Source organism: Nomascus leucogenys, chromosome 5 (assembly GCF_006542625.1).
Source record: "Nomascus leucogenys isolate Asia chromosome 5, Asia_NLE_v1, whole genome shotgun sequence".
In the NCBI taxonomy this organism is placed as follows: domain Eukaryota; kingdom Metazoa; phylum Chordata; class Mammalia; order Primates; family Hylobatidae; genus Nomascus; species Nomascus leucogenys.
Genome location: NC_044385.1, coordinates 49,439,002 through 49,499,949, shown reverse-complemented (window position 1 = coordinate 49,499,949; position 60,948 = coordinate 49,439,002). Strand labels below are relative to the sequence as shown.

At 45.2% G+C, this 60,948-nt stretch overlaps 1 protein-coding gene across 3 annotated transcripts; it reads left to right on the top strand.

The window, feature by feature from the left end:
* Nucleotides 1-1,299: 1,299 nt before the first annotated feature.
* Nucleotides 1,300-53,349, top strand: TRAF5 (TNF receptor associated factor 5). Of its 3 annotated transcripts, none has more exons than XM_003273036.3 (11): nucleotides 1,300-1,433; nucleotides 28,538-28,756; nucleotides 29,707-29,764; nucleotides 31,654-31,755; nucleotides 38,193-38,357; nucleotides 38,984-39,061; nucleotides 39,364-39,438; nucleotides 43,811-43,903; nucleotides 47,870-48,010; nucleotides 49,719-49,887; nucleotides 50,543-53,349. In XM_003273036.3, the coding sequence occupies exons 2-11, from the start codon at nucleotides 28,539-28,541 to the stop codon at nucleotides 51,115-51,117; spliced, it is 1,674 nt and encodes a 557-aa protein (XP_003273084.1). In that variant the 5' UTR covers nucleotides 1,300-1,433; nucleotide 28,538; the 3' UTR covers nucleotides 51,118-53,349. The 3 variants fall into 3 exon arrangements, with proteins under 3 accessions (XP_003273084.1, XP_003273082.2, XP_030668911.1); XM_003273034.4 differs by having other exon boundaries at nucleotides 1,316-1,640; XM_030813051.1 differs by lacking the exon at nucleotides 1,300-1,433 and adding an exon at nucleotides 14,077-14,091.
* Nucleotides 53,350-60,948: the final 7,599 nt, after the last annotated feature.

Genomic DNA, 60,948 nt, shown 5'->3' with positions numbered 1-60,948 from the left:
GTGATCATGCCCCTGCACTCCAGCCTGGGTGACAGAGTGAGAACCTCTCTCAAAAAATACACACACACACAAAAAGAGAGGGAAAGTATAGTGTGTGGCAGAACAGGGAGGAGAACTTGGGTTCACTAAGCACCTACTCTGTGTCAGGCGTACAGGAGTGCCATCTCATTTAATTCTCCTGAGAAGATTATGAGACAGATCTAGAGTCCCAAAGCAACACCCACCAGTGTATCTCCCCCACGGAGCGGTTCATCTAACTCACCAACCAAAAAAGGTTTGGATCTGGATTTCCGGCTCTTTTGAGAAATAAGAGATCAGGTAACAATAGGCTAGCACTGGGTGGTGGCTGCTCCACTAGATCCTCCTCCTGCTCTTCAGTGCACCAGCGCCTCCCTCCTTTCTCCATGACCATAACCTCTGCCTCCCTCCTGTATGTTTCCTGCAGAGCTCCTGTGCACATCTGAGTTTTTGACTCCCAAGGTGTATATTATTCTCCCCTTTTATTGATGAGTACGGTAACTGAAACTCAGAGCAGTTAAGTACTTTTCCCACGGTGGCCTAACTGAAAGTAAAGGATCTAGATAGAATTGGAATTTTGGTCCATTTCATTTATATAGAAGGTATTGCCCTTGGAGAGAATATATTGTACGAAAGAGCCTGTATTTGAGTGCGCAGGCCAAGCGCGGTGGCTCACGCCTGTTGGGAGGGCGAGGTGGGCGGATCACAAGGTCAAGAGATGAGACCAGCCTGGCCAACATGGTGAAACCCCGTCTCTACCAAAAATACAAAAATTAGCCCGGCGTGGTGGCACATGCTTGTAATCCCAGCTACTCGGGAGGCTGAGGCAGGAGAATCGCTTGAACCTGGGAGGCCAAGGTTGCAGTGAGCCGGGATCGCGTCACCGCACTCCAGCCTGGAGTCAGAAAGAGACTCCGTCTCAAAAAATAAAATAAAATAAAATAATACATAAAGAGAGACAGACAGACAGACAGACAGACCTGGATTCAAGTTCCAGCTGCAGAGCTTGCTGAGTGTCTAACCTTGGGTACGTCACTCCACGTTGCTGCTCTGGTCCTCAGACAGCTCATCTGCAAAATGCGGATGACCAGGCCTACTTCACCAGCTTGTTTTGAGGACCACAGGAGATGTTTGGGAAGCCAACCCTTGACATGACGGGGAGCTCTACAACTCTCAGAGATTGCTGGTGTTAGGCCAGCAGCAAGAGGAGGGCTGGCAAATTTGTACTACCCGGAAGGAAAGTCCGGGAAGGATTGATTTGAGCCAGATCTCAAGGCCTTGAGCAAATGCGTCAACACAGGAGAGGACTGGCTGAGCCTTGTTGTGCCTGACGGAAGAGCAAGACGTCCACAATTCAAACGCACGTGAGGGAAATCAGATGACTGGACTTGCAGACACTAACGGTTCTGAAACGGGTAGGTGAGCTTTCCAACCTCCTGGATGACTGTCTCAGCCTCCGCCCGACCCCTTCCTGCGCGTCCGCTCTTCCCCTGCGCCCGCCCGCGCCCCGGCCCCGCCCCAGGCCTCGCCCCCGCTTCGCCGCCGCCGCCGCCGGCGGCCGCAGCCAGGAGCAGCCGCTCGCCTGCAGACCGGCCCCGCGGAGCCCGCGCGCCGAGCCCCACGTGAGTCCGGCGGGGGGGCCCTGGGCACCCTCGCGGCGGAAGGACCGGGGTGGGGACACCGACGAGCGCTTTGCATCTCGTCCCAGTTACTTTGAAACCGAAAGCACCTACTGGCGTCCGGCCGGTCCCCGACGCGGCGGGGAGGGCGCGAGGCGGCGGCTGGGCCGGGGGAAGCAGAGGGGCCCGGGCTCGCAGGTGACCGCCGACGGCCCCGGGACAGCGGGAGCGGTGCGGAGCGGGTTTTCTTAGCCGGGGAGAGGTGTGGTGAGGGCGGAGACTGGGGGTCCCGAGCTGGGGAGCTGGTCCAGAGGGCGGCTGTGGACCGGAGGGGCCGGGTTCCATCCGGGTGCTTTGGCTGGAGGACTTTCAGGCACGTCCCCCTCACCCGCACTGCAAACCAGGCCCTGGCCCCCTTCCGCACCCGAAGGCACCCCCCCTCCACCTTTGCACGGCTTTCCAATCAAAGCAACTCCAGAATGAAACTTCAGGATTGCAAGGAATGGAAGCCTCCACCAGCTGTTCGTTCGCGCGTCTTCCTTTAGAAAGCAGCTACCCCCCTCCCCCAGAAGGCGAGCTCTAAGGAGCCTTGACGCAAACCAAAGCTCCGAGAGGTGGAAGGAGTTGCCCAGAGGCACCCAGAGAATTCGCAGATTCTAAGTTCTCCGTACCAGATTGTCTCCACTTTGTTCCTGTTCTGCAGGGTCTTGGTGGTTCTGAGAATTTTCGGGGCCACGCTTTTGCTGCGGGTCCCACTGGGCCACTCTGGCCGGCCGACTTTCTCTGCTCATTCGGCCTCCTTCTGCTAAGTTTCCATCTTTGGGTATTTCAGATTTACTTTCATGAGAGCTCAGTTATCTCGCTGTGGCAGGCAGAGCTGCCCCAGGCGAGCGTTGAGGTTGGTGAAACCAGGCGAGGCTCCCTGCCAGGGCTGCTCCATACAGCCCCCACCCTCCATAGCCCTGGGCTCTGACCCACCTCCTGTGAGGATAGGCATCTGGTAACCAGTTTAATTCTGTAAATATTTATTGGGCAGGTGCTGTGTGAGAACTGGGCTGGGGCCAATGGAATATAATTATTTCCTCCAGAGATGCTTGCATTTTAAAAGGGCTCTGGAAGATCTAAGATGCAAAGAAATTAGTTGAACCATTTCTGGGAATAGAACAGTTCTGGGTGTGTGCGAGATAATTTTAGGCAGCAAAAGGCTGGGCTAGGACCTCTCAGATCCCAGTGCAGCTGCTCTGCCTTATGTACTCACAAAGCTGAAAACAGGGGTGTTAATGTAATTGATGGTTTGGGTGGAAACACTTCCATCCCTAACTCTAATTTGAACTAGAAAGACAGAAATTGCTGCAGGAACGATGGATGTAAGATGGAAGTGGAAAACGCCTAGCTTCTGTAAAGGTTTTTGATTTTGTTACAGTGACTGTTTTTGTTGTAACTCTATGGAATGGATCAACTCTCAGATCCCTGGCTCCTGGACAGAGGCAGGAGAAACTGTCTGAGCCGGCATCTGAAACAGGGGAAGTGATGGAGAAGGTGACTTCTCCCACGGCCTCTGGGCTGAGGCCTGTTGTGACGGGCAGGGTAGGATGGTGGTATTTCCTTCTGTCAGGAACCATCACTTGAGTACCCGCTGGACTTGGGTAGTAGGGCGATGGAAAGAATGTGGAAAAGAGCTGCTGTCCACTGAGCGTCCTAACGATAGGGACTGGGATGTTTCAGTGGGGATGATTTGCACAGTCGGGGAGCTAGATGCCTCAGAGTCAGTCTTGTTAGCCTAGCAATGGGAAAGGCACCTCATTACTTAGACAAACCTTCTCTGATTAGCTCAGCTATACTGGGGAGGACCTTGAAGGAAAAATAATTATTTGTTTGTAAAGCTCGTTCCGTTGCAAAGCATTTTCTCTTTGTTCTTGTCGTTTTGTTCTCCTTTTGTCCTCCATGACGCCCTCATGAGTTACAGCAGGCTTATTCTCTACATCTCTCAGATTGTGAGGGTGAAGCACTGAGCGGGTAAATAGCTCCCTGAGCTCCACTGCTGGACCAGGCTCAGAGCGTTGAGGTGTCTGGTTCCCCTGATCCAGGCCCGTCACCCTGGCTTCTCAGAGAGCCATATCTGCCCACCTCTTCCTCCATCTGAGGGGTCAGCAAGGGGACCCAGATTCTGATAATGCCTCTATGGTCTGTCCCCAGCAACATGGAGCAAGTTCTGCTGGAGACTCTGGCCTAACCACCACTCTGTTAGCTCTGCCTAGCCAGGCAAACTCGGGGCAAGACCCGTGTCTGTTTTCATGTGTCTTGGAACCTGGCATAGAGTAGGCCTAAACAGATGTTTGCTGAATCGAATTGAACTCATTCAGGGTACGTCTCCCATGGGGTCTGAGCTGCCAGGAACAAGTGCTGGGTAGGCTTGAGCTCCCAGCAGGACTTGCTTAAATCCAGAAATTAGAATAACACTGTACAGCTTACGAGAAACCCATCTCATCTGATTAACTTCTCACTACCTCCTCAGGAGAAGAGGGAGGCACATGCTATTGCTTCCACTTTCCCTGGTTGCAAGCTGAGGCTCAGAAGTGATTTGAAAGACCTCACAGCATGTAGGGATGGGGCAGGACCCAATCCCAAGTCTTCTTTCTCCAATTCCTGTGCTTTTCCCATAGTATCTTAATTAAAGGAAGCCAGGATTCTGGGCAGGAGAAGGATGAGAGAACCAGCGAGACAGTCATCAAAAGCTGCCCGACACCTTTGTCACTGATCAGAGGTCAGTGTCTGACTCAGTCTCTTAAGAGCTTTTTTCTGCCCAGGTTGTGGCTTTTTCTGGGATTCTGGATAGGAGTTCTAGCTCCAGCAGAGGTGTAGCAAGTGAGTATCTGTGTGTGTTGGGGCAGAGGTGAACATGCTGCAGGGCAGAGGCAGTCCTCAGAGCTGGCAGGCCCCTGCTGCTGCTGCTGCTGCTGCTGCTGCTGCCACCGCTGCTGCTGCCGCTGCTGCCACCACCCAGGAGGGGGCCAGCGTGAATTTGTTGCCTTGCCCAGAGGAAAGCTTTATTTGAAGGATCACACAGCAGCCTTGACCCATATGGCCTCCAGCAAGTCCTATCTTGTGAGTAAGTGGCATGGAGGACCAGGCGGGAGATAAAAGTGAAAGTACTCATTAGTCCTGACAGAGGAACTCAGTCTGTTTACAGTGACAGTGGTGAGCACATTTTGCATATTTGTACCTAGAGGCAGGTGGTGGTGCATGCTTGGATCGTGCTGTAGCAATAGCAGTATAAATGCAAATGGTCTGTACACTGTGCAGTATCCATGTGATGAGCAGGTCTTAGAGACCCAGTATTAAGTGACAGAGCCCAGTGAGTGCCCTCCCAGGATATCTGTATGGAGCAAAGGCTGCCATCTCGCTTACTTTCAGCAGAGCCCCATGTCTCATTTCTTGACACCACAGGCACCATCAACTTCCCTCCTTACCAATTCAGAACACTTCTGAATTTTTTTCCATGGCTTTTTTTTTTTCTCTCAAGGAGAAAGTGCTCTCCTCCAGATCAAGGCAAGAGCACCTTTTCCACCTACACTCCCAAGTCAGCTCTCTCCTCATCCCTCTGAGGCAGGTTCCCTCCCTTCCTCCCACAGACTTCTTCCCTCCCCCACAAGCTGAGTTTTCTGTTAATAAGAAGACTCCATGTTTCCCCAGTCCCTCTTCTCTTTCTTTCACTGACAAGCTTCTGGAAAGAGTGGCCAGCTCTTGCACTCGCTCCTCACTCGGCACCATGCACCTGCTGCACCACTCTGATTGTCCTGTGTAGGTTTCCAGGACCTGGTACTCCTCAGTTGCCAGCCCATACCAGCCCACGCTGCAGCTATTACTTATCTCCTTGGAGGTTGCTACACCGTCCCCACCAGCATTCCCTTCCTTGACCTCCAGCTTCTTATCCTCCTCTGTCCTGCAAGTGCAGGTATGGGGCCAAGGCTGGGTCCTCAGGCTGGATTTCAATTCTCTGTGCTTCTCTCCTTGAGCCCTTGGCCATTCCCAAGACTGAAACCAACACTTTTAAGGAAAGGCTGATCAAATTTCCATCCCTCACCCAGTTCTCTTCTTGGCCACTATGATTTGCAATATTCGGAATCTTCATCATGATGTTTCAGGAGCACCTTAGACATTTGTCCCAGGCCGCCTCTTTCTCTGTGTTCTCTCTGTTGTAGAAATTGCTGCTGTTCCTCAGTCACCTTTATCCTGTCCCCCTCAGCCAGTCCTGATCTGTCTATTCCCAGTTCAGGGCCACAGGGACTCTTTCCTGGACAACCTTAATTAAGCATTGACTCATTTTCCTGCCCCAGGTCCATCTGTATTCAATTTTCCTTTTCATGCTGCTGCAGAGGGGCCTCTTTAATACATAGCCTAGTCAAGACCTGCTACTTTCAATGATGGTGTAGTAGAAGCAGTGTGGACTTCAGAATCTGGTGGGCCTGGGTTCAAATCTGGGTTTATGATTTGCTGGTTGTAGTTATATAATCTGAGCAAGTTGCCCAACTTCCATATTGTCTGTATTCCCACTGGTAAATAGAAGTAGTAATGTGTGCCACTTGGGGTTGCTGGAAAGATGAAATGAGTCAATATATACACAGAGCCTGGAGTCTGGCAGATATTCAGTAAAACTGGTTTTCTCCTTCCATGTGGTTAATAGCCACAGAGCATTGCGGGGTTTCTGGGGAGCCGGAAAATGCATGCCTAGCCTAAAGGCATTCAAATTTAAATTAAAAACCAGCAAACCAGCGGAAGAATTGCTGTGTGTCAGAGCAGACCATCTTTTTTTTTTTTTTTTTTTGAGATGGAGTTTCACTCTTGTTGCCCAGGCTGTAGTGCAGTGGCACAGTCTCAGCTCACTGCAACCTCTGCCTCCCGGGTTCAAGCAATTCTCCTGCCTCAGCCTCCCGAGTAGCTGGGCTTACAGGCATCCGCCACCATGGCCGGCTAATTTTTTGTATTTTTAGTAGAGACGGGGTTTCACCATGTTGGGCAGGCTGGTCTCAAACTACTGACCTCAGGTGATCTGCCTGCCTTGGCCTCCCAAAGTGCTGGGATTACAGGTGTGAGCCACCGCACCTGGGCGAGTAGATCATCATTTAAACTAGCCTATTGCTGCCACTTTGCCATCTCTGGACCAGGTAGACCTCAGGGGCCAGGGTAGGGAAGCTAGGCTGGGACAGGGTATGGTGGGATAAGCTGGGATGAGTTCTTGGCAGGCAGAGGGGGCAGGCAGCCTCAGAGGCTGGGGCCCCATGGACCAGGTTTCAAGGGCAGGAGTCTAGTTTTCAGGACTTGTGGGCAGAGCAGGCAGCAGCTTTGGAGGAAGAATAGTGCTTGGCAGAGAGCCAACACAGGAAAAAATAAAACAGATTTGGGAAACAAAAATTCAAGCTCTGGCTTGATCACCAGGAGCAGACCAGTTACTTTAGCTGGATCCAATGTGAAGGCACAGCAGGATAAGGTTGACCTGATGCAAAGCCACCACCCAGAGCCCTTTCTGTTCTCCTCTACTAAGGCGGATGGCTTAGAACAGCCGTGTTCTAAGGCTTCTGTTAGGGAGACCCTTGACCCTGGAGGATGGAGGGAGATGGGTGGGGCTAAGCTAAACAGCAGCCATGAAGGCCCCTCTTCTGTCTTCATGATTTTGGGATTTCTGAGGTAGAGGCTGGGTTGATATCTATGATGCAACCAAGGAAAACTTACCATGCCTCCCTGGGTTAAAGGCAGAATAATTTAATATAAAGCAAGGGCTGACATGCTCAGCAGATGCAGAATGAAAGAAGTGATTAAAACTTCGGGTGGAGTTATTCCAGGAATAACCCACTAGGGAGTGAGAGGGGTAGATAGGAGAAATGGAGGGGGAATATTGGACTTGAGCAAAGATGTTTTAAAAAGATGAAGAACATTTTAGTCACCCTTAATGAATGGGAAGTAGATTATTTGGGAGCAGACTGATTTCCTTATGTTAAGGTGTTTTATTTCAAAAATCAGTACTTTGAGATGTTGCCTCAAATTCTCCGTATCATTCCCACAGACCTCCCTTAGAGATATTTATTGCCATGTATTAGCTGTGGACAGCCAGAGGCTAAGTTCTTTCCCCACCTCCTTGATACTAACAGTTCCCATGGGGCCTGTGTATGACTAAGCGGTTCACTTTCACTTCACTTACACTGGATCTTCGTAGCAAGTGGACCTCCCTAGCCCTCATCTCTTCTACCTCGTAACAGCAGTGCTAGATTTTCTCATCAATTCTGTTCAAGCCTTGTTAAATAGCTCTAGGCCCTTCTTTTTTTGTTGTTGTTTTGTTTTGTTTTGTTTTTGAGACGGAGTCTTGCTCTGTCACCCAGGCTGGAGTGCAGTGGTGCCAACTCGGCTCACTGCAACCTCCGCCTCCCAGGTTCAAGTGAGTCTCCTGCCTCAGCTTCTGGAGTAGCTAGGATTACAGGCGCCTACCACCATGCCTGGCTACATTTTGCATTTTTAGTAGAAATGGGATTTCACCATGCTGGCCAGGCTGGTCTCGAACTCCCAACCTCAGGCGATCCACCCCCCCCCAACCCCCCCACCCCGCCGGCCTCCCAAAGTGCTGGGATTACAGGCATGAGCCACCGTGCCTGGCCTTGTTTTGTTTTTTGAAATAGGGCCTTGCTCTGTCATTCAGGCTGGAGTGCAGTGGTGCAATCTCAGGTCACTGCAACCTCCACCTCCTGGGTTCAAGCGAGTCTGTCACCTCAGCCCCCCGAGTAGCTGAGATTACAGGCACCCACCAGCAGGCCCGGCTAATTTTTGTATTTTTAGTAGAGATGGGGTTTCACCATTTTAGCCAGGCTGGTCTCAACTCCTGCCTTCAAGTGATCTGCCCATCTTGGCCTCCCAAAGTGCTAGGATTACAGGTATAAGCCACCGTACCCGGCCTAAGGAAAGGTATAGGCCTTTCTACACCTGACTTGCCTATGCCTACCTTTTCTTACATCATTTCTCCTGCCTAGAATGCCTCCTGTTCAAAACCATTAATCCATACCCCTGCCACTCTTTTCAAAACAAATTCAAAATTGATCTCTTGTTAGGCTTCTGTGTTGGGGGTCCCCAAGACCATCCCCAGGTTCAGTGATTTGCTAGGAGAACTTACAGGATTCAGCGTCCAGCAGATGGTCATACTCACAGCTATGATTCATTTCAGCAAAAGGATACAAAGCAAAATGAGCAAAGGGAAAAGGCTTATGGGGCAAAGTCCAGGGGAGACCAGGTGCAAGCTTCCAAGAGTCTTGGAAAAGACTCTGCAAAGGACTGCCGAGGGGGAATCACACAGGATGTGCTGAGTTTCTCCAGCAGTGCATTGTGACAGCAGGTGTGAAGCACTGTCTACCAGGGAAGCCCATTAGAGACTCAGTGCCAGGGTTTTTACTGAGGGCCGGTCATGTGGATACCTTCATCTAGCACGTGTCAAAATTCCAGACTCCAGAAGAAAAACAGGTGTTCCACATAAAACACATTGGCCGGGCGCAGTGGCTCATGCCTGTAATCCCAGCACTTTGGGAGACTGAGGCGGGCTGATCACAAGGTCCGGAGATTGAGGCCATCCTGGCTAACACGGTGAAACCCCGTCTTTACTAAAAATACAAAAAATTAGCCAGGCTTGGTGGCACGCACCTGTAGTCCCAGCTACTTGGGAGGCTGAGGCAGGAGAATCACTTGAACCCGGGAGGCGGAGGTTGCAGTGAGCCAAGATTGCACCACTGCACTCCATTCTAGGGGACAGAGTGAGACCCTGTCTCAAAACAAAACAAACAAAACAAAACACATTGTTTACCTAGATGGTTTAAGCACAGTGAGCCACTCTTAGCAGTTCAGGTGGTGGAAGCCTTACTGAAATCCATGTTCCAGACACCAGCCAGGGGCCATCCTTGCGAGCAGAACTTTCTAGAGATAGCAGTATTAGGCTTGCTGTGTTAACTTGTTTCTGCATAGCTTTCCTTCATAATCTCATCTGTCCTGTCCTCTCAGTGCCTAACTATAGTTATGTTGTAGAGAAAATTGCCCTAGACAAAGAACCAGAGGACCTGGGTTTCAGCCCAGCATGGCCTCCTACTGCTGTGTGGCCCTTTGAACCCCTCAAACTCCATTTTCCTCATTGGGAAAAGAGGAATTGTAATTCTTGCTTGTAGGTCTCAATGGTGACTAAAAACCAAAGGAAATGATATATTTGGTCATTCCATCGATCCCTCATGATCGAGCACCTCCTTTATCTAAGGCAGTGAGTGAGCTGTGGAGAGTAAGACGTGCATGTGACATGGTGGCTTTGACAGCAGACAAGCCTGAATCCCTACCCATAGTTACCAGCTGTGGTACCTTGAACACATTTTTTCATCCCCTGAGCTTTGGGTTCCTGATCTGTAAAATATGAAGATGAATAATACAATGAGTGTCTGCAAACGTGGGCTGCTGTGTGGATTAAGTGGGACAACCTACGTACAGCTCCTGTGGTATCTAGAACATTATGGCACCCCAAGTGGCAACTGTTAATTGACTTAGATATTTGAGTGCTTGCTCTGCATCTGCACCTTGAAAAATGTAAGACACAATTCCAGCACTGCTTTCTTCGTGCTGGGGAAGACTATTATTGAACAGATAATTACGTAAACAATTATTTACATTCCCGGCACATGCTGTTAAGGAGAAGTACAGGTGGTTAAAGGGCATGTCATAAGTGGGGAGGACCCTAACTTGATGGAGGAGGCACACAGAGGCATGGCTGCATATGTGAGGCTTCATCTGGGCTTGAATGTGTTTAGCTCAGCAAGAGGTGGGGAGAGAGGAAAAGATGTTTCCGGAAGAGACAACAGCTTGAGGAAAGGGAGACCCAGCCTTAGGGCGAAGGCTGTAAGCGGGGAAGGTTCTCTGTTCATATGAGGAGTGGCAAAAAGACCAGGAATCCAGGAGAGGTGGAGGACAGTTGGGGAGATTGGCCTAATTCAGAGGTCACCTCTGCCGCCAACCTGGCAGGGAAGGGGCAGAGCAGGGGCCCCATGCAGGGAGATTTGCAGGTGTGGTGGCAGGAAGTAGAGGTGGTCTGGTCTGATGATCTCTGTTTTTTTTTTGCTGTGCAGTAGGAAGTAGAGTTTCCTGGTGAGACTGGAGGGAGTGGTCAAGGTTTGTGGAGGACAGAAAGGTTTAAAATCAACATTGAACAGAGTGAGCTGAGAGAGGACAGCTGGCATTGTGCTATGTTATTGTGTTGGCATGATGAAGTCTCTGGAAAAAGACTCTGGCAAATGGGATTTTAGATCTCTAGCACCTTGTACAATGCCTGGCACCTAAATGAGGGCCCCATAAATGTTGGTTGCATTGAATTGTTGGCTGGCTACCTATATACATTTTTCTCAGCATTTCCTCTTTCCCAGGTGCCTGCTACCCTTGGGCTAAAGCTTCCCACTTGGCACATCACCCAGAGGCTAGCTCACATTAGTGTGTCAGAGGGAGCGCTGCCCAGGCTTTACTCTTCCGGTCCTAGGTGGCCACACTGTCCCCTTACCACTTACAGTGACTCCCCAACTCCTACCCCAGGTCAGCCATCATGAGCCAGCCTTGCCCTCTCCAGCTGGGACTGGTAGAATTTCAGGACTTACAAACAGGTGAAATGAAAAGGCTTAGGCAGTGAGAAGCGTGCTTAGCAGGAGAGAGGCTGCCCTGCTTTCTGGAGAATAGCTGTTACAGTTGTTCTGTAAGTATTTACTAAGCACCTATCATGTGCACTGTTTTGTTTGTTTGTTTGTTTGTTTGTTTGTTTGTTTGTTTTTGTTCGGTTCTGAGACGGAGTCTTGCTCTGTCATCCAGGCTGGAGTGCAGTGGTGTGATCTTGGCTCACTGTAACCTCCACCTCCCTGGTTCAAGCGATTCTTATGCCTCAGCCTCCTGAGTAGCTGAGATTACAGGCATATGCCACCATGCCCAGCTAATTTTTGTCTTTTTGGTACAGATGGGTTTCACCATGTCAGCCAGGCTGGTGTCAAACTCCAGACCTCAACTGATCCACTCGCCTCGGCCTTCCAAAGTGCTGGGATTACAGGCGTGAGCCACTGCACATGGCCTTGTGCACTGTTTTATGTGTTGGGACCTCAGTACCCAAAGAAACAATCTTTGCTGTGATGGAGCTTATATTCTACTCTGATAGGGGAAGACAGAGATAAAGCCATGAACAAGTAATGTGTTAGGCAGTAATAAGTGTATTGGAGAAAAATGCAGTAGAAGATGGGTCTGCCAGGGATGTTGCATTTTCCATGTAGGGTGGTCAGCAAAGGCCTCCCTTGTGAGATAACATTTGAGCAGGTTCCTAAGGTGGAGGAACAAGCCCTTCAGATGTCAGGGTGAAGAGTATTCCAGGCAGGGGAAAAGCAAGCAGAAGCCTCTTCTGCTGTTCAAGAAGAAGCAAGGCAGTGTTGCCAGAGTGAGTAGACAAGGGGAAAGGCACTAGGAAGTAAGGACACAGAGAATGGAGAGGCAGAGAAATGGAGGGCCCTGACCTCTAAGGACACTGGCTTCTACCCCGAGTGCAATGGGGCCATTGGAGCAGAGGAGCAGCAGAGACAGCTTCTGTTTTTAAAAGCATCACTCTGGCTGCTGGGTTGTGAATGGTCTGTAAAGGAGCAAGGCAGAGCAGGAGACCAGCTAGGAGACTGATGCAATAACCACTGGGGAGCCATGAGTAAGAGAGGAGCCAAGGAGCACTCCAAAGTTTTTGATCCAAGTGGCGCTGTGATTGGTGGTACCATTTCACTGAGATGGAGGAAGGCTATGGGAGGAGCAGGTTGGGTGGGGATTTGATGTGTTAAGTTTGTGATGCCTGTTAAATGTGGAGGCATAGACTAAACAGTGGAGTGTGTCTGGGGCTCAGGGGAGAGGTCCAGATTACAGATAGAAATCAGGGCATTGTCAGCCATAGCTGGTAAGGCCAGGAGCTGGGACGTGCTCACCCAGAGAATGAGTGCAGATAGAAGAGAGCAGGTCCAGCACCAGCCCGAAGCTCCAAGAGATAAGGTGACCTAGAAGCTGCCACGATGATCTGACTGGTGCTCCTCACACTGTCATGAGCTGTAGAATTTAGCCTGGGAATTTGCTAGAAAATCAGATTCTAGTTGCTACTGAGAGATCATAATACTGAAGTGTATTAATCAGGGAAGGCTAAACTATTATAACAAATAGGTCCCCCTTCCTCTGGGGTAAGATGTCCAAGCCAGCATTTTCATCCTGTTCTAGAACAGATTCTTAGCAGAGCACCTGGGGCCTTGACTGCTCAGAGAGCTGCTGCTATAGTTTTGTGCATATGCATACGCATATCCCTACCTTGACTGAAAACTTCTTGAGGACAGGAGCTGTCTGGTAACCCACTCTCCTCCACTCCCATAATATAATAGGGTGCACCTTTGCATGTGACGGGCACTGAATAAAGCTGGCTAGGAGGGCAGGGTGGACATGCATGGTGATTAAGTGCTTATTTACGTGCCAGGAATTGTGTGATAATAATTTACATGGATTAATTCATTTAATCTTAACTCCAAGCCTTTGTAGCAGGTACTATTCTTGTTTTTTGGTTTTTTTTGTTTTTTTTTTGAGACAGAGCCTCACTCTGTTGCCCAGGTTGGAGTGCAGTGGTGCAATCTTGGCTCACTGCGGTCTCCACCTCCTGGGTTCAAGTGATTCTCCTGCCTCAGCCTCCCAGGTAGCTGGGATTACAGATGTGTGCCACCATGCCCAGGTAATTTTTATATTTTTAGTAGAGACAGGGTTTCACCATGTTGCCCAGGCTGGTCTCGAACCCCTGAGCTCAGACAATCCGCCTGCCTTGGCCTCCCATATTGTCCCATATTCTAGATGAGGAAGGGGTGACACAGGTAAGTGAATGGCAGAAGGGTTTGAACCCCAGCAGTCTGGCCCCAGAGCTGGTCTCTAACCAGTAAGCGGTACTGCCTGCCATCAAGCCCTCCTGTTTGGTGTTGGCTGCAATGTGGTGCATTTTCTCCCAGGTGTGACAGAGTGAAGAGCACTGGCTTTGGAGTCGGAAAGTCTATATTCACGTCCCTGTGCCCATGCACTAGCTGTGTGATTTGGGAAAAGTTGTTTAACAACTTGAAGCCTTGGACTCTTCATTGGGAATATGATGATGATAGCAGTATTGCCACAGGGTTAGTGTGGAACTGTGTATGATATTATATGTAAAAGTGCAGGCTGGAAATTACTAGCACATATCAGGTTTTATTATTATTGTTATCATCATTATCTTGAGAAACCAAACTGTGGATCTCCTAGGACTAACCAGAAGAGCTGCCAGAGGCCTGCGGATCGCAGCAAATCCAACAGGCCCTGCTTCAACCAGAACAGGTGTTCTGTATACTCTTTTATTTACTGATGTTTCTGCATGAAACTCGGTTTGGTAAGTTTCACTGTGAAACAGTGAAACCCCTGGATAGCTGATCCCTTAAGTCCTTCCAGAGCTGACAGGCTCAGTCGTGGGGTGGGGGAATCCACTCCCCCAGTTCTACCTACTTCTCTTGGATCTCCTCTCTGGGCTCCCTACCTGCTCTCCCTCTTCTGTTGCCCTGATCAGGCCCTTGAGTCCCAACAGCCTGAGGGCTGCATTTTTTGAGCCAGACTGTAGGATGCCTGCCTGTATGTGGGCCGGGCACCTGGGGTGTGCCTGGGGTGTGTCTGGGGTAGCCCACCCCAGGAAGCGTCTCTCGTCTGCTTCCTCCATGGACTGGGCCAGAGCTGGCCTTCTGCCAGGCAGGGCGGGATTGCCCTGTGTGCCTCTCACAACATGTACCCCAGCCACAGTCCTCCCAGCTCTGGGCAGTAGGCAGCTGGCAGTTTGTCACACATCTGAGGTCAGCTTTGGAAATATAAACTTACACAAAGTCAGCTGTGGATGAGCATTTGTGGGAAGGTGGGGCACCGCTAGAATGATGTTAACCTTTGGTAGCTAAAAGTCACCAAAAGGTCATGCCACAGTTTCTAAACTCATTGGCATTTCTGTTCTGTAGCCCGTGTAGGGTGGTCTCAGGTTTCTTCCCTTTCTTCAGAGTACCCTTAGGCCACGGAGGGCGGGGCTGGGCAAAGCCTGGGCTCAGTTCTCATTTGAAAATGTTTCTGAATTCCAAGCTAAATCTAAACTGTTGTCTGTTGGCTCGAGGGGCCACTGGAGCCTCATTCACTTTACGAGTGTTTGTGCTCTTCGTACTTGTCTTTGTTTTTGTTTTTTGAGATGGAGTCTTGCTCTGTCGCCCAGGCTAGAGTGCAGTGGCACAATCTCAGCTCACTGCGACTTCCGCCTCCCGGGTTCAAGTGATTCTCCTGCCTCAGCCTCCTGAGTAGCTGGGATTACAGGTATGCGTCACCACACCCAGCTTTTTGTATTTTTAGTAGAGACGGGGTTTCGCCATGTTGGCCAGGCTGCCCTCGAACTCCTGACCTCAGGTGATCCACCCACCTTGGCCTCCCAAAGTGCAGGGATTATAGGCGTGAGGTGTTGGGAAAAAGCTGAGTGTTGAGAGGGAAACTGAGGCAGGGCTTGCATAATATCCTCGTAAATATGTCTAGACTTGCTGGCTCCTTGCTTCTAGCCCTCCTAGGCTCCTATTCCCATTATCTCAAGTAGCAGAACATGTTCCATATAAATGCTAAACCATCACAGCTGTAAATCATGTGCTTAATGCAATGTGTCCTTTTGACCTCCACATTCTCACCACCTGTTTCTCTGTTGGATTACCAATAAATAGCGTGGGCTCCCAGAGCCCGGGGCCTCTGCAGCCTCCACGATCGCGATGGCCCTCTGGTGTCCCACCTTTATCTCTCCAACTGTCTTTTTCTCAATCCTTTGACTCTGCTGGGCTTTGTCACCCCCACAACCTGGTCCTGGGTCTGATCACCCCAACAGTGAGCCACTGCACCTGGCCTCTTTGTACCTTCTTTGTAAGCAAGGAGGATGGTCAGGAAGGGGGAAGGGGGAGAGAAGTGTGAGTCTGAGATGACAGCCCCATAGCTCCATGCAGTGGGCACACCTACCCCCATTTGGGAATGCAGTTGAGGTGGCAGTAGGCAGCCTTTCCAACGAGGAGAAGCCTTTCCAATGAGGAGAAGTTGTTGAGCTGAGTCAAGAACAAAGGGCAGAAGGCTGACCTAGCCTTGGGGAACCCTGCAGGAGTGGCATGCTGACAAGGAGCCACCGAGAGGTGTGGTTCAGAGCTGGGAGGAGAACCAACAAATATAGAACCGCAGGGCCAAGGGATCAGGGAGTTTCAAGAAGGAAGTGCCAAATGTCACACAAAGGGCAGGAGGGCAGTGATTTAGGAGAGACTAGCCAGCAAGTGTGATGATGTGATTACAGTTTAGATCATCAAACTAACATAATATGCTTTCCCAGACTACATATGGCCTCATATACCACATCCCCAGATGATTTGGGCCTGCCGACTTATTCTAGGTAGAGTACGGATGAGCTTGGGAGGGCCAGGGAGGCTTCAGAGAGGCATTGATGGGATCTGATAAAGGACACAGGTCTGTGGGTGCCACCTGGAAGGTGTGTTTCCATCAGGCACTGCTCTGGAGCCAGGAATGGGAAGGAGAGAGGGGTAGGGGGAGAAAGAGGTTGATGGGGCATTGCCGGGTTGAGGATGGAGAATGGGCCGGAGCTCCAGGGGGTGGGGAATTTGGGCCCATGTGCTGCATTTTTGTTTCCTTATCAGTGTCTGCCTATGGTAGGTTCCCAGCAAAGAAATGATTTACAAAAAAATGACTGAATCAATAAATGTTTAGTGCAAGATAGTCCAGCGTAACCATGAATTCAAAATTGGGTGAAATGAGAAGGCAAATAGCATGTCAGGCAGTCAGTTTATCTCAGAATGGGGGACATTGATGGAGGGACTCAGGGGCAAGTGCTTAATAATAGTAGCCCTTATGACACCTCTGTGTACTACCACTATAAGCTCTTCATGCATAGGGGAGTCAGCAAACTTTTTCTGTAAAGAATCAGTTAGTTACTATGTATTTGAGGCCTTTGGGCCATATGGTCTGTGGCGCAACTGCTCAGCTCCTCTGTGGTAGCACATAAACAACCATAGACAATATGTAAATGAATGAACATGGCTGTGTTCTAATAAAACTTTATTTACAAAACATGTGATGGGCCAACCCCTGATGTACATAGTATTGACGTATTTAATCTTCAGAAGTTCTATGTGGTAACTACTGTTATCATTATCACCATTTTATTTTTGATATATTTTTCTTTTTTTTGAATTGTGATAAATCCTACTTTTTTATTTTTATGGGTGTGTATTAGGTGTATATGGGCTACATGAGATATTTTGATATGGGCATACAATGCATAATAATCACATCAGGGTAAATGGGGTATGCATTATCTCAAGCATCTATCATTTCTTTGTGTTACAATCATCCCAATTCTTTTAGTTATTTTTAAATGTACAATAAATTATTGTTGACTATAGTCACCCTGTTATCAAATACTAGATCGTATTCTATACGATTATTCTGACTATATTTTTGTACCAATTAATCATCCCACTTCCTCTCCCCAACACTTCCCCCACCCCACAACTACCCTTCCCAGCCTCTAGTAACCATCCTTCTACTCTCTGTCTCCATAAGTTCAATTGTTTTAATTTTTAGCTCCCACAAACAAGAACATGTGAAACTTGTCTTTCTGTGCCTAGCTTATTTCACTTAACATAATGTCCTCTAGTTCCATCTATGTTGTTGCAAGTGATAGGATCTTGTTCTTTTCTATGGCTGAATATTGTGTATATGTACCACATGTTCTGTATCCATTCATCTGTTGATAGATGCTTAGATTGCTTCCAAATCTTGGTTCTTCAGTGTTGCCGTAAACATGAGAGTGCAGATGTCTCTTCAATATTCTGATTTCCTTTCTTTTGAATATGTACCCAGCAGTGGGATTGCTGGATCATTTGTAGTTCTGTTTTTAGTTTTCTGAGGAACCTCCATACCGTTCTTCATAGTGGCTGTACTAATTTACATTCCCACCAACAGTGTACGAGGGTTCCCTTTACTCCGTGTCTTGTCCGGCGTTTCATTATCATCATTTTACAGATGAGGAAATGGAGAAACAGAGAGACCAAGTAATTTGCCCGAGGTCACGTGGCTATGAAGGGGTACGGGCAGGATTTGAATCCAGGCAAGTCTACTCCAGAGTCCATGGTGGTAATTGCCATGCCATGCTGACTCTCGGAACTTTGGAGGAGCAGGGAGGAACCCCAGCTCCTCATCCCCTAAGGGCCTCCACCACTACCTGGCAGTAGGACCTCACTAGGTCTCCATTTCCTCATTTAAAAAAATGGGGAATAATGATAATATATATATCATATCATATATCACCCTGTCTCCTACGCTGGAGTGCAGTGGCGCCATCATAGCTCACTGTAGCCTTGACCTGGGCTCAAGCAATCCTCCCACCTCAGCCTCCTGAATGGCTGGGATTACAGGCTTGAGCCACCACACCTGGCTGAGGGGTTAATGAGCTAATGCATATCAATTAGCTGTCTCTGTGCTTGGACATAGCCTCAGTACTTGTAATCCTAACCCATATCTGACTCCAGCCTTAGGCTCCATTCACTTCTTTTAATACCCTTCCCTTGCCCTTGGCCTCAATCGGAACTCTCCTAGATTGTTTTCACGGCCCTTTCCCACTGTGGCCTCACACTAACTCTGAGTTTCCACATTGATTATTGAGTCATCTGAGTTATTGGGTACTCTGGCCTGGGGACTAATGAGGATAGCCCCACCCTTGAGGAGCTCGAGAAGCTGTCCCTAGGTAGCCGTGGGGACTGTTACAGAGCTGGAGCCAAGGATGGGGGCCGAGCGCACCGGAGTTGAACAAGGCTTCCTAGTGGAGAAAGCTGCTGTGTGGGAAGATCAGTAGAGCTTTCTTTGTTATTTTTTCCTCTTGGTCTAGTTTCTGAGAGCAAATCTAAAGGTCTCCTGGATACCTAAAAAGTGCTGGAGTCAGGTAGACTCTACATGGTTCCGAGGAGAAGAGTTCCACTAAAGGCATCTCTGTAAGTGTGACTGACTTGAGGCAGCAGCAGCTTTGGCCAGGCCAGCATGGGTGTGCAGCCTGGAGGGTTGGGGAAAGAGGGATTCTTGTCAGCCTTTGTGCTCCGGTCTACTTACTGACAGTGCTTGCTGCACCACCAGGAGAATGGGGAACCAGAGGTTTCCTGACAACTTGGAGAGAAGTCACAGTTCTCTAAAGTAATTAAAATTATACTGACATCATTGTTTGTCCTGTTCCCACGACAACTTTCTTCTGTGAAGACATAAGGAAAAGCAAAGAAAACGTACCCTTATCTCTGCCTCTAAGACATCAAAGCCAGTCATCCTGGGGCAAGAACAGTGCGTCAGTGGACTGTGGTCACATGTTGTCTGGTTGTCGTGGTGTCACCTGGTCTCTGCAGGAGCTCCCAGCCACGTTAGGTGCAATGGAAAATGGCCTTATTGGTTCTCCCTTTCTCCAAGGCCTTCGTCTTTGACCTGCCTGGTTAAAGGGGTTTCTTCTTCAGTTTTTGAGGGAAGACCTCTCTGGGCCATCACAGACAGAAGCTTTGGAAAAACTGAGACCATTTCAGTTCTCCCTTGTGCCAGGAGGATAGCCTAACAGTTAAAGTACTTTCTCCTCCTTCCATTTCCTTTCCTTTTTCCTTTCCTTTTTTTGAGTTAGGGTCTTTCTCTGTCACCCAGGGTGGAGTGCAGTGGCATGAATAATGAACACGGCTCACTGCAGCCTCGACCTCCCAGGCCAAGCGATCCTCCTGCCACAGCTCCCCAAGTAGCTGGGACTACAGGCGTGCACCACCACACCCTGCTAATTTTATTTATTTAGAGACATAATTTTGCTCTTGTTGCCCAGTCTGGAGTGCAATGGTGCAATCTCGGCTCACCGTGGCCTCCTGGGTTCAAGTGATTCTCCTGCCTCAGCCTCCCAGGTAGCTGGAATTACAGACACGTGCCACCACGCCCAGCTAATTTGTATTCTTAGTAGAGACAGGGTTTCTCCATGTTGCTCAGGCTGGTCTCGAACTCCTGACCTCAGGTGATCCACCCACCTCAGCCTCCCAAAGTGCTGGGATTACAAGCATGAGCCACCGCACCTGGCCAACTATTTTTTGTATTTTTTTTTTGTAGAGATGGGGTTTTGTCATGTTGCCCAGGCTGGTCTCATACTGCTGAGCTCAAGCAATCTTCCTGCCTTGGCCTCTCAAAGTGTTAGGATTACAGGCGTGAGCCACTGTGCCAGCCCTGCCCCCCCTCCGCTTTTTTTTTGCTTCCTGGTAGTAACTGTTCTTCCTGGAAGAGCAGAATCACAGGATTCAACGCCAGCCATGACCTTGAGAGAGAACTGCCTATCCCAGCAGAAGAGCATCTGGAACCCACCCAGGGCATGGATTCCAGAGACCCGTTGGGTCACTGCATCTTGGGATTGAACATTTTAACTTGTCTTTATCACCAGCCACAGTCTCTCCTCTTTAAGCCCGGGACCCATTGGTGGGCCTTGGGTAGGTTTGGGAAATAACATATTTGTATCCTTCCCATGCTGCTCAAATGGGTATTAGGCAGTTGACCAACACTGCCAGCGAGACCTGAGCAGAGCTGAGAAATGGGCAGTTTGCCTTCTGGCAGCCCGTCCACAGAGAGAGGGGCTATCTGGTGTCATTAGAGCCATGGAGGAGCACCAGTCACTGTTGAGATGCTGCCCAGCACCCAGGGATCGGGGAGAGATCCCCTGGCTTCCCCCTCTTTCCACCCTTCCCATCCCAGTGCCTCTCATTGGCTGAACCTAACCAGAAGCCAGGGAGCCTGGAAAACAGTTTGTGGCATCAAATTTCACCCTACCTCATGCTGCAGAGCTAAGCAGAGCAAGAGTAGGGAGTGGATCTGGGCAAACAGGCAAATGACTGGCATGTTCCCTCAATTCCACTTCAGCTACAGTTAATTGCTAACCATTCTAGAACTTTCGTGATACCAGGAAATTCTTTAATCTCTTTCATCTAGAAAATGCCTCCTCTTTCTTCAAGACCAGCTGAGATGATTTCTTCTCTGTGAAATCAGCACAGACACCTCAGAAATTTTTAGCTACCCCCCACCTAAGCTGTACCAGTTCTTTGTCGGAATCTCTGTTTGTGGTACTTGCCAGTGGGATATTGTAATTGGTCATTTTTGTGCCTTATTTCTTCTGTCCTTGGAGGGCCTCAAGGGCAGATGCAACATCACAGCCTCTGCATTCTCAGGACCTAACTCAGGATCAATGCAGGGATGTGCAGATGAGTGGGCTGTGGGGTGTCCTGCTCACGGTTTCATGGATGGTGAATGGCAGAGCAGAGACAGAGGTCTCTGGTCCTGTGTCCTTTTCACTATGGGATTTTATCTGTAGTAATCAGTAATTCCCCAAGAATCAGAACTTGAAAACCCTGGAGACAAATTTTGTGGACTTATGTCTTATGCATTATAACATAATATATTAAAAAATTCCCCAATTTTTCAAATCTTCATTAATCCAAACTGGATGTTGGCAAGGGTATGGAGGTGGTATGGATAGACAGACCAGGATCTACCTTTCTTTGTTAAACCTTTCTTAAACTATGCAAAATACATATCTTTTTTGTTATAACTGAAGGCTAAGCTCACGTTGCTTCAGAATGTGAGAATATTTATCATATGTTCTCCAGAAATGAATCCGTAGAGATATGTAAGTAAAGAATTTAAATGGTGGCATCACAGCTTTCCTTTGGAATTCCTAAAAAATTCTCATGGAAAAGATGCATCAATTTATGAAACAAGAAGATGGCAAGAAAGGTAGATCCTGGTCTGTCTATCCATGGCATTTCAAAGAAAACTCAGCAAGAGTTCTTAGGGAATAGATGGGATATGACTTTCTCTTGTCTCTTTTGGCTTGAGTTAACAACTCTTCAGTAAGAGTACCACACTGTACATCCCATTGATGGCAAGAATAAGAATGCCATTGACTGCAGAAAGGTGATATATAAGCTCTATTTTTAGCAGTTTTGATATGTTTTTTTTTTTTCCTGACTTGCAAGAACTGAGCTTCTTTGTTGTTCCTGTTACGTAAGCTGTTCTACACAGAGGGGAAAGATTTTAATAAAATGGAGTGCTTACTCATTTCCACTAAATAGCTGCCTGGGAATGACAGAGTACCAGCTGGAAGTATCTGATTAATTAGATAAATGTATTTGTTAGGTAAAGAAGCAATTAGAACTAGAAAGAACTAGCCTTTCTAGTTCTGCTGTTGGGCTCTCTCATGTCAGTGAACAAAGTGGGTCCAGGATTGAGGAAGCTTCAGAAGGAGATGGATCCTGCCCTGGGAGGCATCGCAGCTCTGTTTATATACCAGAACCTCACCCAGAAAGACACCTCAAGTCCACATCTCATAGCCGAACATAAATGCTTATTTTTCTACAATGTGTAACGAGATTAAAAACCCAACTTCACAAAAACAAATGCTGGACAAGACAATAACCGGTCAGTGAATGACAAGGCCTGTTGAATAGGTCTGGGAAATACACACATGGATGGGAAGAGGAAGGATGGGGCATTCAGTCCTCTGCTGGCTGTTCAGCAGGAGCAAGGAGACTGTGAGAGTCACATGTGCTGTGCCTGCCAGGACAAAGCTGACAAGACATGGGCCCGCACAGCAGTCTAATAGAGCAGTGGTTTCCAAAGTGTGCTTCAGTGGCCCCTGGGGTGCTGGAGCAGCTCTTACTAGGAAATCACTTAACGGACTCTTACTTCAGGTGAGTTCAGGTAAGAGCCAGTTGTGTGCATCTCTTTCGCAGTTCCAGTTCAGTGACCTTTTTCATTGTTACCTTGAAATTAGCCATAGTGGAAGTGTTTAACCACAGAAATTGGCAAATGCTACAAACTGGAGCTTTACCCCAGTTGAGCAGATTATTAAACGTTTACTAGCACAGCACTGCTTGGGGCTCCCTGACACATTTTCAGAGGATCTGTATGGACAAAACTATTTTCATAATAGTGTTGACATCATTGGCCATTTGTACTCTCCTTTTACAAATGCACAGAGATGTTTTCCTGAAGCTAAATGATGTATGATATGCAACAGACTGAATGTAGGAGCAGACATGAGAATCCAGCTATCTTCTATTAAGCAAGACACTAAAGAGATGTGCAAACATGTAAAATGGTGGCACTCTTCTCACTAATTCTTTTGTTTTGGAAAATGGTTATTTTTCATAAAAATTTTATTTGTATTAACATATAATTGGCTTATTATCTTGAAGTAAATACTTTTAAAATTCCTCAATTTGACTCTCAAGTATGGTAAATATGAATAGATATAATTTGCATAAACAAAAACTCTTAGGGGTCCTCCATTAAAAAAAGACAAGATTTTCTTTTAGAGCAGTTTTAGGTTCACAGCAAAATTGAATGGAAGTCTGTTTATCCATTCTTTCTTTCATGGATTGTGCCTTTGGTGTTGTACCTAAAAAGTCATTGTCAAACTCAAGATCATCTAGATTTTATCCTGTGTTATCTAGTAGGAGTTTTATAGTTTTGCATTTTACATTCATGTCTGTGATCCATTTTGAGTTAATTTTTGTGAAGGGTGTTAGGTCTGTGTCTAGCTTCATTTTCTGATGTGGATGTCCAGTTGTCCCGGCACCATTTGTTGAAAAGACTATCTTTGCATCATTGTTTTGCCTTTGCCCTTTTGCCAAGGGTCAGTTGACTGTATTTATGTGGTTCTATTTCTGGGCTCTTTATTCTCTGTATTCTGTATAATCAAGTATAATAAGTTTTGAAGTTGGGTAGTGTCCGTCCTACGGATCTTTAGCTCCTCAAGTTTTAAGAGTGTTATCTTTTACACTGTTGGTGGGACTGTAAACTAGTTCAACCATTGTGGAAGTCAGTGTGGCGATTCCTCAGGGATCTAGAACTAGAAATACCATTTGACCCAGCCATCCCATTACTGGGTATATACCCAAAGGACTATAAATCATGCTGCTATAAAGACACATGCACACGTATGTTTATTGCGGCACTATTCACAATAGCAAAGAGTTGGAACCAACCCAAATGTCCAACAACGATAGACTGGATTAAGAAAATGTGGCACATATACACCATGGAATACTATGCAGCCATAAAAAATGATGAGTTCGTGTCCTTTGTAGGGACATGGATGAAACTGGAAAACATCATTCTCAGTAAACTATCACAAGGACAAAAAACCAAACACCGCATGTTCTCACTCATAGGTGGGAATTGAACAATGAGAACTCATGGACACAGGAAGGGGAACATCACACTCCGGGGACTGTTGTGGGGTGGGGGGAGGGGGGAGGGACTGCATTAGGAGATACACCTAATGCTAAATGACGAGTTAATGGGTGCAGGAAATCAACATGGCACATGGATACATATGTAACAAACCTGCACATTGTGCACATGTACCCTAAAACCCTAAAGTATAATAAAAATTTAAAAAAAAAAAAAAAAAAAAAAAGAGTGTTATCTTAGACCAGGTGCTGTGGCTCATACCTGTAGTAATCCCATTGCTTTGGGAGGCTGAGCTGAAAGGATTGCTTGTGGCCAGGAGTTCAAGACCAGCCTGGGCAACACAGTGAGACTCTGTCTCTAAAAAAAAAAAAAAAAATTAGCCAGGTGTGGTGGCATGCACCTGTAGTCCTAACTACTGGGGAGGTTTAGGTGGAAGGATCAGTTGAGCCCAGGAGTTGGAGGTTACAGTGAGCCGTGGTTATACCACTGCACTCCAGCCTGGGCTACAGAGTGAGACTTTGTCTCTGAAAAAAAAGAAAAAACAAGAGTGTTATCTTAGTCTGTTTGTGTTGCCATCACAAAATACCTCAGACTGGGTAATTTATAAAGAACAAAAATGTATTTCTCACAGTTCTGAAGGCTGAGAAGTCCACAGTCAAGACACCAGCAGATTCCGTGTCTGGTGAGGGCTCACTTTCTGCTTCCGAGATGGCAGCTTATTGCTGCATCCTCCAGAGATCAGCACTGTCCTCACATGGGGAAAGGTGGAAGGGCAAAATAACCTAGCTAGTTCCTTTGAGCCCATTTTAAGGTCACTGGTCCCATCCATGGATACAAAGCCCTCATGACTTAATCACCTCCTAAAGGTCCCACTTCTTAATACTATCACACTGGACGTTAGGTTTCAACATACGAATTTTTTGGGGGGACGCATACATTCAAGTCATAGGGGGTCCGGAGACCAAAAAGTTGGAGAACTACTGTTGTAGCAAAAGATGGACATACACACAGATGAGTGCCATAGATTCTTGTGTTAGGGAGAGTGTAGAGTGTAGTGGAGGGAATCTGAACTGAGTTTTGTACATCCTCCTGCCTCATTCTGGGGACTGAATGAGCCTGTTGCTTTAGGATACATCTCTGAGAGTCCAAATTTAGATGCTGTGTGACAGACTTGGGCCTGGCCTCAGAAGAGAATCTCAGAGGGACATAGAATATGACATCAGGGCACAGGATGTGAAGTGCCAACCTCCCCAGGAACGAGGGAACACAAGGCAGAGCAGGGCAGTTTGAAAGTGGTTCTTCCAGTTCTCTGAGAGAAAGGTGGGGCTTGGTTATTAGGGCTGTGCATGTAAATAAAATGTTTTGCCTCTTCATCTTCAAAATTAAAAGTTTTGTTAAATCCCAAGAGTCAACCATGTTACAGGAGGGAACATTTGTATCTTATACTGCTTACCTACCACCCTTGAAGTTTTGCAGGAAACACTAGGGAAAAGGTGGAGCTTTGGTCTCAAACCCCAGGCTTTTTTTTTGTTGTTGTTGTTGTTGAGACATGGTCTCTCGCCCTGTCACCCAGGCTAGAGTGCAGTGGCATAATCATGACTCACTGCAGCCTCCACCTCCCAGGCTCAAGTGATCCCCCTTGCCTCAGCCTCCCAAGTAGCTTGTGCAAAGGCCCTGGGGCATAGAGTGTGGTGTATTAGAAGAACTAAAAAAAAAAAAAAAAAGCCTGTGTGGCTGGAGTACAGAAAGCCAGGGAAGAGAGGTCCAGGATGCTGCTGGATTGGGGAGGATACAGTCTTGAGCCTGCTTAGCATTGTGGACTTTCTTTCAGAACCCTGGGAAGCCAGTAAAAGATGAAGGGAGATAACCTTACATTGTACTTGGCATTTTGAAAGTCTCATCTTGGCTATAGTATGGAGAGTGGATTGGAGAATAAAGCAATTAATGAACTCATATTTAGTTCAGGTGAGAAATGATGTGGCTTGGTACTTAGCTTGGGCTGCTATAAGAAAGCACCATAGACTAGGTAGCTTATAAACAACAGAGGTTTCTGACAGTTCTGGAAGCTGAAAGCCCAAGATCAGGGTGCCAGCGTGGTTGGGTTCTGATGAGGTCCCTCTTCCGGGCTGCAGACTTAACTGCTGTATCATCACATGGCAGCAAGACGGCCAGGGACCTCTCTGGCCTCTTTAGAGAGGAGGTCTCGCCATGTCGCCTGGGCTAGACTTGAACTCCTAGGTTCAAGCCATCTTCCCACCTCAGCCTCCCAAGTAGCTGGGACTACAGGTGTGCACCATCATTCCCGGCTTTCTCTGGCCCCTTCTTTTTTTTTTTGAGATGGAGTCTTGCTCTGACACTGGAGTGCAGTGGCGCCATCTCAGCTCACTGCAATCTCTGCCTCCTGGGTTCACACCATTGTCCTGCCTCAGCCTCCCAAGTAGTTGGGACTACAGGCACCCGCCACCACGCCTGGCTAATTTTTTGTATTTTTAGTAGAGATGGGGTTTCACCACGTTAGCCAGGATGGTCTCTATCTCCTGACCTCATGATCCACCCGCCTCGGCCTCCTAAAGTGCTGGGATTACAGGCGTGAGCCACTGTGCCCGGCCTTCTCTGGCCTCTTCTTATAAGGGCACTAATCCCATTCATGAGGGCTCCACTCTCATGACTTCATTACCTGCCAAATACCCACCTCCTAATACCATCACATTGGGGTTTAGAATTTCCACATATGAATTTTGGGAGGAATACAAACATTCTATCTACCGCAATGGCAGTGATAGATACTGTGAGTAATATATTTGTGTGCAAGAAGTCATTGCCAAACTCAAGATCATCTAGATTTTATCCTATGTTATCTAGTAGGAGTTTTATAGCTTTGCATTTTATGTTTATGTCTGTGATCCATTCTGAGTTCATTTTTGTGAAGGGTGTCAGGTCTGTGTCTAGCTTCATTTTCTGATGTGGATGTCCAGTTGTCCCAGCACTATTTGTTGAAAAGACTTATCTTTGCATAATTGTTTTGCCTTTTCTCCTTTGTCAAAGGTCAGTTGACTGTACTTATGTGGGTCTATTTCTCAGTTCTCTATTCTGTTCCCTGGATCTATTTTGTCTATTCTTTTGATAGGACTACACTGTCTTGATTACTGTAGCTTTATAATAAGTTTTGAAGTTGAGTAGTATCAGTCCTCCAGCTTTGTTCTTCTCCTTCAATATTGTGTTGCTGTGTTGGGTCTTTGGCTCCACAGGTTTTAAGAGTGTTATCTTAGGCCAGGTGCGGTGGCTTACCCAGCACTTTGGGAGGCTGAGCCACAAAGATCACTTGTGTCCAGGAGTTCAAGACCAGGCTGGGCAACATAGTGAGACCCTGTCTGTGTTAGTCCGTTTTCATGCTGCTGATAAAGACATACCCAAGACTGGGCAATTTATAAAAAAGAGAGGTTTAATGGACTTACAGTTCCATGTGGCTGCAGATGCCTCACAATCATGGCAGAAGGCAAGGAGGAGCAAGTCACGTCTTACATGGATGGCAGCAGGCAAAATGAGAGAGAGAGAGCTTGTGCAGGGAAACTCCACCTTATAAAGCCATCAGATCTCATGAGACTTATTCACACGAGAATAGCATGGGAAAGACCATGATTATATTACCTCCCACTGGGTCCCTCCCACAACATGTGGGAATTCAAGAGGAGACTTGGGTGGGGACACAGCCAAACCATGTCACTGACTCTAAAAAAAAAAAAAAAAATAGTTTTGTTTTTTTTTTTAAATTGGCCTGGGGTGGTGGTGTGTGCCTGTAGTGCCTGTAGTCCCAGCTACTGGGGAGGGATCAGTTCAGCCCAGGAATTGGAGAGTACAGTGAGCCATGATCACACCACTGGCCTCCAGCCTGGGCTACAGAGTGAGACTTTGTCTCTGAAAAAAAGAAAAAAAGTATTAGTCTGTTTGTGCTGACGTAACAAAATACGTCAGACTGGGTAGTTTATAAAGAACAGAAATTTATTTCTCATAGTTCTGGAGGCTGGGAAGTCCAAGTTCAAGACCCCAGCATGTTCAATGTCTGGTAAACGCTTGCTCTGTGCTTCCAAGATGGTGAGAAATATATTTGTCTGCTTCTAAAAATTTTAACGAAACCTGTGTTTCCATTCTCTCATTGAGTGGAAGAAAAATTCCTAACAGTTTACTTATAATGTAATTAACACACCTGGCTATATTTTGTCCAAGCATGTGGCCAAACTGACAGGGTAATTTAGCACCCTGTAAAAGATTGATGGACAAAGAACTGAATCTCATAGAATCTTGCTAGAAGTCATCTGGTCCAGCCTCTAACCTGAGCACCCCAAAGACATTGCACCTTTGCCGGAGCCCCCTAGTGGCAGGAGGTTGTCACTGTTGTTTCAGAGTCACAACAGAATGACCATGTGAATGATGTACACTAATTATGAGACAAATAACCAAAGCATCTGACGGCTGTAGTTGTTTCAGTGTTTGAACACTTAATTTTCCTTCTCCTCCCCTGACCTCTGCAGAATGGCTTATTCAGAAGAGCATAAAGGTATGCCCTGTGGTTTCATCCGCCAGAATTCCGGCAACTCCATTTCCTTGGACTTTGAGCCCAATATCGAGTACCAGTTTGTGGAGCGGTTGGAAGAGCGCTACAAATGTGCCTTCTGCCACTCGGTGCTTCACAACCCCCACCAGACAGGATGTGGGCACCGCTTCTGCCAGCACTGCATCCTGTCCCTGAGGTGAGTGGGCAGGGCCTGCAACTCTGGCCATGGCAGGCCCAGCATCCAGGTGGCAATTGTGGCCACTCAACTGTTTTCATGGGTTTTAGAGTTGCTTTACTTGGCCACAGAACCATGACTGTAAGGAAGGACTCTCCCAGATCCCCTCTGTGAAGGCCTGAAGAATAATCATTTTTTGGTCACTAATTTACAGATATTTACCTTTTCTTAAAATTCAGACTGTACCTGCTTTGCATGGGAGAGCAGACCTAGACACACACTCCATCATGGGAGCTGGCTGTGGAGAAGGGCTTGAATCTCACAATGTCTGTGTTGTAGTCACCGCAATCTTCCCTTGCCTTGAGGCAGAGGTGCTGTTGCACCTAGAAGGGACCTTGCTGCCATGGATGCTCTCCACTCCTGGGCAGCTGTAAGACCTGGGTCATGCTGTGTTGAGGGAGGATACCAGGAGAGATGTGGAAGCAGGTACACTTTGGGGGGTTATATAGGAAGCAAGGCAGTCATTTTACCCTGCCAAGCTTTGAAAGGGGGTTATTACAGCGCATCCTCATTCCCTCGTGTGTTTGTGCATTCAGCACCTGTGTGTTCTGTGCTGTCATGCTGAAGAGCTACAGTGTGGAACAGGACCCCATGTCTGCCCTCTAGAATGTCCCAGTCTAGAGGAGACAAATGTGGCACAGTATGATAAACAAAGGACGGGGCATTTAGCTCTGTCCAGGGACTCACTGACTGCATCCCGGAGGATGCGTGAAGTTTTTCAGGCAAACTGAAAGAACAGGAAGGTGCTGAAGGAGGGGTGCAGGAGGCACCTTCTGGGTAGAGGGAACAGCATGTGCAGACAGGGACCAGCCTGCCCAGGGCTAGAGCATGGCTGGAGCCCTGGGGCTGGTCTTGGAAATGCTGTTGAGGTAAACAACTAACTCTGGCTCCATTTTAACTTTTTTCTCCAGAGAATTAAACACAGTGCCAATCTGCCCTGTAGATAAGGAGGTCATCAATTCTCAGGAGGTAAGAAAGTCACTTCTTTTGTCTAGCAGCTCTCAGCGTGATGGAGAAGCAGTCAGTGAATTGGATATTGAGATAGGAGCAGGAGAGTGGTCGAGGGAGACCTTCGTTGGAGTCCATATTCTTCTGCTGTGGGGTCACATGAGACCCTACTCACAGGCCTGTTTGAGAGGCTTGTTTGGGTCTTTATTGACCACACCCCTCCTCCACCCCAAGTCTCCTCTCCTGCTTTTTCCTCATCCCCTTCCTACACCAGCTCCAGCTAATATATTTCATTATGGTTTTGATTTGCATTTCCCTGTTGGCTAATGAAGTTGAGCATTTTTTCATGTGCTTATCGGCTATTCATACATCTTCTTTGTTAAAAATGCCTATTTATTTCCTTTGCTCATTTTAAAAAATTGAGTTATTTACCTTTTATTGTTGAATTATAAGAGTTATTTATAGCCTGTAATACTAGCACTTTGGGAAGCTGAGGCAGGCAGATCACATGAGGCCAGGAGTTTGAGACCAGCTTGACCAACGTGGCGAAACCCTGTCTCTACTAAAAATACAAAAATTAGCTGGGTGTGGTGGTGCATGTCTGTAATCCCAGCTACTTGGGAGGCCGAGGCACAATAATCGCTTGAACCCGGGAGGTGGAGGTTGCAGTGAGCTGAGATCATGCCACTGCACTCCAGCCTGGGTGGCAGAGCAAGACTCTGTCTCAAAAAAAAAAAGTTCTTTATATATTCTGGATATAAATCTCTTAGCAGACATTTGGCTGCTAAGATTTGCAAATATTTTTCTTCCATTCTGTAGGTTGTCTTTTCCCTTTCTTGATAGTGTGTTTGAAGCACAAAAAATTTTCATTTTGATGAAATCTAATTCATCTATTTTTTTTTTCTTTTTTTGGTTGCTTGTTCTTTTTTGGTGTTGTGTCTAAGAAACCATTGTCTGTTCCATTGTCATGAAGACTTTCTCCCTTAAAACTCCTCTTTAAGTTCAGTTTTCTTCCTTTAAGATTCTGTTGCAGGATGTTCAAGCAGAAGCTTTCCTTGAGCCTCTAGTCTGCCGTACATGCATCTTCTCTATACTCCTTATGAAACGTTTTGCAAATACCTACAACGGGGTTGTGCTGCACTTAGTGTCTGTCTGACCTACTATCCAGGGGTTGGCATACTACAGTCTTGGGAGAAATCCAGCCTGCTACCTGTTTTTGTATGGCCTGTAAGCTAAGAAATTCTTTTTATGTAGTCGTGAGTGCGTAGAAACCCTCATATTTTTGCAACTTCTTGTGAGTCTTAAACTACTTCAAAATAAAAATTCATTTTAAATAATCCAAAGAAGAAAGTTTTGTGACATGTGAAATTCAAATTTCAGTCTTCATAAATAGGATTTTATTAGAATATAGCTGTGCCCATTCATTTAAGTATTGTGTATGGAAGAGTTGAAATGTGACAACAGAGATGATCGTGACGTGGACTATCTGACCGCTTACAGAGAAAGTTTGCCGACTCCTGGTTTGCGCTAAAATAGCACAGCCTCAGTGACACTGTCTGATGAGTAATACATTTACCCTGGGACAGGAAGCTGAAAGCATCACCCTTGGCCAAGCTTCACCTCCTGACCTTTAAGAATGTGGGGTCGGGTTCACCATGAGATTCAGCTAGCTGCAGCCTGGTACACAGGGCATTGTTACCTGGCTTGTATGTTTAATGGTTTGTCAAAAGTATGTATCTGAGATAGCCTTTTCTTTCAGTGTGGTGTAAGTGTGATATTTCCATTCCAGCTGATGTCTGGAAGTTTCCACCTGCCTTCTGAGATACACTTGAAGACCAAATTAATAATAGCTTAATTCACATTGCTGTAAAACTTCGAAGTGTGTGAGACCTATTATGTTTGTCTTTTAGGTTTTTAAAGACAATTGCTGCAAAAGAGAAGTCCTCAACTTATATGTATATTGCAGCAATGCTCCTGGATGTAATGCCAAGGTTATTCTGGGCCGGTACCAGGTTGGTATTACTCATGAACAATATCTGCTTTTGCCATTTTTCCAGGGATGTGCATTGAACCCCTTTATGTGACAGTTACTGAGCTAAGCATGGTACAGGGATTCAGTGAATTGCCCTCAAGGATTCCCAGTCTAGCAATACAGGTGGCTACAGTGCTGTAGCCCACCTAGGGCTGAGGTGTGAGTGAAGAGGTTCGTCCTGTATGGAGCTCACGGAGGACATCTTGTATCCACTAGACCTTAATTGTTTTTTTTTTTTTTTTTTTTTTTTTTTTGCCTGTAACCCTCAATATTTTATTATTATTTTTTTTTCTTTTTTTTTTATTAATTTTTTTGCACACAAAAACAATAAACATTTTCTAAAAATACAAACAAAAAGATGCGTATCAAACATATTAGGAAGGTTACACATGGGAAGTCGGGGAATAGAAATGGGGGGTGGGAGTTAAGATAAGGTAGAGAGGGACTTTATGTGGATCAGTGATAATAACTCAATCCTCTATTTGACAAAGAAGAGGGAGAAGGAAGAGGAAGAAAAAGAAAGTGGGATAAAGGATCAGAAAGGGAGGAAAATAGAAAAAATTAGAGTATGACTCCAGGGTAGACCTGTTTTGTTGTCACTGAGTTGGTTGGTTGGTTTGTCTGTTGTATTTTTCATGTTTCGCCAAGTTGGCCAGACTGGTCTCGAACTCCTAGCCCGAAGTGATCAACCCGCCTCACCCCCCAGAGTGCCGGGACCACAGGCGTGAGCCACCACGTCCAGCCCCCACATTGCTTCTGGCCTCCATTGTAGACCTCCCAGACGGAGCGGCCGGGCAGAGGCGCTCCTCACTTCTTCCCAGACACGGGGCGGCGGGCAGAGGCGCTCCTCACTTCCCAGACGGGGCGGCCAGGCAGAGACGCTCCTCACTTCTTCCCAGACGATAGGTGGCTGGGCAGAGGCGCCCCTCACTTCCCAGACAATGGGTGGCCGGGCAGAGGCGCTCCTCACTTCCCAGACGATGGGTGGCCGGGCAGAGGTGCTCCTCACTTCCCAGACGGGGCGGCCGGGCAGAGGCGCTCCTCACTTCCCAGACGGGGCGGCTGGGCCGAGGCGCTCCTCACTTCCCAGACGGGGCGGCCGGGCCGAGGCGCTCCTCACTTCCCAGATGGGGCGGCCGGGCAGAGGCGCTCCTCACTTCTTCCCGGACGGGGCGGCCGGGCAGAGGCGCTCCTCACCTCCCAGACGATAGGTGGCCGGGCAGAGGCGCTCCTCATTTCACAGACGGGGCGGCCGGGCAGAGGCGCTCCTCACTTCCCAGACGGGGTGGCCGGGCAGAGGCGCTCCTCACTTCCCAGACGGTGGGTGGCCGGGCAGAGGCGCTCCTCACTTCCCAGACGGGGCGGCCGGGCAGAGGCGCTCCTCACTTCCCAGACGGGGTGGCCGGGCAGAGGCGCTCCTCACTTCCCAGATGGTGGGTGGCAGGGCAGAGGTGCTCCTCACTTCCCAGACGGGGCGGCCGGGCAGAGGCGCTCCTCACTTCTTCCCGGACGGGGCGGCCGGGCAGAGGCGCTCCTCACTTCCCAGACGGGGCGGCCGGGCAGAGGCGCTCCTCACTTCTTCCCGGACGGGGGGGCAGAGGCGCTCTTCTTCCGGACGGGGCGGCCGGGCAGAGGCGCTCCTCACTTCTTCCCGGACGGGGCGGCCGGGCCGGGCAGAGGCGCTCCTCACTTCTTCCCGGACGGGGCGGCGGGGCAGAGGCGCTCCTCACTTCTTCCCGGACGGGTCGGCCGGGCAGAGGCGCTCCTCACCTCCCAGACGATAGGTGGCCGGGCAGAGGCGCTCCTCATTTCACAGACGAGGTGGCCGGGCAGAGGCGCTCCTCACTTCCCAGACGGGGCGGCCGGGCAGAGGCGCTCCTCACTTCCCTGACGGGCGGCCGGGCAGAGGCGCTCCTCACTTCCCAGACGGTGGGTGGCCGGGCAGAGGCGCTCCTCACTTCCCAGACGGTGGGTGGCCGGGCAGAGGCGCTCCTCAATTCCCAGACGGGGGGGGCAGAGGCTCTCCTCATTTCCCAGACGTGGGTGGCCGGGCAGAGGCTCTCCTCACTTCCCAGACGGGGCGGCCGGGCAGAGGCGCTCCTCACTTCCCAGACGGGGTGGCCGGGCAGAGGCGCTCCTCACTTCCCAGACGGTGGGTGGCCGGGCAGAGGCGCTCCTCACTTCCCAGACGGTGGGTGGCCGGGCAGAGGCGCTCCTCACTTCCCAGACGGTGGGTGGCCGGGCAGAGGCGCTCCTCACTTCCCAGACGGTGGGTGGCCGGGCAGAGGCGCTCCTCACTTCCCAGACGGTGGGTGGCCGGGCAGAGGCGCTCCTCACTTCCCAGACGGTGGGTGGCCGGGCAGAGGCGCTCCTCACTTCCCAGACGGGACGGCCGGGCAGAGGCGCTCCTCATTCCCAGACGGGGCGGCCGGGCAGAGGCGCTCTCACTTCCCAGACGGGGCGGCCGGGCAGAGGCGCTTCTCACTTCCCAGACGCGGGGCCGGGCAGAGGCGCTCCTCACCTCCCAGACGATGGGTGGCCGGGCAGAGGTTCTCCTCACCTCCCAGACGGGGCAGCCGGGCAGAGGCGCTCCTCACTTCTTCCCGGACGGGGCGGCCGGGCGGAGGCGCTCCTCACTTCTTCCCGGACGGGGCGGCTGGGCGGAGGCGCTCCTCACTTCTTACCGGAGGGGGCGGCCGGGCGGAGGCGCTCCTCCCTTCTTCCCGGACGGGGCGGCTGGGCGGAGGCGCTCCTCACTTCCCAGACGGGGCGGCCGGGCAGAGGTACCCCTCACCTCTTCCCAGACGGGGCGGCCGGGCAGAGGCGCTCCTCACTTCTTCCCGGACGGGGCGGCCGGGCAGAGGCGCTCCTCACTTTTTCCCGGACGGGGCGGCCGGGCAGAGGCGCTCCCCACGTCCCAGACGGGGCGTTGGCCGGGCAGGGGCTCGGGAGGCTGAGGCGGGCAGAGCACTCGGCGTCAGGAGCTGGCGAGCAGCGTGGCCAACATGGCGACCGCGCGCCTGCAGGCAAACGAGAAAAAGCAGGCAGCGGCGGCGTGCGGCGGCAGTCCCAGGCAGTCCGCCGCGGCGCGGGCAGCAGCGAGCTGAGGAGATTGCAGCCTGGGCCACAGAGGGAAAGAAAGAGAGAGAGAGAGAGAGGGAGGGAGGGAGGGAGGGAGGGAGGAAGCCACTAGACCTTAATTGTGTGGTAGGGATCATTGAGCCAAAAGAGAGGGCGTGGGACATGCTGGACTAAACAGACACTCAAGAATATGCCATTTTGGGGGAACTGTGTGGGACCCAGGGCATGATTACAGAAAGACACAATTGTGAGGTCCTTCCCCGAAAGCATTTGCTGTCTCACTTGGTGCTGTCGTAAGTGTTTCCCAGCAACTGTGGGGTCTGGCCTCGTGGGGTTTATGATCTAACGCAGATCACTCAGACCAGGACAGAGACAGGCTGTGGGTTAAAGGTGAAGCATTGATAGGAGAGACAAACCAACAAGGTGTAGGGGAAATGTAAGTGAAGGGGAATTGATGCCTTTCAAATGAAGTGACCCCAGCTGCTCTTCCCTCCAGCTAGGGAAGGTGGTTAAATGGGAAGCTGGAAGTGTGGCGCTGCCTGGCAGGCCCATGTCAAGTTTGATCACACTGCAAGTGAACATGACTCAGGTTTCTCTAACTTCCAGGGAATTGCTGAGAGGCTGCTGAAATTTCTCCCGCACAACCACACATTTTGGAACACATATTTCAGATGATTCAGTCTTTTCTCTATCACACTTCCAAATCCCTCAGGCACTGAGCTTATAAATGTGTAAATGATTTCCTGGTTAACCCAAGGATTTATTTGGAGGTTCATAGAACTTTTGTTCTGTTTTCATGTGTCCTTTGCCGCTTGTTTTGAATAGTCGAGTCCTAGAGCAAGGCCTTTTTTCCAACTTTGTTGTCACTAAGCCTAAAAAGTAAGTGAGGCTCAAATGGACCATTGAACAGCTTTAGTGACCAAAACTGGCTTATGGAGAGCAGGGGCTGGTTTCTCTCCACCTGTTTCTTTTATATTTCCCCTCATTCCTTGTTTCCCACCCACCCCCTTGTATGGTAAGGTGTAGAATCTTACAGGTAGCAGAGTTGTGATGAATATTGACTGTTTGGGTGAGAGTTGAGGAGTAATATCAACCAATTTTGGAGAAGAGATGGATTCCAACTGTGATCACCATATGATTCTTACTATCAGAGGTGAAGGAGAATAGCTGTATTTGTTTATCTCACTGTCGAAGAACTGTTTGCTTTTTCTTCTGAGAAGAGAAGGGATCAGCAAACTCTGTTAAGAGTCAAACAATAATAATAATAATAATAATAATAATAATAATAATAATAAAGAGCCAGATAGTAACTATTTTAGGCTTTGCAGGCCATACAGTCTCTGTCACAATTACTCAGCTCTCCCATTTTAGAGGGAAAGTAGCTATATAGACAATATGTGAAGGAATAGGTGTGGCTCCTCTCCAATAAAACTTTAATTATAAAAACAAGTAGCAGGCCAGATTTGGCCTGTGAGTCTTAGCTTGCCAATTTTGTCTTAAAGGACCCTCAGGGGGATAAGTTCTCTAACATTTTGGTAACTTGCCAGCATCACAATAACTGCAGTGATTCAAAGGTTTTCACTGAGATATGCCTGCTTTTAAACCTCTGGAATGTTGGCCAGGCGTGGTGGCTCATGCCTGTAATACCAGCACTTTGGGAGGCCAAGGTGGGCAGATTGCCTGAGGTCAGGAGTTTGAGACCAGCCTGGCCAACATGGCAAAACGCTGTCTTTACTAATAATACAAAAATTAGCCAGGCATGATGACTGGCACCTGTAGTCCCAGCTACTTGGGAGGCTGAGGCAGGAGAATCGCTTGAAACCTGGGAGGCGGAGGTTGCAGTGAGCCAAGATCGCGCCACTGCACTTCAGCCTGGGTGACAGCACGAGACTTTGTCTAAAAAAAAAAAAAAAAATCTGGAATGTCCAACCTGGCCAACATGGTCTCTACTAAAAATACAAAAATTAGACGGGTGTGGTGCACACCTGTAATCCCAGCTATTCTGGAGGCTGACGCACAAGAAGCTCTTCAACCCAGGAGGTAGAGGTTTCAGTGAATGGAGATTGTGCCACTTCACTCCAGCTTGGGTGACAGAGAGAGACCCTGACTCAAAAATAAAATAAAATTAAAAAATAAATAAATAAAATAAAATAGAATGTGAAGAACCCTGGAATGAACACTGTCCATGTAATCATTCTCTAATATTAAATAATATTAAATAGTATATATAATGTTATATATTATATTACATATATTGTTTATAATAAATATATTATTTACATGTAAATAATAATTAAATGTTTATATTTAATAATAAATAACAGAATATTAAAATAACTTTTAAAATAAAATTAGAGAATATTTAAAATAAAATTTAAATAACATTGTTTGTGATAGGGTCTCACTCTGTCACCTAGGCTGGAGTGTAGTGGCACAATCATAGCTCACTGCAGCCTCAAACTTCTGGACTCAACTGATCCTCCCACCTCAGCCCCCTGTGTAGTTGGGACCATAGGTGTACACAGTAACACTTGGCTAATTAAAAAAAAAAATTTGTGGAGACAAGGTCTTAGGGTTTCACTGTGTTTCCCAGGCTGGACTTGAGTCCTGGCCTCAAGTGATCCTCCCATCTCAGCCTCCCAAAGTTCTGGGATTACGAGCATGAGCCACCACACGTGGCCAATAAAGTATTATTAATGGTTAAAAATATTTCCTGATTTTACCAGTCTGACCATTCCTAGCTTCTCTTGGGCTTGCACACCCGTATTTCCTCCACCTCCTTTTCTTTATCATTTCTGGAATAGCTTACTCTCCCTTCTTTTCATCTTCTTAATCCTTTCCCCTTCTTCCTTGAGTTAGGATATACCCTTCTCTCCTTTTTTCTTTTTCCTGTGTCCTTTTACCATCTGCTATGCAGAGACCCATACTTGATGCTGGAGGTTGGGATGTAGAGTCCACAAAAGACATAAAAATGTCCTTGAAGAACTGGTAAATTAAGGGAAATATCCAAGAACTAACCTGAGAATATGAGCACATTATTAGATCATCTAAAACAAACTTGGTGTACTTCCCTCTTCACCTATCTTCCCCTGTCCTCTGAATTTCCCCCAACCAAGACTGGCTTTCCCATCTCTGGTACAAGCAGCCCTCCCCGTGCCGTCTCCTCAGCAGAGACAGTGGGCAGCATTCCCTGAGAGCCTACCCTCTGCCTTGCCCTGTGCAAGCCTTTCTGCCCAGCGGCCCACCCTGTTCTCTCTCCCTCACTAGGCCTTCAGCTGACTTCCCTCCTACCACCCTGGTTAGCAGATCCCACTGGCCTGTTGTTATCTGTTGCAGGATCACCTTCAGCAGTGCTTATTTCAAGCTGTGCAGTGTTCTAATGAGAAGTGCCGGGAACCAGTCCTACGGAAAGACCTGAAAGAGCATTTGAGTGCATACTGTCAGTTTCGAGAGGAAAAATGCCTTTATTGCAAAAAGGATGTGGTAGTCATCAATCTACAGGTGAAAAACAACACATACAACAGTCATCTTTATGGAGCTAAATTATGCCTGAGTGGTCACAGTGAATCAGGTGGAATGCCAGAAGAACATTCCTGCATTTATTTTTGTACAGAATTAGGTCTAAAGAATTTGCTTTTTGGAGAGAAGTTCTGTGAAAAGCTTAAAACCTTCTTGGTAGCACTCCATTTATTATTGGCAAAAATATTATTTAAACACATGCTCTGTATGTGTAAGGAATGCTGAGTGCTGAGTCACAAGGAGGTAACAATAATGTCTACTCTCTGAATTCTGCAGTGTAGCTGGGGAGGCAGGATGTAGGCATAAAAAGAAAGCATGGGTACCTTATCCATGTCCCGAAGGAGCTATGCTGGCAGTTCCCCAATCTGCCATCCTTGATTCCTGTGCTCTATGACTTTCTTTTGGAATAATTGGAAAATTTAATATTTTAATTAAGTTCATTTACACGTAGAAAGTGGACATCTTTAATCCTTTTTTGGAACTAGGCAATAACTTTCTGTAGAGAGTAAGCCACATGACATATAGCCCCAAAGAGACACAGGTGTAATCACTGTGAGGCCATGAAAGACAACCCTTGGTTTTGTTTTATTGCACTTTCTCTGTTTCAGAATCATGAGGAAAACTTGTGTCCTGAATACCCAGTATTTTGTCCCAACAATTGTGCGAAGATTATTCTAAAAACTGAGGTAACTGCAAATAATACTCTCTGTAGATTTTATGGAAGATAAAGTTTTAGTAATCATTGTGGTCTGTGTTTGATAAAATCCCAAAGATAAGGGCCCAGGGCTTAAATTACACTCATGACCATGACATATCTGTCTTCCCTTCTCTTTTTCCTGCAAACTCTCTTCAACTCATCATAGCTCTTTCTTGCCAGCCTCTCTCCTCCTGGTCCTTGCCTTCTTCCCAAGCCACTCATTGCTCCCTGATTGCTGCAGTTGGAGAATAAGTGATGAATTTCTATAGCTTGTGACTATCCATTTCGTAGGTGGATGAACACCTGGCTGTATGTCCTGAAGCTGAGCAAGACTGTCCTTTTAAGCACTATGGCTGTGCTGTAACGGTATGGAATGACTTTTTGTTTCTGCCTATACATTCTACTGTATAATTCACTTGGCAAGTTCAGTTTACTCTCTGTTCCATCAAGGATGGAGAAAGACATACGGTTCTGAGAAATTTAAGGCTAATTATTTTAGAGTTCTCCAAAAGAACAGAACCAATGGGATATATACATATATAGAGAGATTTATTTTAAAAAGTTGGCTCTTGCAGTTGTGGGGGCTAGCAAGTCCAAAATCTGCAGGGCAGCTCGGCAATCTGGAAACTCTGGCCGGAGTTTCTATGCTGCAGTCTTGAGGAGAAGCATTTTTTCCTTCAGAAAACCTTAGTGTTTGCTCTGAAGGCCTTCAAATGATTGGATGAGGCCCACCACACTATGGAGGGTAATCTGCTTACTTCAAGTCTACCAATTGTTTTCATCACGTCTACAAAATACCTTCACAGCAGCATATAGACTTGTTTTGAGCAAACAATTGGGTACCATAGCCTAGCCAGGTTGACACATAAAATTAACCAGCACAATAATTATTTCTTTGTTCTTTTTTTTTTTTTTTTTTTTTTTTGAGATGGAGTCTTGCTCTGTCACCCAGGCTGGAGTGCAGTGGTGTGCTCTCGGCTCACTGCAACCTCTGCATCCCAGGTTCAAGCAATTCTTCTGCCTCAGCCTCCCGAGTAGCTGGGATTACAGGCACCCGCCATCACGCCTGGCCAATTTTTGTATTTTTAGTAGAGACAGGGTTTCACTATGTTGGCCAGGCTGGTCTTGAACTCCAGACCTCAGGCAATCCGCCTGCCTCGGCCTCCCAAAGTGCTGGGATTACAGCACCATGCCTGGCCCACAGTAATTATTTCTAATTCTGATTCCATTGCCTCCACCTGGTTTGAGAACCTTCTGGGGTTACTCCTCTCATGATTACAAATCCTGGTTTTATGGTGATATACCCTTGTATATCACCAAGTATACTGAAACAAAATGGACTTAAAATCGTGTTTTAATATGTATGTTATTACCTTTTAAATACTTTAAAACAATAATGAATTATACAAAATAAAATTTGATTTCTACTTCAGTCTTTTTAATAGATTCCAGATGGAGCAAAGTTTTAGGCACTAAAATATGTCATGCTCTGTATTATTCTGTAGTTTCTGTAAATCTAAAATTATTCCAAAATAAGTTTACTTCAGAAATCATGAAAATACTAGAAGGAAAAATGAGTGAATTTTTTTATTCTTAAAGAGGCTGGTGCGGTGGCTTACGCCTATAATCCCAGCATTTTGGGAGGCTGAGTTGGGTGGATCATTTGAAGTCAGGAGTTCGAGACCAGCCTGGCCAACATGGTGAAACCCTACCTCTACTAAAAATACAAAAGTTAGCTGGGCGTGGTGGTGCATGCCTGTAATCCCAGCTACTCGGGAGGCTGAGGTATGAGAATCGCTTGAACCTGGGAGGCTGAGGTTGCAGTGAGCTGAGGTCGCGCTACTGCACTCCAGCCTGGGCGATAGAGTGAGACTGTCTCAAAACAAACAAAAAAACCCCTCCAGCAACAACAGAAGCCCTTTCTTAAATGACTAACACAAAACCAGAAGCCATAATTTTGATAAACTTTTAATATATTTAAAACTTCTATATGATTTTTAAAAATACCATAAATAAAGTCAAATAGCAAACAGTGAACTGGAGGGAAAAGTTTGCAACATATGATCAGACAAAAAAAGGGGGGGTTATTTTCCTTAATATACAAAGAAACCTTACATGTTAATAACCTACTCAACTTAATGGAAAAATAGGCAAAGAAATATAGTATATGGGCAGTTCCAGAAAAAAATTCATTTGGCTGATAGATGTAAGAAAAGATGCTCAGTTTCACTCCTAAGTAAATATACATTATAACAAGAAATATAATTTTACCAAATGTCATCAAATTGACAAAGATGAAAACATCTTATGATATCTCACTTTTTTTAGGGCAATTTGGTTATATCTATGAAAATAAAAAATGAATCCACACATTGACCCTGCATTTCTGCTAGGATTTATGTTACAGATATCCTTTCTTAAGTTATACAGTGATTACACATACACAAACACACACAAAGATGTTTTTTCTATTATTGTTTGTATAGCAAAAAAAACCCTACAACTCAAAACTAAAAACAACCTGTAAGTCTATCATTAAAACACCAACTATATAATTATATATTCATATTTTAGAATACTGTGTAGCTGATAAAAATAATGAGATATATGTAAAAAATTAAATATAGTATGTTCTCATTTGCGTTACAAATATATATATATCCTTACTGACTCTGGTAAGACTAGGAAAGTGGGTGTGGAGATGGACAGAAGAGGCCTTTTACTTTTCATTCTTCATCTTAGGTTGTTTGACATAAGCACATATTTCTTTTATTTTAAAAACCATTTGAAAAAATGTATATTCTGAGAAGGATTTAAAAAAAATCAGTGAAGAGTCTATAAATTTGTCACATATCAAACCAGAGGTTGTCTTGGCTGCAAAGAGGATAGGGTTTACCTTTCTTGTGCATGAGCACAATTGTCCAGCTTGGGCACATGTTGAAACCCTGTCTCTACCAAAAAATACAAAAATTAGCCAGGCGTGGTGGCGCACCCTGTAGTCCCAGCTCCTTGGGAGGCTGAGGTGGGAGAATCCCTTGAGCCAGGGAGGCAGAGATTGCAGTGAGCAAAGGTCATGCCATTGTACTCCAGCCTGGGCAACAGAGTGAGACCCTGTCTCAAAAAAAAAAAATGCAGAATTGCTTTCTAGCTCTAAAAATGATCTTTACAGTCAGGCCCAGATCTCCAGTTGGTTTGTATTCTAGAACTTGCCTCAGCACCAGAGCTTGGGATGGCTGGGGGAGTTATTCTCCAGAACCTTATTTAGGACAGCCTGTCACCAAAGAAGCCAACCCTAACCCAAATGGAAATTGACGATAAATATTTAGTTAGACTGCATGGATCACCTTGAACACCTAACAAACATTTGCTTTTACTAATAATATAGGCAGTCTGCAAAAAAAAATATTTTAATGATTAGGGAAAAAGCAACCATTTCTTCTTGCAAATGTATTCTATGGTTTTGAGGGCAACAAATTTATATGGGCTTAAATTAAAATCAGGTGGCATTCCTCCTGCCCATGGCAGCCAGTCCGTGATTGGAGGCAGCATGGAAATGTGCTTGACAGAGGAAGAACTAGTGTTGACTTAAAACTAATTTGAAGAGGCCAGGCGCGGTGGCTCATGCCTGTAATCCCAGCACTTTGGGAGGCCAAGGCGGGCAGATCACGAGGTCAGAGTTCAAGACCAGCCTGAGCAATATGGTGAAACCCTGTCTCTACCAAAAATACAAAAATTAGCCGGGCAAGGTGGCATGTGCCTGTAATCCTAGCTACTCGGGAGGCTGAGGCAGGAGAATCACTTGAACCCAGGAGGCGGAGGTTGCAGTGAGCCAAAATCGTGTCACCGTACTCCAGCCTGGGCAACAGAGTGAGACTCCATCTCAAAAAATAAAACTGATTTGAAGATAACCCCCAAAGGAGATAGTTTTTATATGCGAATAGTTGAGAGATGATAATAACTATGCTTAACCCACAGTCATATACTCCCAGGGCAAGGAAGAAAATCAGCACTGAGAATTTTGATATTGGCCTGATTCTCTGTCTCATGGATATTGTAGAATCCTAAAGCCTGGGCCAGGTATGGTGACTCACACTTGTAATCCCAGCACTTTGGGAGGCCAAGGCAGGCAGATCACTTGAGGCCAGGAGTTCAAGACCACCCTGGCCAACATGGTGAAACTCCGTCTCTACTAAAAATACAAAAATTAGCTTTTCTGTCTCATGGGTATCGTAGAATCCTAAAGCTGGGGACAGGTGTGATGGCTCACACCTGTAATCCCAGCACTTTGGAAGGCCAAGGCAGGCAGATCACTTGAGGCCAGGAGTTCGAGACCACCCTGGCCAACGTGGTGAAACTCCATCTCTACTGAAAATACAAAAATTAGCTGGGTGTGATGGTGCACACCTGTAATCCCAGCTACTCGGGAGGTTAGGGCACAAGAATCACTTGAACCCAAGAGGCAGAGGCTGCAGTGAGCCAAGATCATGCCACTGCAATCCTGCCTGGGCGACAGAGCAGGCTGTCTCAAAAAAACAAACAAACAAAAAACACGAATCCTAAAGCTGGAAAAGGGACCCGCTGGAGTCATTTTTCCTGCAACCCACCTAGAGACTGGTGCGTGTTTAAACTATGAAAGTAAGCAAAGTTGTTAAGATTCTATTTTAGCAGAATATCCTGCCACCACTTTTGTTTTTGGAGCCTCTCAGCAACCTGACTTATTTTTCTCTTCATATTGAAGGATAAACGGAGGAACCTGCAGGAACATGAGCATTCAGCCTTACGGGAGCACATGCGTTTGGTTTTAGAAAAGAACGTCCAATTAGAAGAACAGGTAAATCTTCAAAGGTTCAAATAAAAAGTGAGGCAACAGAATTGCTGGGATTTACCTGCTCTACGCTGGTATTTTTCTATTCTCCTCTGTTTCAGTATAAGTCAATTGGAGGTAGATGTTTTTCTATTAAGTGGCCAAACAGGCTCATAGGATTATAGAACATTAGAATTGGAAGGTGCCCTTAGGATCCTTGGGTCCATCCCCCTCATTCAACAGATAAAATAACTGAACTCTGAGAAATTTTTATGTGTTTTAATCGTAAGTAGCAGAATTCAATCTCAAAACCCATGTCCTCTGATTCTAAGTCCAGTACTCCCCATGGTATACCATAACTGCCTCTCAATAGCCTATCTACACACCTTTTGTTTAATATCTGACACTTAGCAATTTGATGTTTCAGTTAAATTAATATCACTGTGAAACAACAGTTGACTATCTATTCTAAGCACGATGGGTTTTATAAATTTTGTGATAAGTCTAAACTCCTGCCTTTGCAGAAGCTTTGCAACCTGATAAATGCATACATACACACTTATTTGACCGAGTTGTGATTATCAAGTGAAATTATATGCAAATGCCTGCCATAGTGCCTGTGGCATGCATATTAACCTCAATAAATGCTGATTCTATTGAGCAATTTTTAGGAAAGTTAATTATTTTGTTAGAACATCTCAGAAAATCAGACTTTTCAAGCCCAGGTAGAGAAGAAAACCATCCATTTTCAGAAAAGGAGCTGATGTTTACTACTGAAGATGATTTTTTGATGTCTGATTTTCTATTAAAGTAGGTGTGTGAGTTCCAGGGTCAGATCCTTGAGAAAATTAGGAAGACTGATTAAACAGTAACTTTGGTAGAAGGCATGCTGCCTAGTAACCATTCCCAAGTTTTTTCTGCATCAGTTGCCTCATTCATTCATCTTTTCATTCAAGAAACACCTACTGTATGTCAGGTACAATGTTTGCTGCTAGGGACACTGAGCCAAGGAAGATATAGCCTCTACCCTTGAAGAACTAACATAAATGTAAACAGGTAAGTTGTCATGCCTTGTAGGACATGCTGTAACTCAGTCTGGGGTACAGAGACTGAAGCAGTTTATTCTAGGGGAGTTGGGGAAGACTTTCAAGGTAAGACATCCAAGCTGCCTCTTGAAGGAGGAAAGATTCATCAGTTAAAATGTTGTGGAAGAAGGACATCCAAAAGGGAGAGCTTGCACCAAAGCAGGGAGGCATAAGAAATGCTGATGAGTCAAGGAAATGGGGTTTTAGGATGAATGGACTTCTGAGTATGAGATAGAGAAAGGCCAGAGACTGGTGTGTTGGATCCAGATTGCAGTGGCCTTCTGTGTAGCCTAAGAAGTGTTGAACACTGTGCATTCAATTATTTTTTCATTCATTTATACTCTACCTTGTTTCAGAAAGGTTTTAAGGGCCGGAAGTTTGAACTAATGGTTTTTTCAATAATAGGGAGCTAATGGAGGTTTCTTAATTGGAAAACACTTGGTCAGCTAATTGTTTGTTTGTTGAGATAGGGTCTGGCCCTGTCGAAGGCTGGAGTACACTGGTGCGATCTGGACTGTCTGTAATCTCTGCCTCCCAGGCTCAAGAGATCCTCCTACCTCAGCCTCTTGAGTAGCTGGGACTATAGGTGTGCACCACCACACTCGGCTAATTTTTATATTTTTTTGTAGAGACAGGGTTTTGCCATGTTGCCCAGGCTGGTCTCATGAGCTCAAGCCATCTGCCTGCCTCAGCCGCCCAAAGCAGTTTGTTTGTTTTTCTTTTTAAAGCAAGACAGTTGGTAATAGCATGGCAATTGATAAGAGTGAAGGCTCTGGAGCCAGAATGCCTAGGTTTGCAGCCAGGCTGCATGCTAGCCATATGAGTTTGGACAAACTACTTCATTTCTATTATCCCCAGTTTCCTCATTTGTAAATGGGGTTGTGGTGATGGTAAAAAGGGATAATATAGTTAAGCTAGTAGTACAATGCCTAACACATAATAAGTACTTCAGTAGTAGGTGGAAGCAAGATGCTGGAGGTGGTGGTGGTGATGGTGAAGGCTCAACCAAGGCCATGTCAGTGGGCTGAAAAGAGAGAGACTATCAAGAGACCTTCTGAGGTTGTAAATGACATGCAGTAAGCTGAGTAGGGAGGGGACATGGTAGTGATATTAACCAAGATGGACACTACAAAACTGGAGCAGGTTAGAGGTGAGGGTGCAGAGAGAGACAAGGAGTTTGCTTTTGGTCAGGCAGGTAGGTGGAAGTCAGCTCTAGGGGTCTAAATAAAGGGTTCTAGGGCCAGAGATCAAATGATTGTTTCAGCCATTTGTGCATTCATTCATAAAATATGTATCAAATGCCCTCTCTGTGCCAGGCACTGTCCTAGGCTCTAAGGATAAAGAAATAAATGAGATGAAGTCTCAAGAAACAATTTAGTGGAGGAGAAGACCAAAACAACAACAAAAAGCAAGTTATAAGCATGATAATGATGATTTATACACTAGAATATGGACAGGGTATCATGGAACTTGAGAGGTGGTCTCGGTGGGTTGTGCAAGTAAGGAAATATTTCCAAGAGGATGTACCCATGAGTGGAGGCTTAAAAAGTGGTAGTTTTTAGATGAAGAGAGAGGTGTCTGAGAGAGCAGGGCCTGACAGGAAATAGGAGTTGTGGTCTTGCTGGGCAGGATGCATGTGGAATGTGAATGGGTTTGAGGCTGAAAGTGTAGCCAGGGACAGGTCATGTAGGGCCCAGTGTCACCTGTAAAAGCAAGCCACTAGAGATGTTTATGCAGGGAAGGCTCAAGACAGATTTTTCTCTTAATATTATTCTGGTCACAGTAAGGAGTACAAATTGAAGGAGAACAAGACTAAAGGCAGGGAGAGCATTCATGCTGTTCATTCATTTAACAAATATTTATTAAGCACCTACTGGTACCAGGCACCAGTCCAGTTGCTGGGGTCATAGTGGACTGTGAGGTTCATGGCAGTTCCAGCTCCCATGGAGCTTATGTTCTGGTGTGTGCTGGGGGTAGAATGGGTAGAACAGGACCAGTTAGAAAGCTGCTGTTGCAGCCCAAGGGAGAAATAATGCAGACTGAAACTAGTGCTGAAATGAGAAATGGATTTAAGTCTTTTTGTTTCTTTTGTCATGTTAAAAGTTAAAATTGGCAACTGTTGCAGATTGAATGGATATGGGAATAAGAGAAGAGCTGTCTAGGAGCAGCTTTAGGTATCTAACTGTTTCCTTCAAGTAGATTATAAAATCTGTCAATATGCTACCCACACATTTTGCCTATCACTTGCTGGCTTGTATGCTGGATGGGTTAAACTCTCTACCTCTGTTTCCTCATCTGAAAAATGAGTCTAATATTCGTGCAACTCATAGCATTCTTTGAGGCATACAAGAGCTAATGAATATAAGGGTATGATAGACAGTCAGCAAGTTTTTGTCATTATTACTATTGATACTGTGCGTGTAACATTTAATGTGGTATGGTGATCAGTACTCTTTGGTGGTAGTTTTATTTTGTTTTAAGAGACAAGGTGTCACTATGTTGCCCAGGCTAGACTGAATCTCCTGGACTCAAGTGATCCTCCCCATCAGCCTCCCAGGTACCTGGGATTACAGGTGCCTGGCTTCTGTGGTTGCTTATTAAGTCCGTGTTGAATGAAGTGAAGAGAACCAGTTCAGTAAATTCAGTCAGGTGATGCCTGTCATTAGATGAACCATCGTAGTAGGTTAGGTATAGAAAAGGCTGATGAGAAATTCTGTAGACGTGGCTTTTTGGAACCACCTGTAAATATCTTCCTATAATTATGTAGGAATCTACCTGTAAATATTTTCCTAGAAATAAATATGTATATTTTTTCCTAGAAATACTTTCTTAGCTGCAAGTACGATTTTAACTATATGCATGCAGTTATATTCAGTGACTTTATTTTTCCTCACATTCCTGTTATTAGATTTCTGACTTACACAAGAGCCTAGAACAGAAAGAAAGTAAAATCCAGCAGCTAGCAGAAACTATAAAGAAACTCGAAAAGGAGTTCAAGCAGTTTGCACAGTTGTTTGGCAAAAATGGAAGCTTCCTCCCAAACATCCAGGTAAGAAATGGCCTTTCCGTTGAAAGCCAAGATTTGGCTTTCAATTGCAGTGAGAGTTTTTCTTTTAACTTTCTAAATAGAAATAATTTAAAATATACAGAAAAGCTATAAGAATAAGATGGTGCAAAGAACACTTGTATAACCTCCACCCAGATTCACTCATGGTCAACATTTTGTCCCGTTTGCTTCATCATTCATGCTCCCCTCTCCACTGCTCCTCCCCTGACGTGTGTGTGTGTGTGTGTGTGTGTGTGTGTGCATGTGCGCGCACGTGCTCTCTCTAAACCATTTGCGAGTATGCCGCGTATATTATGGCCCTTTACCTCTGCATATTAATACTTCAGTATGTATTTCCTAAGAATAAAGATCTTCTTTTACACAACCCCAGTACGTTTAGCAATATCAGTAACTTTAATATTGATACAATGCTTCTATATAATTTATGGCAATTAGGGTTTTAATTAATGTTGGGCCAGTATTAATCACTTGATTGCAGATTCATTGAGAGCATCTGTAGTTCTGCATTTTGTAGTCAACAAGTGAAATTATTAATTTCCTTGGGAAGAAAATGCTTTAAACATCACTAAAATATAGCAAAAATAATACTTTGTAAATTATGAACATTAAATAACCATAAATGAATTCTGATTAATAATGTCTTTATCATGATTATAAAATTTATAGTGAAAAAGATGTCAAGACGTGGTGTAGGCAATATATTTGAAATTTAAGTTATCCCAGAAAATCTAGGCCCTATAATTTCCATACTTGGCCAGCACATTATACATTAAACACACACACACACACACACACACACACACACCCCTCATATAGATACAATGTATATGTATGTGAAATATATATAAAGTATATATGCATATGTGTATATACATTAATATGCACAGATGCTCCTTGACTTACAATGGAGTTATGTCCTGATAAACCCATTAAGTTGAAAATATCCTAAGTCAAAAATGTGTTTGATACACCTAACCTATTAAACATCATAGCTTAGCCTAGCATACCTTAAACATGCTCAGAACACTTACATTAGCCTACAGTTGGGCAGTCATCTAACACAAAGCCTATTTTATAATAAAGTATTGAATTCCTCATGTAATTTATCAAATACTGAAAGTGAAAAACAAAATGGGTACTTTGAGTAGCCATACCTTATATTTTACACACATAGGGAAAGGGAGGAGTAGTTTTATTTAGTCTCTTCCACCTGAGAGAGCAGTCAAACGTTTAGGCCATACTCAGGGCTTTCTGTACCACCTGTAGAGCTTAGGCCAGAACAGGTGGGCCTATTCCATCTCATTCTCCACCTTCTAGCAGAGCAGGAGTGAATCAGGAGATTGGCTTCTAAGAAGAGAAGGAAGTGATAGGGCAAGAGGAGAGACAACATGAAAATAAATATATAAAGATGGGTTGGAGAACCAAGCAGAGGCAAACGGAGGGAGGATAAAAATTAGATAAAGAAAAGTTCAAACATTTAGAACAGGAGCTGTGGTAGGAGAGGAGGAGGAGGAAGATAGGTGGCTCATCTCTCTGTGATCCTCATTGAATTTTATTTTCTGGGCTTGTATTTTTCATTCTGTTAATTGATTAAATGTGGTATATTTGAATTGAAAAAAATTTTAATCTCAATGAATTGCTAAAATATTAACTAATTTTTTAAACATGATTATCCATTTTGTAATGAAAGGTTTTTGCCAGTCACATTGACAAGTCAGCTTGGCTAGAAGCTCAAGTGCATCAGTTATTACAAATGGTTAACCAGCAACAAAATAAATTTGACCTGAGGCCTTTGATGGAAGCAGTTGATACAGTGAAACAGAAAATTACCCTGCTAGAAAACAATGATCAAAGATTAGGTATGTCTGATATTTTATTTCTCTTTTGGTGACTCATTTGTCTGCATGTGTTCATGAAACAACCAAACACCTGGCCAAATAGAGAGTCACATCTATCCAGGATAAACAATGGCTGAATCTGCTATTTGTGAAAGAGAATGGTAAGATTCTGGCCACTCAGGCAAAAATGAGGGAGGGCCACAAGGGGGGTTGGGGGACTGGGCTAGGAAATTCCAAGACTGGAAACAGGCCAGCAAATTCCAAGAACAGGGATTAATGACTTTAAAGAAGAATGGAAAATAATGAGAAGCCTCAGGGAGAGATGTGGTGGGATCATTGTTTTAGGTATGGAAAAATATTAAAGGGTTTGGCTATTTAAAAGCATTCTAGTTAGAAAAGTGTGGGGCTCAGCATGCTGATTCACGCTAGTTGAATGCTCAGTGTGTCTTCTCTACACTTCAGTGAGTTTAAGAGTACACATCTAGGTTTCCTTGGAGGCAGTGTGCCAAGACATGATGTTCCCTGAGTTAATGTATTACAACAAATGAATTCGGCTCATCTTTAGGATGTCAGAATTTTGTTGATTCTCTTTCAGGTAACAAAATTCCACTTTGGGAAAATTTTAAAGATAACTTTTAGGCCTATGGAATCTTTTTTTTTTTTTTCTTATTTGCAGCTGTTTTAGAAGAGGAAACTAACAAACATGATACCCACATTAATATTCATAAAGCACAGCTAAGTAAAAATGAAGAGCGATTTAAACTGCTGGAGGGTACTTGCTATAATGGAAAGCTCATTTGGAAGGTGACAGATTATAAGATGAAGAAGAGGGAGGCGGTGGATGGGCACACGGTGTCCATCTTCAGCCAGTCCTTCTACACCAGCCACTGTGGCTACCGGCTCTGTGCTAGAGCATACCTGAATGGGGATGGGTCTGGGAAGGGGACACACCTGTCCCTATACTTTGTGGTCATGCGAGGAGAGTTTGACTCACTGTTGCAGTGGCCATTCAGGCAGAGGGTGACCCTGATGCTTCTGGATCAGAGTGGCAAAAAGAACATTATGGAGACCTTCAAGCCTGACCCCAATAGCAGCAGCTTTAAAAGACCTGATGGGGAGATGAACATTGCATCTGGCTGTCCCCGCTTTGTGGCTCATTCTGTTTTGGAGAATGCCAAGAACGCCTACATTAAAGATGACACTCTGTTCTTGAAAGTGGCCGTGGACTTAACTGACCTGGAGGATCTCTAGTCACTGTTATGGGGTGATAAGAGGACTTCTTGGGGCCAGAACTGTGGAGGAGAGCACATTTGATTATCACGTTGACCTGGATTCAGACTCAAAGCACATTTGTATTTGCCTTTTTCCTTAACGTTTGAAGTCAGTTTAAAACTTCTGAAGTGCTGTCTTTTTACATTTTACTCTGTCACAGTTTGAAACTTAAAACTCTTAGAATATTCTCTTATTATTTATATTTTTATATTTCTTGAAAGATGGTAAGTTTCTTGAAGTTTCCGGGGCATTTCTCTTTTACTGGTGCTTAGCGCAGTGTCTCGGGCACTCTAAATATTGAATGTTATGGAGGACATAGAGGTAGCAGAATTCCCAGTTGAAAATGTTTTGATATTTTATTGTTTGGCCTATTGATTCTAGACCTGGCCTTAAGTCTGCAAAAGCCATCTTTATAAGGTAGGCTGTTCCAGTTAAGTAATGGGTGATGTAGTTACAAAGATAATATGCTCAGTTTGGACCTTTTTTTCAGTTAAATGCTAAATATGTGAAAATTACTATACCTCTAAGTATTTTCATAAAATTCACCAGCAGTTTGCAAGCACAGTTTTGCAAGGCTGCATAAGAACTGGTGAATGGGGTAAGCATTTTCATTCTTCCTGCTGAAGTAAAGCAGAAAGTACTGCATAGTATATAAGATATAGCCAGCTAGCTAAAGTTCAGATTTCATTAGGTCCAACCCTATGAAAAAAAGTATTTTCATAGGTCAAAAATGGTAAAAAATTAGCAGTTTCATAAGATTCAACCAAATAAATACACACACACACATATACACCTATATATGTGTGTATACAAACAGTTTGAATGTATTTTGGCAACAGTAATAATGTGAGGATGGATAGAATTTAGTATACGATAGAGAAAATGTCATAAATTGATAAAATGAATTTACAACTTGAGGAGAAAACCTTTACAATTTCCTATGGGTGTCAGAAGTACTCTCAACGAAAACTGATGGCTAAAACAGTATCTACTACTCTCTGATAACTTTTATTTTTTGAGACAGAGTTTCGTTATCACCCAGGCTGGAGTGCAGTGGCGTGATCTCAGCTCACTGCAACCTCTGCCTCCTGAGTTCAAGTGATTCTCCTGCCTCAGCCTCCTGAGTAGCTGGGATTACAGGCGCCTGTCACCACACCCGGCTAATTTTTGTATTTTTAGTAGAGACGGAGTTTTGCCATGTTGGCCAAGCTGGTCTCAAACTCCTGACCTCAAGTGATCTGCCCGCCTCGGCCTCCCAAAGTGCTGAGATTACAGGCATGACCCACCACGCCAAGCCTCTGACAACTTTTGAATTCGTAAGCTGCTATGCAAATGGGCATTTATATAAACTTGTAATGTTTCTTGTCAGAATTCTGAGTACTTTGTGAAGAACAGAAATGATCATGCTCTTATGCATCTATCTGTATGGGTCTGAAGGTGTATATACAAATTGAGATGAGTCCTTATGACTCTTGATAAGCCTGAGTTTAACAAAAATGCCAAGTTGTCCTGAGCCCTTCTGCATTGTTATGCCACTTCCCTACTGCTCATATGCACGCTGGCTCCCCTGGGCATGCAAGGATGAGTATGGGCCACAGGCCCCTGTAGAACTGCTTACCTGGTGATGACCGTGCACCTTACAATTTCTGAACAGTTAACCCTATAGAAGCATGCTTTATATGAGTGTCTTCTGGGAAGAGGAACCTTCTTAATCTCTTCTGTGGGATTTTCAAAATGCTAAAGACTCACACTGCAGCAATCATCCCAGATGATTAAATTCAAAGAAATAGGTTCACAACAGGAATATACTGAAGAACTAGAGTGTCGCTGCTGGTGAACTGTGGCACAGCTGATGCTCAACACATCACCTCGGACAAATTCAGGAAGCATTTCTTTAGCCCACAAGGCCAGACCCCAGTGTTCTGTTTGTTTGTTTTTAATGTTCTTCATCATATCCAAGTTCACTCTGTCTTCCTGAGCAGTGGAAGATCATATTGCTGTAACTTCTTTTAAGTAGTTGATGTGGAAAACATTTTAAAGTGAACTTGTCAAAATGCTGGTTTTGTGTTTTATCCAACTTTTGTGCATATATATAAAGCATGTCATGGCATGGTTTGCTTAGGAGTTCAGAGTTCCTTCATCATCAAAATAGTGATTAAGTGATCCCAGAACAAGGAATTCTAGAGTAAAAACCACCCCTTTTTCACAAAACAAGAGTTGTGATTTTTGTTTTAAACAAGGTGGATCCATGTAAACTATTTTTCCTTTTTTTATGAACGGGACAGTAATTTTTCTTCTGTATCAATAAGATTTAAATTTTTATTTCCATTTTGGGTTAATTTTGGTTCCTGATGAAAAGATAACAATACACTAACCATAAAGGGGAAGTTAATATCCTTGAGAAAACTACAGAAGGATTACAGTAGGGGTGTGTGTGTTAATAATGCTTATTAACAAGTCTGAAATCTGACCCCTGATTTCCACATTTGGTATTTTCAGAGAAAACAAGAGATAGTCACAGCCAGGATCAATTCACAGTGCCAGTCCTGAATACAATAGGACAGTGAGGTTCAAACCCTTTGTGTGGTCCCTGGATAATCAGTCCACACTACCAACTACCTCTTTTCTCTTAGAAAGCAGTTAGAGACATACGTCTCAATCTTATATAAGAATTCTGAGCTGGAGATAAAGGTTTGATGGAGGCACAGTAGGGGTCAGGTGGTGAAATCACACAGGAATAACACATTCTATGGGAAGAGGAAGAAGAGCCTGTAAAGCATTTGGAGAAGGAATGATCAGAGGTAAGAGAAACACCAAGGAAGGTGGGAAGAGAAAAGAATGTCAATAGGGCCAAATGCCAGCCTGGGAACAGCGGCCACTCCCGGAGCACTCCCACAGCCCTTCTGAACTCACTGTCACCCCCATGCTGCTCTCTCCTCAAGTCTGTATCTCTGACCCTGGCCTTTGCCATAAGCTGATCTGAGTACCTGCTGAACATCTAAATTCAGGAATCCCATAGGGACTTTAAGGACCACTTCACCATACAGAACTGGAAATCTTCCAACCCTCCCCACTACTGCCAACCTATTACTCCTCAGTTTTTTCTACCTAAATGACATCATTGTCCAAGCCAAAAGTTTGGACACTATTCTAGATTCCTCCCTCATCTTCCCTATCCAGTAAGCTACCCTGCACTGTCAATTTGACCTCCAAATAATTTCTTTAAAAGTATTCCTACTACTTACCCCTCCTCAGTACTACTGTCCTGTTTCAGGCCTACATTATTTTTTAACTTACAACTATTCTTCCTATTTTTAGTTGTGCCTCTTTGAAATCCAATGTCTACAGTGTCACCTGATGATCCGTCTCAAATGAAAATCTGAGTATGACTCCCACCCCACCCACACTGTGGCTTCATAGCCCATAGGAAAAAGCTGAGCCTCATGGAGTGCCATACAAGGCCCTCCATGCCACTTGTACCCTTCCAGCCTCACCTCCTGACATTTCTACTTTGCATTTAGCAACACCACCCCAAGCTATCTGATATTTGTTTGAGCTTGTGCTATATGTCTATCTGGAATACTCTTTTTTTTGAGATAGGGTCTTACTCCGTCACCCAGGCTGCAGTCCAGTGGTGCAATTACAGCTCACTGCAGCCTTGACCTCCTTCTGCCTCCCAAGTAGATGGGACTACAAGCATGCAACACCATGCCTGGCTATTTTTTTTGTATTTTCTGTAGAGATGGGGTTTCACCATGTTTCCCAGGCTGGTCTTGAACTTCTGGGCTCCAGTGACCCGCCCACCTCAGCCTCCCAAAGAGCTATGATTACAGGCGTGAGCCACCACGCCTGGCTTGAATACTCTTCTCTATCCTTACCTTCTTTGCCTGGATAATTCTTGCCCTTCAAGATTCTGCTTTGGCCTCACCTCTGGGATGCCTTCCTGAACTATCCTTTAATCTGTAACCCTACTCCCACACTTCACCCTTAGTAACTGACCATTGGGTTCATTTTGCCCACTGCCCAGATACAGCTGACTTATCAAGACAAAGGAATTGTAACAGAGAAAGAGTTTAATTCACACAGCTGGTTGTACAGGAGACTGCAGTTTTATTATTGCTCAAATCAGTCTCCCTGAAAATTCGGAGACTGGGGTTTTTAAGGATAATCTCACGGCTGGGGGGCAGGTAGTGGGGAGTGCTGACTGGTCCCCCAGGAAATGGGGAGTCAAAGCTGTCCTCTTGTGCTGAGTCAGTTCCTGAGTGGAAGCCACAAGACCATCAATTTGGGTGGGAGCAGCTGATCCATCCAGGGAGGGGTCTGAAAATACCTTGAGCACCAATCGTAGGTTTTATAATAGTGATGTTATCCCTAGGAGCACTTGGGGAGGCTTAGAATCTTGTGGCCTCTAGCTGCATGACTCCTAAACCATAATTTCTAATGTTAGGGCTAATTTGTTAGTCCTACAAAGTCTCGTCCCCAGGCAGGAAGAGGGTTTGTTTTGGGATAGGACTGTTGTCATCTTTGTTTCAAAGTAAAACTATAAGTTCCTCTCAAAGTTAGTTCCGCCTACACTCAGGAATGCACAAGAACAGCTTGGGGGTTAGAAGTGAGATGGAGTTGGCTAGGTCAGATCTCTTTCACTGTCATAATTGGCTGTCATAATTTCTGCAAAGGCGGTTTCACCTTCACTATGTCAAGAATCCTTGCTCTGTGCTGTATACTCCCTTGCCCATACCTCAATTGCTTGACTTCTCTTTTTCCAGAAAACAAATGTTGACTACATATTTGTCAGATTGTGTGAGTTACAAATAGAACAGATATTGTCCCTGTCCTCCTCAGACTTCTAATCTGTAGGTCAATCACAAGTGGTACAGAAAACTGATCAGTGTGTAAATCTTCCCAGCCTCCAGGCTGACAAAGACTTTGCCCCTCAACTTCTCTCCCCAGCGCCCTAAGAAAGTGTACCTCTCAGACCTGTTCTGGATGTTTGTGATGCAAAATAAGAGAACAGGCAGAAAAACATTTGAAAGGTGAGCTCGAAGGGAAAGGTTTATGGAGAGTAGCTAAACAGATCCACATAAGGATTGGGGAGAATCAAAGAAGAGAAAGGGAATTTGAAACTATGGAAACACTGCAAAAGCAGCCATGGAAATAAGAAAAAACAAAACAAAACAAAAAAATAGAAACTACGGGAACTGCTGGGAACTGTGACTTGGAGCCTTTTTTATTCTTTTTTCTTTCAAGAGACCCACGCTAAAGACTAAAATACGTTTTAAAATTATTTTTGGCTGTTTGAAATATACTTATTTGAAACTCCACACATAGACTCTGTGGCCCCAGAATTTATAAGACATTTGAACAAATTAAGTACCTAACAATACAGGTTGTGACAAGTGCCTTGAAGAAAATGACAGAGTACAGGAAAAGACTGATGGGGCTGCTGTGGGGAAACTGTACTGGGGTTGTCAGAGAAGGCCTTAATGCTGAGGTAACACATTATCTCATGTTCATGTGACATGTTTTCTGAATATCCAGCACTTTTCAACACCCTTATAAAGTCTGAGGAATTTACTATGAGAAAACTTGCCTCCTTGACCCCCTTTCTAGCACAGCAATGTGACCTAGGCCCCACCAAGCAGGCATAGCCAATGCAAAATTTCAACTTGAAAGTGAGCAAGATAGGCCGGGCACAGTGGCTCGCGCCTGTAATCCCAGCACTTTGGGAGGCCGAGGAGGGCAGATCACAAGGTCAGGAGTTCGAGACCAGCCTGGCCAACAGGTGAAACCCCATCTCTACTAAAAATACAAAAATTAGCTGGGCGTGGTGGCAGGCACCTGTAGTCCCAGCTACTCGGGAGGCTGAGGCAGGAGAATTGCTTGAACCTGGGAGACAGAGGTTGCAGTGAGCCGAGATCATGCCACTGCACTCCAGCCTGGGCGACAGAGCGAGACTCCGTCTCCAAAAAAAAAAAAAAAGTGAGCAAGATGAAGAAGGAAACATGCCTAACTCTGGCTACCAGTGGGGACCGCCAGTGTTTGTGGAAGTTGCAGTTTTGGTGTCAGTGGTGGCAGCAGCAATGGATTCTCACTAGATCCTCTAGTGTGTTTGGGTACCGTTGTTTCCACATTTGGCCTCTGGCTCTCCTGGAGATTCTGTGAGCTACATGATTTTTTTAAAGTCCTTTTCTTTCTCAACCAGAGTGGATTCCGTTGCTTGTAACTGCCTGACCTAATCAAGCTGAGATCTGAAAGATGAGTCAGTCGTGGGAATAGCTGTCAGGGTGGATCAGTAATCTGGGCAGAGGGCACTGAAGAGTGTTGGCTGAAGGAACTGAGAAGAGGATAGTGTGGTGGGAGTTTGGTAGAAATCAGGAGAATGATAGTTGATGAGGTTAGAGAGGGAGGCACAGGGTTTAGAACCTGAGGGCTCAGGCCATGATGAGAAGTTTATGGTTTATGTAAAGTATAATGAAAGTTAACATATTATGGGCAGAGGATGCATGATCTGATTAATGTTTTGTCTCTTAATGTGGAGCACAGATTAGAAGGGGGACACAAGAGAACATGGGAAGAGTATTAAGGTTAAATCATATTGAAATTGCATTTCATGTCTGTTCCTTTATGAGATCACTGAAGCTGACAACCATGTCTAATTCAAAACTGCATAACAGGTGCTCAATGTATTAAAATGAATGAATACAATAATGCACTGAATTTTTCTAACAACTCTGATAGGCAAGTCTTCTGCCCATTCCATAGATGAAAAATCTGGTAAAGAGATCCAAGCATTAGGCACTGTCCTAAGAATGTTACATATATTAACATATTAATCTTACAACAACCTCATGAGGTATATGCTGTATTATCCCCACTTTACAGATGAAACAACTGAGGCACAGAGAGTTTATGTAATAAGCTCTAAGTTACTCAGCTAATAAGTGGTAGTGCCAGGATCTGAATCCAGGCAGTCTGGCCTCACAGGCTGCACTCTTAACCACTACACAGACTGCCTCATATGGATACCGATGAATTCTAAACACACACACACATATATATAAAGATATACCTTTAAATGAGTTAGAAGAGTAACTACTATTCATAGAATAAAAATCAAATATAACTTTCAAACCACTAAAGCGGGAAAAAAGCTGGAAAAAGAGACTGTTAAGCCAAAGGCAGTAAAGAGAACAGGAAGCATGATACATAGAAAAAAATGAGTGAGATATATCTATGAATAAGTTAAGTGTTACTATTAACAGGGAGAAATCTCAAATGAGGGGGACATGTACATGCTTTTAAAAAACATACCAAAAACAAAATAGAGCTAATAACTGCATTAGCTTTATAGTCAGAGAAACTCTTGCACACGTGTACCAGAAAACATGTACAAGAAAATTTACTGTCAGCAGTTGGTAACAGCAAAAAACAACAAAAAAGAAACAAAACAAACAAAAAACAAAACAAAACAAAAAAACTGGGGCAAAAAAATAACCTGTGTTGGCATGGAATGGAGCAACAGCAGCTCTCCTGCATTGCTGGTGGAGGGTAAGTTGGTACAACCACTGGAGAACAATTTGGCAATATCAGAGTTGAACTGTGCAAACCCTTCCACCTTGCAATTCCATTTCTAGACATTATCCTAAAGAAATTCTTCCCATATGTCTAAGAAGCTGCGTGCAAGAACTAACTCATGTTATAATGACAGAAATCAGGAATCATTAAATTGCTAGCAATTGGAGAATGGATAAATGGTGGTACAATTATACAATGGAATACTATTCAGCAGTTAAAACTAGAACTACAGGAATTATCCTGGATAAATTTTACATACATAATTATAGATGGCAAAAGTAAGTGACATGTGTATCATTTATATTAGGTTTAAAAAGCATAAAACAGTACTTTATGTTACTTAACATCGCTACATGTATTTGGAGCATATATAAAAGCTTTCATGGGAATGATAGATATCAAATTCAAGGAAGTAGTTAATTTCAGAGAGGAAGAGAGGGAGAATGAGATTGCAGACAGTTTCACAAGGAGCTCTAACTGAATGTTAAAATCTGAAGCAAATAAGAGAAAATGTTAAAATGGGATAAAGCTAGATGGTCGGTATACAAGTGTTCATTATATTATTTTCTGTAACTGTACATTCTGGTAATATATTAAACATTTTAAAGGAAAGTTAAGCTTTCAAGATTCTATAAAAAGAACAAAATAAACCCAAAGAGATAAGAAGAAATTAATGAAGGCATACATTAATGAAAGAGAAATTACTTTTAAGACAGATTTTATCTATAAAACTAAAAGCTGGTTTGATAAATATGATGAAGAAAAAGACACCAATACAATATATAAGAATATATATATAAGAATATATAAGAATGATTGAGAACAATATGAGTTTTTTTAAATGTTAGAAAATGTAGCTGAAATACTTTTTTTTTTTAAGACGGAGTCTCGCTCTGTCCCCCAGGCTGGAGTGCAGTGGCGAAATCTCGGCTCACTGCAAGCTCCGCCTCCCGGGTTCAAGCCATTCTCCTGCCTCAGCCTCCTAAGTAGCTGGGACTACAGGCGCCTGCCACCACGCCTGGCTAATTTTTCGTTTTCGTATTTTGAGACGGAGTTTCACCGTGTTAGCCAGGATGGCCTTGATCTCCTGACCTCGTGATCCGCCCGCCTCAGCCTCCCAAAGTGCTGGGATCACAGGCGTGAGCCGCCGTGCCCGGCCAATACTTTTCTAGAAAAAACTAATTTTCTCAAGAAGCAAAAGAAAAAATTCTAGGTATCAATAACGATGGAAGCTATATAAAAAACAAAACTATCCATTAAGATGGCACCACACTCAGAAAGCTTTAAAGATTAGTTCTTCAAAACCTAAGGAATGTTATCATTCACACATGCTATGTCTATTCCAGGTCATATAAAAATAAGTTAATCTGTCTGACTCTATCTTAATCTATCAGACAGCCACTGTCTGATACCAAAACTAGACAAGGACAGCAAAAGAAAACCATAAGCCAATCTAACTTAGGTGCATGCATGAAAATCCAAAATTAACTACACAGCAAATTGCATCCAGCAATATACTGAAAAAATAACATACCAGGATTCTAAGTTTGGCTCACCATTAGAAAATCTATTATTGTAGTTATTTTATTGTAGAGTAAGGGAAAAAAGGCCATACAATCATCTCAAAGACTGATACTGAAAATACTTGGTAAAACTTAGTCATTTGCTGATTAAAAAAACAACAACGATATGGTAAACTATGAAAAGAACATAATTTGCCTATACACCCACTCACACACACACCATAAACCTGCAGAAGATATCTTGAATGAAACCTAAGACGCAATCCAAAATAACTCCTGGGAAGAAATAAGTACTTCCGGCTACTATTCAGTGTTGCATTGGATTCTTCAGAAAAGCCAAAATTGTTCTTTACAGATAAATTCTTACCTACAAATCAAAGAGAACTGCCTGTCAAATTTTTAGAATACGAAGGTTTAGTGAAGTGTCCAGATCAACAATCAAAAGCCATTCTTATACAAGGGTACTAATGGATTAATAGTCTATTAGTAAAACAAACTACAATAACAAAAATAGCTACGAAAAAATGTTAAATGCGCACACCACCAAGCGAACTGCAACGCTTTACCTGAAAAACAAAGGAAGAACTGAATTAATTTTTAAAAATAGCCACATTGCTGGATGAGAATTCTCAATATTGTACTAGTATCCAATCTTGGCAAATCTACAAAAATATGGAATCCCAAACAAATCCTTGGAAATCTTTGCCATTTG

Bases quoted from the DNA above. Each gene is read 5' to 3' on its own strand.
- TRAF5 (XM_003273034.4), top strand. From the start codon at position 1,459: ATGACTGTCTCAGCCTCCGCCCGACCCCTTCCTGCGCGTCCGCTCTTC. The intron at 28,757-29,706 runs GTGAGTGGGCAG...TTTTTTCTCCAG, and splicing joins CACTGCATCCTGTCCCTGAG to AGAATTAAACACAGTGCCAA. The intron at 29,765-31,653 runs GTAAGAAAGTCA...TTTGTCTTTTAG, and splicing joins AGGTCATCAATTCTCAGGAG to GTTTTTAAAGACAATTGCTG.